Source organism: Gadus chalcogrammus, unplaced genomic scaffold, assembly GCF_026213295.1.
Source record: "Gadus chalcogrammus isolate NIFS_2021 unplaced genomic scaffold, NIFS_Gcha_1.0 GACHA073, whole genome shotgun sequence".
Taxonomy (NCBI): Eukaryota; Metazoa; Chordata; class Actinopteri; order Gadiformes; family Gadidae; genus Gadus; species Gadus chalcogrammus.
In genome coordinates this window covers 261,232-322,736 of record NW_026613508.1, presented here as the reverse complement: position 1 = coordinate 322,736, position 61,505 = coordinate 261,232, and the positions used below count along the sequence as shown (strand labels likewise).

At 45.6% G+C, this 61,505-nt stretch overlaps 1 pseudogene; it reads right to left on the bottom strand.

Moving 5' to 3' along the window:
• Nucleotides 1–2,012: 2,012 nt before the first annotated feature.
• Nucleotides 2,013–20,669, bottom strand: LOC130378365 (putative nuclease HARBI1; annotated as a pseudogene).
• Between the last annotated feature and the right edge of the window lie 40,836 nt (nucleotides 20,670–61,505).

The window sequence follows — 61,505 nt, the reverse complement described above, 5'->3', positions numbered from 1 at the left end:
TGGAGGTCACGCAATGTGGTGGAAAAACAGTTTTTGAGATAGGAAGGGTCCTACCGCCCTGAAATTTTAATACCTTATTCTAGGGCCTAACTGAGACCTCCACACCGAAACTTGGCCCGGTCGGACCTCGAGGGCAGGAAGGGGGGCCTGCCCTCGGGGTCCGATCGGGCCAAGTTTCGGTGTGGAGGTCTCAGTTAGGCCCTAGAATAAGGTATTAAAATTTCCAAGTTTCTGCCTTTTACCCCCATAGATGTGGTGCCAGCACGCACCTACGAACATGGGCCCAAGTGAAAAATAAATATAAAAACATAATTCAATGTGGTAAGTTGTAAGCATCCATTTTAATAATTTCAGGTGAATCTAGCCTATGATTTGCATTGGCCTAGGCTCCAACCTTTAATCTCATGTTGATTACCTGTAGCAAATAAAAAGAAAACAAAAATTAATATGACTGGGAGAGGGACCGCTCACCGCCCTTCACCATCTCGGAGGAGTTGGCTCTCGCCAACAACAAAGGTCGGCCAATGATGGTAGGAGTGGATGGGGGGATGTCGTCTGACCCCACTGCCTCGACATCGAACCCGTTTGTAACGAGTATGTATTCATGTATTGGCAATGGACATAAATAATTGTCTTGCTAATCAAATGTGAAATGATTGAGTGTAAATTAATCGTGTCATTTTTAGTTGAAGGTCCAAACATTGTTTTGGAGAAGCCGCGACAATTAATCTCCAATCAGAGGTATATAACTAGGCCTATATCAAAGCAGTGTCGGGTATTCTTCTAAATGTTTAATTTTTTTGAAAGAATGTCTTATAATAGGTGTCACTGATTCTTGCAGGAAACACTGTCGGCCTGTGACTCCAGGGCGACTATGGAGGTGATTTGCGTAACAATTCTCACAGCTATAATTTGAATTTGTAGATTAAAAAATGCCTAGGCCTAATTGAGTCACGACATAGCGGTTATGTAAGGGATAATGGACAACACGGCACTTGACTAACCAAGGTTAATGTAGCCTACGCTGAACGTGGGGCCATCTTTGAACTTTCTAAAGAGCCATCGCAATGGGGAAACTCAACCGAGCAGTGCTGTAACTGTTTCACATGACTCATTTATTCTATAGAGGGAAATGGCATTGGATGAGCCCTCCACCTCCACCTCAACCTCAACCTTCTCAAGGCCTTCTCGAGGGACAGACAAGGTTTTTATTTAGGGTATTCCTTTTGTAAGGTGCGCCACAAGGCTTTGACCATGGTAACTGAATTACGATTGTAACCCATAATTCCTTTAGATTGGAACAGACACTATAAGGGCGCTGTACAAGCGCAACTTGGAGCTGGACAACGACATCAAAGTGTTGTTGAAAAAAAAATTGAAGATCGAGATCCAGCTCCTCGAGAGGGTAGGCTATTTATTAGATTTTCTTTGGTGAAGCTCGACTGACTACTGAAATAATGTCATTTTTCCTACTTTCACAGCAACTGCATGGCGATGCGACGGCAAATAAATAATTGAACAAGAGCAAATGTTTTTCCGTCCATTGTATTTATTGAACAAAAGTCACAATGAAGTTATGAGATTATCAATGGAATGACACATTAACATTCATACCAAATGTAGCCTACTTAATAAGCAAAACTAGACCAAGTGATCTAGAGAGTTTCACCCAGTGTGGGTTGAATTTGACATTTACTGAACACCACAGATTAGGGAATTGTAAAGGCAGGACCCTGGCAAGTGTAATGAATGTATAGTCAGTGAAACTAAACGAAAATCATTGCTGATATGTTGACATTCTGTGGGCAAGACCTTGGAAAATCTAAATGGGGAAAAAAAAAAAAGGCTCCAAAAGAGAACGTGCGTCCATTTGGAATAATTCCGTTAAATAAATCGCGTACTTAACGCGTTGACTTGCCCAGCCCTAAAAAAAAAAAAAAAAAACATCCTTCAAAGAGGGAAACGAAACAAAAAAACTAACCAAAAAACTGGTTAGTGATGGCCCGTCTGACCGCCGTTCCTGTGGGATGATCCACCGTGATGGGGTCCACCACATCATCTGCCACCAATGGCACATGTGGGGCTCTCTCTTTCCGAATTGATGCAATATTGTGGAGCACCACACATGCCGTGATGATTGGCTTCCTCTCTCCGGCTTGACCCTCAAACCACGGAGGCAGTTCCAGCGGGCCTTGAGAATTCCAAAGGTCATCTCTATCCTCACCCGGCATGTGCTTAAGGCCCTGTTGAACCGTGCCTCCGATTCACTCTGTTGGTCGCCGTATGGTGTCATTAAGAATGGCATGCAGGCATACCCTCTGTCCCCAACAAGAATTCCATCATAACGGCCTATCAGAAAGAAAAATGTGATCAGTGCCTTAATCGACATTTACAGTTAGTGATCTTGTGTAGGCTATTGCGCCACACCTTCCTGAAACTGTCGGCAAAGACTTGACTCCCGAAAAATACGGGAGTCATGGACCGAGCCAGGCCATTTGGCATCCACACTGGTAACCATGAGTTGATGGTCACAAGTCATCTGAAAACGGCATTTTTGTTACAATAGTTGGCCATTATGAAGCATATAACAGTTTTAGTAGGCTACCTGCAATTTCACTACCCATATAGGTCTATAGCCCAATAGGCCTACTTTACCTGCACATTGAGGCTATGGGTTGACTTTCTGTTCACAAAGTCAGCCTCATGTTCCCCTAAAGGTCCAGTGATGGGGACATGGGATGGGTACAGTCAATAGCTCCAATCAGTTTGGGGAATCCTAAAGGGATTATGTAGAATGTTACAAATGCAAACGTGTACACAGGGCATTATTCCGTAACCTTGTGAATACGGTAAGTCCTATTCCATATGGCATAAGAATTGGGACATTTTAAGCTACACATAAATGCACATCACTTGGGAGCCGAATATCCCGCACGCAGAAATTCAAGACTGACGCGCTACCTCCACTCAGGAGCTTTTATTTTACCTGAAAGTGTGTAAAATCCTTCCTTGACAATTTGACTTGGCAAGAAGCTGGGAAACGCCACGAACCTATGGAGCAAAATATTGAGCGCAGCTACAACTTGTGTATGGCACGGCACACCGTATTTTTGCCAATACGTTCCGCATCACCAACTGCATGTAAATATGTGCCCGTGGCAAAGAATCGCAGGGAAACACAGACACACTGCGCAACAGTAAGTGCACGGCTTCTTTGTGTCACATTGCCTACATACGGTCCAACAAGGTCGATCAGAACGAATACCTCTGCTGAGAATCTGTATCTCTCATAAAGAATTTGGTCAGAAAATGCCAGGGGATCAGTTCTGTCCTGAAAAACCATCTGTCTCCGGAGAGACGCCTGTACGATACGTGCGCCGAGGTCCACGGGTAACACCAAAAATGGTGAGCCATTGTCGGAGGAGGGGCTAGGAAGCTGCGCACGCCGATTTAAGCAGCCGATCTCCGGCTAGACTAAGCCGAAAAATGGTCCGACCAGGTTTGGTTGCGAGCATAAGTCACCATGGTGATACAGCGACGCTAAAAGAGATCGACTTTCGTGGTACAACTAACCCAGGCTTGGAGCTCAACATACTCGCTAACCCTCTAAGCGAGCTTCGTGGTACAGGGCCCAGGTGCAGGGGGGGAGGGGCCCTCCCCTTGATGGGCCATCACTTAAGGCTGAGCTGAAGGCAGAGATGCACCTTGCACTGCTGCAAGCAGAGCAAGTACTATTCTCTTGCATATACTTATTATTCTCTCAGACATTTTTGTGGTCGCTATCGCTCTATAACTCTTCAAACATTAACATAGAAAGGCAAAAAAAAAATCGGATGACAGGTACTATAGTGGAATTGTGGAATTGTGTGCTATAGCTTTTCCAAGCAATAGTACATAAAGTAAAAAAATAAATAAGATTAAAGTTACTTAAAAATCCCATGCGTGTGAGTGGCTGTCCCAATCAAAACAATTGAAAGCAAGGAAAATGTATAAACTGCATTTTCTCCCTAAATATTTAAAATATATACACATATTATACATCAAAAGCATGATGAGCTGATCGCTCATAAGAAATATCTAACCAATACTTCTTAATTTTCAAGATATTAATTGTACATAAAAATGTACTCATTCATACACGTTCATACATACAAATGCATAAGTACACGTACAAAGTATACATACGAATACATGCATAGTATACATACGTATCCTATATACAAACATACACATACATATTTATTCATACGTACACTTAGATACGTATACGTACACATAGCTAAACAAACATACATACGTACACATAACGTAAACATATGTACACATACGTATTCATACGTATACTTACTGAGTGAAATTACGTGTGTACGTGTGTGCATGTGTACATTGTTTACTCCATTTAGACGGTGGACTTTTGTTCAAATCCTTTTGATTTAAGCCATTTAACGTTTCTTTATGTCTTAATCTGTGTGGCTTTATTAAAAAATATTTCCAACCTCACTTTGCACTACAGCACTCACCTTATTTTCTGCAGGAAATGCATTTCTAGTTACTTATGTGCTTTACAAATAAATGTAAAAAAAAATCACGTTACATTACATAATGAATGATGACGTAAGTGTATTTCTGTGTGTTCAGCAGCTCATCATGTCTGGTTCTCCCTCAGATGCCTGTGACCTCACACTGGACCCCAACACGGCCCACAGAGAACTCTCTCTGTCTGAGGACAACAGGAATGTGACGTGGGTTGGAGTGGACCAGTTGTATCCGGATCACCCAGACAGATTTGACTCCCAGTCCCAGGTGTGGGTAGAGAGGCTCTGACTGGCCGCTGTTACTGGGAGGTAGAAAGCGAAGGACAGGTTTATATAGGAGTGACATACAGAGGAATCAGAAGAAGAGGAGCAGGCAGCAGTCTTGGAGGGAACAACAAGTCCTGGAGTCTTTATTGTGATGATGGTCGTTACTCTGCCCGGTACAACGGTATAGAGACAGACCTCCCTCTCCGCCCCGCTGGCTCCACCAGAGTAGGAGTGTATCTGGACGGCCTGCTGGCTCTCTGTCCTTTACAGAGTGTCCCCAGGTGGAGGAGGGTCCTCAGACACATGACACACCTCCACACCTTCTGGTCCTCCTTCACCAGGAGGACCTCCTCCAGGGTTGGGGGTAGGGTGGAGGTTGAACGGAGGGGGGAGGATGCACAACCAGGGAGGTCCTCAGCGTCTCTGTGTCGGTTGTAGAAAGAGAGCGGGGGACAGCAGGAGCCTCCGGGGTTCTGGGGGGCGTCCGGTGGTCCCTCAGTTGTAGAGAAATGGGGGGGGGGGTCTGCGGGGTGCCTCAGGGGTGAGGGAGTGGAGGGAGAGGGAGGAGGCTGGAGGGTGGAGGGGTGGAGGGGGGATGGTGGAGGGGTAGAGGAGGGTGGAGGAATGAGAGAGGGGTGGAGGGGTAGAGGGGGTGGAGGGTGGAAGGGAAGGGGGGGCACTTTGTACGCACACAAACACACACACACACACATACGCATGCAAACACATACACACACACACATATTCATACACACACACAAAAACACACCGACACACACCCACACTCACACACAGAAACACACACACGTGCACACACACAAAAACAAACCTACATAAAAACACATACAATACACACTGAGAGGAATGACGACTCAGTGTCACTCTGGCAGTTAGTCTCTCTCTCTCTCTCTCTCTCTCTCTCTCTCCTCTCTCTCTCTCTCTCTCTCTCTCTTCTCTCTCTCTCTCTCTCTCTCTCTCTCTCTCTATCTCTCATCTCTCTCTCTCTCTCTCTTCTTGTATTATAGAATGATAAACCATGAAAAGACTTCTTTTAAGATCTCCCATAGTTAGATAAGCACATTTATTATTTGAAATGTACTAAAACCTATTGATGGTCAACCTTATATTTTCAGACTTCACCAGTTTAAGTCTTAAGGGCTCTTATATCATCATTTTTGTCATAATCCTGATTTGCGACCAGATTTAAAGCAGATGTTATGTTTTATTCATAATAACCGAGATGTTTATGGGATAATGTTGCATGTTGTAAATGACTTTAAACTGAATCTTGATTTTTTGTTTTCTGTTGGGAAGCAAGCGGCCGCAGAACATGTTCAGTTATTAAAGATACTTGCTCACCTGTTGATGATTTGTAAAGTCTGCTGCTTCTATTGTTTTAGTCCTCGTGTTATTGTGTACATGTAGGGGAAAATTTATTTTTAGTTAATGAAGCATAATTGTAATAAAAACTCAGTGGATCCAACTGAATGTTCTCGTTTGTTCAGCCGATGATTTCTCGTTTTATTAATGAATAATGCTTCCATAAGTGCCTTAAGAATAATAATATATTAATCAGAAATTCAAAAAAATAAAATACATTTTATTCCGATTTTATTCTGGGACCTCCTCCCTGGGTTTTGGTTGGGGGGGGGGGTGCCTCAGTGTCTGTCGGTTGTAGAAAGAAACCACAGACAGACAGCCGGACACACTCTCTGTCTCTCTCTTCTCTCTTTCCCGTCCCTTCTCTCTCTGTCTCTGTCTCTCCCCCGTCTCTCTCTCTCTGTCTCTCTCCTCTCTTCTCTCTCTCTCTCTCTTCTCTCCGTCTTCTCTCTCTCCCGTCTCTCTCTCTCTCTCCGCTCTCTTCCCGTCTCTCTCTTCCGTCTCTCTCTTCCGTATCTCTCTTCGCGTCTCTCTCTTACCGTCTCCTCTCCCGTCTTCTCTCTCTCTCCCTCTCTCTCTCTCTCTCTCTCTCTTCTCTCTCTTCTCTCTCTCTCTCTCTCTCTCTCTCCTCTCTCTCCTCTCCCCCATATCCCTCCCTCCCGTCTCCCTCTCCCTCTCCCCCCCTCACAAATACTATTTCGATATGCTATTACTATTTTATTTATTTAGATTCATAATATCGTCTGGAGGCGCACACAGCTTTTGGCTGTGATAACATACATTATGAGAGTGACGTTATAGCCTAGGCCTACTAGCCACCTGACAGTGACAAAAAACATTCAGGGAGTCACGTTGAACAAAAAGAAACATATTGATTACAAGTCTAAACTGTGAGAAATAAAACGATATGGGGGGGAGAGCGTGCACTGCGCAGCCCTTCTGAAGTCGAAAACAATCTCCCCATTGAAATGCATTGGTTTAAAATTGAATTAATTTAAGATTAATATATATATATATATTATATATATATATATATATTATATATATAAATATACAATTATCTAGTTAGCCTCGAATATTTAGACCATGTAGCTTTTATTAAAAATATTCTGTAATAATCCAATGGAAAAAACCCGTTGGCTTGTTGTCAAGGGAACCCAGGGCGACGCTCACTTCCGGGTTGGCCAACATACGTCACCCCTCCACCACGCTATACTGTAAAAACACATGTTCAAGTTGAATGATAATGCATGAATTTATTCTTTATTCTGCCATAGTATTTATTGAAAGGGGGGGGGGGGGATACAAGTCTTTTTGGCCATGGATCCAGATCTGTTTCGGAGCCAGTGGCGCTGGGTCAATAGAGGGCGCTAGGGGCCGCCCCTCCGTGAAATATTAACTATTAACCAACTTTTATCAATACGAAATAAATCAACAAAAATACGTAGCGTTTATCCTCGTTTAATTGTGTGATATACTTGTCACTGCCAGCAACCATTTAAATGCGTCTGAACGTAAATGATTTGGGCTAGGCTAGTTATTGGTCATTTAAAATAAAGCCCTCCTCTAAGACAGGGGCGCCGGCCACGTTGAAGTCAATGTAAGCTCGCCAACTTTTTGCTGTCTATCAAGCAGAGACAGCTTTTCATTGGCGCAAGAAAAATCTCCTCGGGTCGCACCAGTGTGACCCGAGGCCAATGGTATCGCTTTTTTTTTGTTAACACCAAATGATTGGACAATTCAGCGAATCAATCAAATAGGCTACCTCCCTCAGCAGCATTCGCGCAACACAACTACATGTAGAGAAGAGATAGATCGCTAACTAGCGAGAGTTGTAAGCACTTTCCACCCTTTTCAGTGGAGGAATTGGACTCCCCAAGCAATGTTATACTTAAAAGGAGCAAGTAAGTTACATATTAATTTAGTCTTTCGGCCTGTAGCATATAGACAAAATTAAGCAACTGTCCCATATTTACTTTTACATTTAGGGCATTTAGCAGACGCTTTTATCCAAAGCGGACTTACAATAAGTACATTTGTCATAAGAAGTGCAACCATATATCCGCTGTCGGTACAGGAAGGATGTGCATAGAACCAAGTCCAAGTAAGTACAACAATCGACAAGGCTAACCAATTCCCTGTGTTATATCAATGATAGCAGCTACTGCAGTGCTACACAGGTAAGTACTATAATACAATACAATACAATACAACACAATACAATACAGTGTACAATGGTGGCCAGAAGGGAGAGGGGGCTATGCAGAGTCGAGGTGGACTCTGCTAGCTCTTAGCGATGGCGGTACCAGACGTCCAGCTGAGGTAGTTGAGCGGAGGGATCGAGCTGGGGTGTGTGGCTTTAGCAATGCTTGGAGGTAGGCAGGGGCAGTTCCATCGACTGCCTTGTATGCCAGTACCATCGTCTTAAATTTGATGCGAGCTACTACAGGGAGCCAGTGAAGGTCCCGGAAAAGGGGGGTCACATGGGAGAACTTCGGTAGGTTGAACACGAGGCGCGCTGCCGCATTCTGGATGCGCTGCAAAGGTTTAATCGCAGAGGCAGGAAGTCCAGCTAGGAGTGAGTTGCAGTAGTCAAAGCGGGAGATGACCAGTGATTGGACTAAAAGCTGAGCTGCTTCCCTTGTGAGGAAGGGAGGGAGGAAGGAGGAAGGAAGGGGGCCGGATTCTGCGGATGTTGTAAAGTGCAAATCTGCAGGATCGGGCCACCGCAATGATGTTTGCGGTGCAGCATAACTGATTGTCCAATACCACACCGAGGTTTCTGGCAGTTGGAGAAGGAGATACAGTGATGTTCACAACGGTGACCAGTAAGTCCATGTGTGGGCAATCTTTCCCTGGGATTAGGAGGAGCTCGGTTTTGTTGAGGTTAAGCCTCAGGTGATGGGCAGCTGTCCAGGTGCTGTTACTGCGCCGAGCAGAGGAGCCATGGTAACGCCGTGAACGAGTGGAAATCCTGACAATGAGTGAAGTATGACACGTAGCTACAATAGCCACAGAGAGACTCCCTTAGTCTTTGTTTCCCGAGTTGACTCCCACAGAGAGACTCCCTTAGTCTTTGTTTCCGGGTCTTGACTCCCACAGAGAGACTCCCTTAGTCTTTGTTTCCCGGGTCTTGACTCCCACAGAGAGACTCCCTTAGTCTTTGTTTCCCGGGTCTTGACTCCCACAGAGAGACTCCCTTGGTCTTTGTTTCCCGGGTCTTGACTCCCACAGAGAGACTCCCTTGGTCTTTGTTTCCCGGGTCTTGACTCCCACAGAGAGACTCCCTTGGTCTTTGTTTCCCGGGTCTTGACTCCCACAGAGAGACTCCCTGAGTCTTTTTTCCCCGGGTCTTGAGTCCCACAGAGAGACTCCCTTAGTCTTTGTTTCCCGGGTCTTCGTTTGCTGGGTCCTGACGCTACAGCTGACGCTAATAGCTAGCCTAAATCACAGCACAGGCCTAAATCACACTGCAGTAACAGATGGAAAGTTGGAGCAAGCAATCGTAATTCTAAACACTAGGACTCTTAGTTACCAAAACTCAACCTACAGCCAGCTATGAAACAACTTTCTTGTAATGACAAAATGTATTATACTGTGCTATTTCTAACTGCATTTGAAAGTAGACATTCGGACTCACAAAAATTGACATATAAGACAGTGATCATGATTTGTCTCACTATCAGATAACAACAATAGGTCAAATAGCAAATGGCTGGGGGAATGGCCATAAAGTAGGTCTGTATATGCAGTGTAAGCCTTGTCCAGGCCCTGCAATTGAGAGTATGAATCTGAATGAATAGTAGCCTAGGTAAATAGGTAGTGGCCATCCCCAAAATGTACCAGAATAGAGGAACTCAAATCTATTAAATTCAAAAAAATGATGGGGGGGGGGGGGGACCCAGACCCCAGACCCCCTGTCTATTACTCTGCCCCACCAACATTTTGATCACCAGCCGCCACTGTTCGGAGCATTTTAGCAACCTCGGGTAAACAGCGCAGGGTTGCCAGGTCCTGCAAAAAACGTTCCTCCTGCCACAAATCGCTCAAAATCCACCCAAAATGTCCCTAGAAGCAGCCCAAATAAAATATGTTACATTTAGGCCAATGTTGGAAGTAATAATATTTTAGGGAACTTTTTCTTCTTCTGTTTTTTTTGTTGTGTAGCAGCAAAATGCATTGTGTGTGCGCGCGTGTGTGTGTGTGTGTGTCTGGTGGTGTGTTGTGTGTGTGTTGTGTGTGTGTGTGTGTGTGGTGTGTGTGTGGTGTGTGTGTGTTGTGTGTTGTGTGTGTGTGTGTTGTGTGTGGTGAGTGTGTGTCAACTGCCCAACCCCGCCCATCCTCTGGTGTTTTATAGTTCTGACTGAGTTTTCATAAAGAGTATAAAATACATATTATACCCCAACTGCTTCTGCGGTGGGTTTTGAAAGTAGGCCTACCCAAAAAAAACGTGACCTGCGCCTTTGAGGTTACACCCGCGACTCCATTTTTAAGCCTTCGCCGTACTGGCAGCGATGGGAAGTTTTCCAAATAATTATAATTTATGTATTGTATTAACCAGGAATTTATGTATTTTATAACCTTGTTGGTTGTGCTTTTCTTCAGGTTGCCTCAACAGCGCTACGCGCGGATGCTGTAGGTATAACACGCTCTTTTACGTTGAAATACGACGTAATCCGGTGTTCACGAAAACGTACACTGTCAACGTATGCTTTTGGCGACTGGGTTGCCTACTTGTGACATGTTGATATAACGTAGGACTATTAAAATTACAATCAAACGTAGGTTTCCCCGAGAGGTAGACCTATACCCTTAATGACAATAATGTGTTATCAATGTTTAACGTAGCCTATTGAGGACACGTTTAAATTAAATGTAAACTATCCAGAGGGTATGGGGTCAGAACAGTCTCATTATAATGACTGCACAGAGAAGGATTCACAAACTGTTTTTGTGATTTATATATAAATTACTCTCTTCTCACAAATACATCTCAATGCACTAACAAATGGATATCGGTATGAATAAATGCCAAATAAATCGGTCTCACGCAGCGCATGATTGTTCAGTGCTTGGAAATCTACGGTGCGTCGTGGCCTGCGTTCTTCTTTGCGCAGATCACCAAGCGGTGACACCATGTCACTGGCGTGCCAATGGGCACTCTACCAGCACGCCAAGACGAACGTCCTGGTCAAGGCCCCGCTTGCACCTGTTGTAGAATTAATAATAACAACTTATCTAATTCACTTCAACTAGCTAAAAGCAAGAGGAATCGGGGAGTCCAGGTCAAGTATAGATGAAGAGTTTATTGCCACCCGCAAACGAGAGACAACAAAGCCGAATGGTATCCTCGAATACACACTACTGAATGAATCCCAGACAGCTCCTTATATCCCCGAATTTTACACAATACAAAGTTGGACTTTCATCAATATAGAATTTCCATCAGGGTCATACTGTGTGGATGTCAGCATACCCCATGTCTTCTGAATCCCAATGTGACCTTAGAACATATATTATCCTTATACAAACAGAGATGATGCACACGTGTGAATGTAAGCATTGTCTTCAGAGAGTACATCAAAATGGGAGTAGATGGACTCTCTGACTGATGTGTCACATGGCCCATCAGGTGAGAATGTCCTGGACCCACTCTCTGGTGTCACACGGCACACAACATCTAGGTTAAAGGTGAAAAGCTCTTCTCCACCATTAAAGTATATATATGATATGTAGGCCTAATAATAATCATAGGTTTAACATCGAAGTAAGGTTAATTTCTACCACAGCACCTCACCTTGCCAGTGTATGGCTGTGAGTTGGATGGGCGCTTCATCCACTTGTTGTAGCAGGTACATAAGATGTATGCATTCCACCAAAATTCCCTCATCATTTATTTTTTGTTTTGTGATCTTTCTCGTAAAATAGTTTGTTTGTGGAGCTTTTGTTATTTATTTTGAAGTCTCGGTTGTGACGTCATCTTCCTGCGTTGCGCTCGCCATTCCTCACTTGTTGTTTTAAGCTGTGAGGAGGGTGAGTGTTTTTCCTCTGCTCTGTGCAGCTTTCTGTTCTAAAATTGTTAAAGAGAAAATAACCAGTGTAAACGGTGAGATAGAGTTATGGTTTGATTCTGTGCTTGTTGGTGTTGCTCATGTGTTACTGTGTATTTGTTTTGCAAGAGTTTTGAGTGTTTTAGAGAACTATTTATCTAGCCTACTGTTGAGCAGCACTTGAGGACAAACACACAGTAGTCAAAGCCAGACCAAACTACTGCAAGTAGAATGGTCTGGAGCCACGCTACCTCGAGCCGTCTATTTTATTTCTTTAAACCAATCACAATCGTCTAGGGCGGGGCTAAGCCCGGGAAGCAGCAGCGGTGTCCATGCAAAATAAACATCTTTCTTCCTCAGCAAATGCTGTAAGCCAATCTTTTGCAGTGCTTTGCAATTTTCGACGGAAAGAGCCAAACATGCCAACTTTACAGCGCCGTTGTTATGACTATGGTCATTCTTCTGTTCGGTCTGCTGTGTGCTTGTGTGCCCTGTGCCTTTTTCTCTTTCTCTGACATGCATAAATGATTGTGCCAGGACGCGGAGATGATTGGTGGACAAGGTTCGAGCCCTGGCCTGTGGTTGGCTGCAGCCGGGAACCAACCACTACAAAGGAGCCAAGATGGCAGCCGTCTGTGGGCAGCCGGCTTTTCCCCCGTCCTCTTCCTCTCCCAACCGGCCACACTGTCGTTCTGTCTTGTGGGACATTACATACTAGTTGATAGTTAACGTGTGTGATCGTAAGGTGGACTGCCAGTTTTGTTTACGGTGTTTTCTCTTGTTTTACTTAGATAGGGAGGTAAGATTTGTAGTTTGTTTTCTTAAGGCTATTTTCTTACTTTCAAGATAGGATTGTGTTATTGTTATTTTGGCCTTGGTCCGCCCTGAAGTTTATTTTGTATATCTATAGGTTTATTTACTAGCTTGCATAATAAATCTTTCCTTCACACAAATTATGATTTGGGTTGTGGCTACCTTGGGAGTTGGGGAAGACGAGGGCTCATTCATGTTAGGCCCTAGGCACCCCTAGACTGGGGCGTAACAGCCGTCAAAGTCCTCTTCAAAACTCGCCATACTGCCTAGTTTCCGAGTTTGAGGGGGAGCAACCGGAAGGGGAGGAGTCGCGGCCAAATCCGACGCTAGGCAATACGACGCTGTCCACTTCCGTTCAGCCAGACTACACACACAGTGACCTGCGGCCTGTTCATTGTTGGTTTCCCGCCCATTTCAGACTGACGTGCTGCAGTGTCCTGTATAGTAATGCTGCTGCATTATTTGGGCATTTATTTCATGCAGAAATAAATACTCCCTGTCGCCACAGTTCGGCTAAACTGACACACCAAGTCCCTGTGTCCTACTCCATTTCACAACACACAACGCAGAGCCAGACCGGCTACACCAACATGGTCTTATTAGCGCCCGATCATTAACTAAAAGCCACATAGAAAGAATAAAGCATCCAGCAGATGATTTCAACAATGTGTAAGGGGCATATGCAGCAGGGATGATCACACAGGGGAATGCTTATTAACGTGGCGGTTCTAGGTACGGTGTGAACCAGGCAACCGCCCGGGGCGGCATATTTGTGGGGGGCGCCAAAAACACATGGGGGGTGCCACCGAGCAGTAAAAAAAAAATCGCGCTGCGTAGCGGTTATCCATGAAGTACTACATAACATTGTGTGGGGATAGTTTTTGGTGCCCCCTCTGGCTGCAGGCGCACACCTGCTTGGTGATAAGGTGCCTTGCGCAGACGGAATACAAACCCCCCCCCCCCAAAGCATGCATTGAATTGAATTAGAAAAAGAAAACAAAGTGCTTGCATGATATTGAAGCCTACATCGATCGTTATTTAACTTGTATGGCGGTGCTCATATGTTACCCATGGGCCATGGCACCCGATTGCTACCTGCTGCAGTACTCTGATTGGCTGATCGTTGAGAACGTTTTAGACTCTTACGGCCTCCAAACAACTGATAAGATACCCAGTGGCTCGAATTGAGACCCCAACATAAAGGAAGGACACCATCAAATAAGATGTTTTAACAGGTTTTATTAACCAAATGAAACCACAGCTGAAATGCAGTATGAATACTTTACCAAATAAAGAAGTCTGCAAACCAAAAGGGACCTGGAGGATGCCGGACAAACTCAGCAAAATGGAGGGGGGACCAGGCCACCCCCCTATAGGGACGTCGAGGCTGGCCCCCCTCCCTGCCTTACAAAACCAAATTATAAACTAAGAACTAAACGGAAAAGTAGGACCGCCGGCCATCCCCAGGCCTCGATCAAAGATTACAGAAAGAAAAGGCTATTAACAACTCGTACTGTGGGACTAAGGTGTTGCCGGGTCTGTCCTCCCCAAGCAACTGCCTTTGTTGGCTTTATACAGCAGGCTGGTAATTGGGCATGTAGCGATCTCAGATTTGCTGCAGGTGTGTCAGCCTTAGTGCCAGCCTGATGAGAAAGCAAAGACATGGGGGTTTAGGCACAGCACAGTGATTGAATGTCCTGAGTGAGTGAGTCATGGCCACACGCAACAACTCAATCAAACTATTTCGTTTCTTAGTAATTTTTTGGCCCAATATTATTTTTCCACGAAAAGTGGGGTGGCCATTGGCCCCGCGGCCACATAGGTTTCCGGCGCCTATGTCTCAACCTCACTGTACAACACCTTGATCTTAGCTATAAAACCAGCGCTGAACCTAAAAATCTCCATAACTTCCCAGAGAAAGTTATGTTCAACGCGGTCAAAAGCCTTTTCCTGGTCCAGAGAAATCAAACCAGTGTTACTGTACGTCCACACCAGGAGCGACCAAAGCGTCTTTGGTCGCATCACAAAAGTTCGCTGCGAATATTCTGTTTGCTTTGGTCGCTCAAGTCGCTCATGACGTACAATTCAATTATGCAGACGCATTTAAAGGAGCCGTATGCTTTTAGTACAGACAGCCATATCAAAGAGTGAACCTCCCAGACCTTTGGCCATATTGCCGAGACGGTTTTGCTTGTTGGATAAAGTGCTTCGACAACAAGTAGGACAGTGATTCCCCCAATATAAAACAACTCCTAAAATGTAGGCTAATTACAACCGAGAACAAAAACCCTGCGTGCTGTAGTAGGCTAATTAAAATATGTTTCACTAATCTGCATCTGCAATCATGATCTGCACTCATTCGTCGCACTCAAAACAAATAGACATTGGCGCACATGGCTAATTTGCATACGGCGCACAGGACTGGTTGGCTCCGCAAGGCAAATAATGAAAACATATCTATCTATCAACGCGTGTCTAGTTTTAATGTGATGTATTGTGTGATGTCCAGTGAGACTTGTTCTGTGTGGTCTTGTAGGCTACTGTCCTATGTGGGCCGAACCACCTAAATGGATTCCCGACGATTTGTGTCGTTTGGTATTAATAAAGACTTGACGAGGCTATCTATCTATCTAGACTATTTAATTAACAATTATTCACCTCAGGTTCCGTGAATAGTGGGGAATAGAGGGATAAAAGACAAGAGATATATCCCTTGTCATGTATCCCTCGTCTGTGTCGATTAGTTTGTTTATGTGACGATTTCAAAAAACTTTTTTGGTTTTGTTTAAAGCATGCTACACGCGGATTGGTTGGTTAGATTGGTGGCATGGAGAGCAAATGAAAATGATTCCCGCTTAAATACGAACGTTCTAGATGTATAAATACTCCCGCTTATCATCACTTGGTATCCAAACCACTATGGCGTTTCGATCTCTGAACTGAAAACGTGTTGGGTCGTACAACCCGGGTGCCCAGTTACAGCCGCGATTAATACTTCAGCCGACAATTTGTTCAGTGAGTGAATAAAGGTAGGTAGGAACCAAAGTGCCTGCCGATGTTCCCTGGGATCCACGCAAGCGAAGAGCGTCTACATTCCGATTGGCTGTCAGTGTTTGGCCGCTGAAGCGCGTCATAGTCATTTGCATGAAGTTAAAAAGTTTCCAACTTTTTTTGACGCTCTGGTTGCTGAACTTTGGCCGCTGGTAGCGTTGGTCGCTTTGGTCGCTTTGGTCGCTCTTGCCCATAGAAAGTGAATGACTTCCGGCGATTTGGTCGCTCAATTCGCTTCTGGTGTGGACGTACAGTTAAAACCAATAAGCTGGAGACGTCCAAAACATCACGAATGAGGTGGACATTGTCCACCATGGACCTGCCGGGCACACAGTAGGTCTGGTCCGGGTGGATGACCTGCTCCATAGCTTTCCCCACCCTTGGACGACAAGGTGGAAATGACATAAGGCCCAGACCAGTTGCCTTCTAGTTTGCCCCCTTTTCGCCCTTGCTCGCTCATGTTGGCCTTAATGTCCTCATCCCCATCTTTGAATAAGAAAGACTTCATTTTCTTCCCCTTCGCCTGTTCAAAGGCCTTCTTCTGCCTTAATTGGGCCACTTTATGTTCTCGTATATCTGAAAAAAATATGAAATGATTGTAATGTAATTGTCTCTTAAAACCTAATTTCAGGAGTAATTTATATATATATATATATATATTGCCATTTTACCATCACCTTTGCATGCAGATCTGCGACTTCTGCAGTTTGTGCCTCAAGCTTCTCGTCGCTTGAGTCCCAGACAGATGTAAGAGAGTCCCCATCCTTCTCTAAATTAATCACCCCCAGGGGAGCGAGGGTGCCTCCCAAAAAGGGCACAATACGGTGTGAACTTGGTTGATCTCTTATTAAAAGGGAATACAGTATTTTATTGAAAATCTGTCGTTGTTGAACATTGTTTCCATTTGCAGTCGTTACCTAATATTACCTGTTTTGAGGTGTTGATACTCAACAATTCCCCTCAGATAAATATCCCAGTCATTCTGCTCTTCCCCACAGTACTTGGCCAGGGCTGACTTTATTGTCTTGTTTGTCCTCTCTGCTTGTTCATTGGCCTGGGGGTGACAGGCTGCGGTAATGCAGGGTTTCACACCGAGCGCTGCAAACACCCCATGGTTGAGCTGCAATGCATTCGTTTATGTAAATTAACTTGAACGATTAGATTCAATGAGAAATATTCTATGTCACACATACACTGTTTTACAAACATAACTGTACCTCATTCACAAATTCCCGCCGTTGGTCCGTAATAATCCTGTCGACCAGACCGAAGTCGAGGAGGATATTTACAATTTTTCGTGACACCAACGGCTGTTTTGGTGCACAGGGGTTTTGCCACAACCCACTTAGTAAAAAGGTCTGTTGCTGTCAGAATAAATCTGCAACATAAAATGCATGTTATAAATGTAGTAATAATCGTTAATGGACATTCCATCCCTGTCACTAGTTTTCCTTTAGACCAAATCTTTTGCATTGACTATCTTTAAATGTGGTTACGCATACAACAGCCATGCATAAAAGCTACCTTTTGCCCTTTGCGGCAGTGGGAAGGGGACCAATTAGGCCAACCCCAAGGACACTCCATGCCTTGCCAACATCAATTGGATGAAGGACAGGTGCCAGTCTGCTGACAGCGGGGACATTCATCAACCTTTAAAGCAGTCAAGTAAAGTTCCATCAAGGTCTACTCATGAGCATGACAAAGCAAAAAAACAATTACTCTGTACATTTGTTGCAATATAAGGATTAAAACACTTCTACAGAATGTCATAAAAATATTTAAAATAAATCCATCTCAATTCAGTTTCATAACTCACCTTTCAAAAGTCCCAAAACTCACCCATTTGTTCACATCCTCTCGCAAAGTTGCCCAGTGGTAGGATGCCATGATCTCATCCAGTGGCGAACTTAGCCCTTTGGGGGCTCCAGGCGAACAGTCATTTGGGGGGCCCTGCATCTACCGGTCTAATGTACCTTATATCGCATAAAATATGGCATAATGAGATACTCCATACAAGGGATGAACAGAAGTCACTATCCTTCTTTCATGCAAATGTTATTATCTATTTAAAAATTGAGAATAACATACAAACAATAAGATTCGTTATGTTGACACATTACACTGACTGTTAACCTTATGTCATCATTTACCTGAGGGTTTCCAGTAGGTCACAGCAGCTATCTGCTGTGACCTACTGGAAACCACTACTGGAACCTACTGATAGCTGCTTCCAGCTATCAGTATTTTTCCTGTGCTCTTCAGACCTTTCATGGTTGATTAGATGCATTGCAAGGTTATTCCAGTCTTTAAATCCTTCCTCACTCAGTTGTTTTTGTTTCCCAAAAGGCAACAACAAAAGCAAAAAACACGGTCTGCACTTTCACTGTAGACTAACCAAGACCTGTTCACCCCTCTCACCATTTTTCATTACTCTGTAATAGTATGCTTTTGTGAATCTGCGGCCCTTGGGCCAGAGTGCTGGGTCATCCACAATAATATGTGTGCACCTGCCCAAGACACAGCAGCTTGGGCCAGAGTGCTGGGTCATCCACAGGAATATGTGTCTCGCAGTCATTGTTATCGTCATTGTCATCAATTTCAATAACCGAAGTGGAAGAAGGAGAGTGAGAAATATTCACTACCAGTTGTGCATCATCTCCGTCAGTTTGTTGACACACGTCATTAGCATCGCTGCTGGCTGAGCCAGAGCCACTTGGAATGAAAGGAGCAGTAACGTGACAGCAAACGACGTTGACGGCTGCTCTTGATCCTCCGACGGTCCCGCTGACACTGCGGTGGCTGTAAAAAAGCTGGATAGCTTTGGTAGCTTTGAAAGAAAGTCCTGCCTTTGGTCTTTCTTCTTCTTTTTATGTGACCCGCTTTCGTACGATCGCTTCATGTTTCACTCGATTTATGTCTCACTCGATTTCTCTCTCTCTCTCTTACCGCTTACTGTTTTGAATTTGACTTCATTGTGCGCACTACATGGAATAGTCCATGTAGTGCAGACTGAAGGGGGGTGCACACGGAAAGATCGTCAAAACATGAGTAATTAGACATCCCGATGCTACTATTGTGAAGAGATTTTTATAAAAATTATAAATATGGGGAGAAAATATATGCATTGGGGCATTTTGGGGGCCCCACAAACCTTCTATGGGGCCCGGGGCTCCAGGCAAATGCCTGGTTTGCCTAATAATACGGCCCGCCACTGATCTCATCCAATGTCCTGCGCCTCCCTGGATGACCTCCAGTGCCCAGGTTGTCGTGGCACTCCACAAGGACATCACGAGCCCGCTCGTTGGTGCACACAACCAACCTCGTATGGTTTTGGTGCCGATAATACAGCTCCTCATCTACCCTACTTGAATTATGAATGTGTATGTAGGTAACATTATGACAACAACAAGTAGCTTCAGGAAATCTAGTGAATTTGACTTAAACGTGTGTCTGAAAGCATTCGTGTGTGAGCACGCTCATGTGTGTGAGCACGCTCACATGTGTGAGCATTTGATTACATTATAAAATGTGTCAATTTATGGTAATGGGTAATTGTTCAATGGAAAGTATAGGGTTATAATCAATACTCTGCATGTAATCAATTATTAAATAGCTTTTAATGTTATTCAGGCCTGAAAATTGAATTGCTACAAATATAGGTCAAATACAAGCAAATATTTTGGGCAGTACTTGGAAGGTAAAAAGCAAAGGAATAGTGCTATTACAGAGCACTACATATAACTGTCTCAAATGCGTTTGACACTCTTTGAGACTTTGAGACCTTCCTTATATAGCCCTTCCTGCCTTCTGGGTTGAGGGCGGTTAGGCTGTGGTATCTGTTTAGCTTCAGGTAATGATTCACTTCAGTGTACAACGCTTCCATTTCTGAGAAAATAAATGTAATAAACAAAGACAAAGTTAGGGTAATTATCACCTACAAAACTAAGACGTGTGGCCTCGCCCCGGTACCAGCACCCCCCCCGGCCGGACCAGCCGGATTCAGATCACCTTGTCCCGGGCAGGCTTTTACCATGTGCCCCTCCTCTCCACAAACAAAGCATTTCATTCCCGCCGAGGTCGCAGAAATCACCTAATCATAATCATCTACCTTTACAATGAAACTGAGGTTCAGTTCCTCGTTCCAATTGTTCAGTATCATATACAGCTGTCTACGGTGAGACACCACGTGTTTCAGCAATTCGATTTCCAAGACATGCTTTTTTAACCGGGGAAGCAATCTTCCCGTGTCCGGACAATGCTCTGCTGAGAAACTCATCGGCAATGAAAGGGGGACGTTTGACAGGACTACCCTAGTAGCAGTTTGTGCCAGCGGCAGCACCTGAACAAACATCTCGTTGACGGTGATGCCTGTCTCGACGACTCGGTTCACTTTCTCCAGCTGGTCCAGGAAGATTACCACGGCGCCGTTAATACGAGCAGCCGACTTAATTCGGTCCTGTCCGAACCTTTCTCCCACAGCCAAACAAACGTCCTCCACGCTACACTGGAAGCCCAGACCCATTTTAATGTCGTGCTTCCTGGTTAAAGTGGAGAGGTCGTCTCCATTTACCATGGTGGCTGTGCACACACGCCGACCGGCAAGACGCCGGAGACAACAAACACCCAATCACCACCCCAACTAACCACCAAATTGAATAAAAAAGGAATTCCAGTGACTTAACTAGCGATATAAAACTAAACGCCGTTTACCAATAAAAATGGAGATGAAAGTTAGAAAAACCACAATCGCTCCGCAGCTCATTCACACACGCTCCTCAGCACTCAATCAGGAGAGAGAGAGAGATGAGGATGAGGAGAGAGAAGAGAGATGAGAGAGAGAGAGAGAGAGATGAGAGAGAGGAGGAGAGAGAGAGAGAGAGTCCAGCCATATGTCTGTGGTTTCTTTCTACAACCGACACAGAGATACTGAGGCACCCCCCCCCCCCCAACCAAAACCCAGGGAGGCGGTCCCAGAATAAAATCGGAATAACATTTATTGTTTTATTGATAATTTCTGATTAATATCTTATTATTCTTAAGGCACTTATGGAAGCATTATTCACTAATAAAACGAGAAATCATCGGCTGAACACACGAGAACATTCAGTTGGATCCACTGAGTTGTTTATTACAATTATGCTTCATTAACAAATAAGACAGAAAAATAGTCCCTTACATGTACACAATAAACACAAAGACTAAAACAATAGAAGCAGCAGACTTTACAAACCATCAACAGTTGAGCACGTATCTTTAATAACTGAACATGTTCTGCGGCCGCTTGCTTCCCAACAGAAAACAAAAAATCAAGATTCAGTTTAAAGTCATTTACAACATGCAACATTATCCCATAGACATCTTGGTTATTATGAATAAAACATATCTTTAAATCAGGTCGCAAATCAGGATTATGACAAAAATGATGATATAAGAGCCCTTAAGACTTAAACTGGTGAAGTCTGATAATCAATATGTATTTTATGTACATTTCAAATAATAAATGTGCTTATCTAACTATGGGAGATCTTAAAAGCCTTTTCATGGTTTATCATGCTATACTTTAAAGAAGAGAGAGCGAGCGAGAGAGAGAGAGAGAGAGAGAGAGAGAGACAGAGAGACAGAGAGAGAGAGACAGAGAGACAGAGAGACAGAGAGAGACAGAGAGAGACAGAGACTATAACTGCCACAGAGACACTGAGTCATCAGTCCTTTCAGTGTGTGTGTGGTGTGCGTGTGCATGTGTGTGTGTTTGAGTGTGTGTGTGTGTGTGTGTGTGTGTGTGTGTGTGGCGTGTGTGTGTGCGTGTTTCACGGAGGGGCGGCACTTTTCTTTTTTATGACCCCCCCCCCCCCCCCATTTTTTCACTGAGTCGGAGACAGACAGACACGAGAACGGCCCCCCCAGGACTGGGATGCTCCTGCTGCCCCCGCTCTTTTTCTACAACCGACACAGAGAGGCTGAGGCCCCCCCCCACCCCCCTACCCTCACCCCCGGGAGGAGGTCCTCCTGGGTGAAGGAGGACCAGAAGGTGTGGAGGTGTGTCAGTGTGTCTGAGGACCCTCCTCCACCTGGGGACACTCTGTAGAAGGACAGAGAGCCAGCAGGCCGGTCCAGATACACTCCTACTCTGGTGGACCCAGCGGGGGGGAGAGGGAGGGCTGTCTGTATACCGTTGTACCGGGCAGTGAACGATCATCAGAACAATAAAGAACCCAGGACTTGTTGTTCGCCCCAAGCCCGCTGTCAACACCTCGTCCTCTCCTTGTGATTCCTCTGTATGTCACTCCTATACAAACACCTCCTTCCCTCTCTACCTCCCAGTAACAGCGGCCAGTCAGGGCCTCTCTACCCAACACCTGGGGCAGGGAGTCAAATCTCTCTGGGTGATCCGGATACGACTGGTCCTCATCAACCACGTCACCTTCCTGTTGTCCTCAGACAGAGAGAGTCGTCTGTGGGCCGTGTTGGGGTCCAGTGTGAGGTCACAGGCATCTGAGGGAGAACCAGACATGATGAGCTGCTGAACCGCTCTTCATCCTCATCATCATCATCACTAGTACTGTTTCTCCTGCGCTCTGTGTACAGATACATAGATATGAACACATACATACATACACATATGTACACATTCATAGATGCACCACACCTCAACAATAAAGTTATGAAAACATCAACAACAATATTATGAATACATTCAATTCAATTCAATTCAATTTTATTTGTATAGCCCTTAATCACCATTACAGTCTCAAAGGGCTTAACAGGCCAAATATTTGTGACACCCCCCTTTACCCATGCCCCCACACGGGCAAGAAAAAACTCCCTTGAATCAGCAAGGAAGAAATCTTGAGAAGAAACGCAGTGTAGGGGATCCCTTCTTCCAGGGATGGTCAGGAGTGCAATGGGTGCCACAATTGACACACAGGTAAATACATGTACAACATTTAAAAAATGGTGATGGGGTTCTGGCCGATTATCCATGAGGAGAGTCCAGGCATCCAGTCCAGCACCCGCAACACGCGAGAACAAACAGAATAGTGAATTAGAACGGAAAAGTACATAGTGGGAATGTATAATGTAATAACAAAAAAACAAGCAAACAGAGTAGTCTTCACTTCGCATCTGTTGTTTTCACACTCCAAATGCAAGATTGTAGAGATGCGTTTTGAGCTTCCCTTTGAATAGCTCCACAGAGTCAGCTTCCCTGATCGCTGATGGCAGCCTATTCCATAAAAAGGGGGCTCGATAGGCAAACGCTCTCTGTCCAGCCGATTTCTTTTTAACCTTCGGCAATGAAAGAAGGCCGGCTCCCGAAGACCGGAGAGACCGAGAAGGACTATAAGGAATGATCAGGTCCTTCAGGTACGATGGAGATAGTCCATGCAAGGCTTTATAGGTTAGCAATAGCACCTTAAAGTCTGATCTGAAAGTTATTGGAAGCCAGTGCAAAGAGGCGAGAACAGGTGTAATATGATCAAACTTTCTCGTTCTGGTCAGCAATCCAACTGCCGCATTGTGTACCAGCTGTAGGCCTTTTGTGGTAGAGTTCGGTAATCCCGAGAACAATGCATTGCAATAGTCCAGTCTTGACGAGACAAACGCATGAATCAGTGTCCTCTGCATCCACTGCAGATAACATTGGTCTGATTCTTGCAATGTTTCTCAGATGGTAAAAGGCAATTCTAGTTATACTTCTTATATGCTGATCAAAGCATAATTGAGGGTCAAACATGACACCAAGATTTCTGACGGATGCACTCTGTGGGATGGCGAAGCCATCCAACCACAGAGAGACATCCTCAAACTTTTCACGGTCCCGCTTCGAGCCGATAATCATCAACTCTGTCTTCCCAGTATTAAGCTGTAGGAAGTTTTGTGACATCCAGCCCTTCACAGCAGCCAGACAGGACTCAACCCTTTGAATCTGGGCCGAGTCCCCAGAATCTACAGGAATGTAGAGCTGGGTGTCATCCGCATAGCAATGGAAACTAATTCCGAAGCCGCGGATAACGTCACCGAGGGGAAGCATATAAATTGCAAAGAGCAATGGACCAAGAACCGACCCTTGTGGTACACCAAAGCGCAATTTACAATGCTTTGATTCTGCACCCTCATGAAGCACAAATTGGGTTCTATCTGTGAGGTACGATTCAAGCCAACCAAGAGCCGTACCCCCCGAAACCAACATAGTGTTCAAGACGGTGAAGAAGAGTGCTATGGTCAATCGTATCAAACGCAGCGCTCAGATCCAACATCACAAGCATTGTGCTTGTATTTTCATCCAAAGCAAGAAGGATGTCATTTACAACTCTTGTAATAGCAGTTTCAGTTGAATGGAAATTCCTGAACCCCGACTGGAAAGGTTCAAAGAGATTATTCCTCGTCAGATAATCAACAATTTGCTTTGCTACAATCCTTTCCTGTACCTTGGACAAGAAGGGCAGATTCGATATAGGCCGATAGTTCCTGACTATTTCAGGATCTAGGCCAGGCTTTTTGAGTAGCGGTTTTAACACCGCAGCCTTGAAATTGGAAGGAACAATTCCTGTTGAAAACGAAAGATTCATAAGCGAGAGGATAACAGGCCCCAACGTTGGAAGAAGTTCCTTAAGAACCCTGGAAGGGGAGCGGATCCAACATACAAGTTGTTGGCTTTGGGGCCTTTATCACCCTTTCAAGTTCCACCAAGGAAATTGCCTTAAACTCCAAAAGAGTTACGTCAGAGTTCACCATCCTACTTGGCAGAACCCCATCCTGCCCCACAGAATGTTTAGGATTAGCCGCCCGGCAAGCATCAATTTCCTCTCTAATTGATTGAATCTTATTCTCAAAGAAATCCATAAATTCACCTGCCACGATCGAGGAGCCTACAGTCTGATTCTGTTTCTGAGTGAGACTCCTCACCGTGTCAAAAAGAAACTTCGGATTATTTCTATTCAAATTATGATACTAGAAAAGTAGGCGTTCCTGGCGATAGTCAGCGCACCCTTATAGGTGATCAGACTATTATGCCATGCAAGATGAAAGACCTCAAGTTTAGTCGAGCGCCACTTGCGTTCAAGGATCCTGCAGTTTCGCTTCAAAATGCGCGTTTCTGCATTAAGCCAAGGAGCTGGTTTTTTCAATGTTCGTTTTTTCGTTACGTACGGAGCAACTGAATCAATGGCAACAGACAAGGCAATGTTGAGGTCATCAGTAAGGCACTCCACAGAACCACTATAGTTACAGAGAGGTGCAAGTGAACCAGATAACTTATCTGCCATAGCTGTAATGGTTTCAGGTGTGATGCGGCGACAGCTGAAAGTAGCTTGCTGATCATCGCAGGGGCAGGATACCACCACCTGGAAAGTGAGCAAAAAGTGGTCTGATAAAGCTGAGGTGTAGGAAGAGACCACTAGCTGTGAAATGTCTACACCGCGGGTCAGAACGAGATCCAGCGTGTTTCCACCGATGTGGGTTGGGTGCTGGACGAGCTGTTTGAAGCCAAGAGTATCTGTAATGGACAGAAAAACCCTTGCAAGGGCATCAGACGGGTTATTCACATGAATGTTGAAATCCCCAATAAGCAAAATGTTGTCTGAATATGTAGCCAAATCAGCTGCAAAGTCAGAAAACTCATCCACAAAAACTGAATACGGTCCTGGGGGACGGTATACTACAGCTAAAACAAAAGAGTCTGGAACTCGTTTTGCTTCTCGGGGAGCTGAGGTGCAGAGCGCTAGCACCTCAAAGGATCTGAAAATATATCTATTCTTTGGCTTTAAATTAAGCTTAGAATTAGATACCAGGGCTACTCCACCACCTTTCTTAACTTCTCTAGATACTTGGGTGCTAACGTAATGGGGTGGAGTAGCTTCGTTTAGGGCTAGAAACTCATCTGGTTTTAACCAGGTTTCACAAAGCCCCAGTATGTCGATCTTTTTATCAATAATTAGATCATGGACCAAGAGCGCCTTCGATGAAAGCGACCTTATGTTCATGAACCCTATTCTGAGTGCTTCCTTTTTAATATTTTCAGAGGGAGTCCGGTTAACACTCAGCTCTGAAGTGGTCAAGGGGATACCGCGGTTTCAACATACTGGTTGCGGCCCTCGTCTGCGGGTTTTACACCTCGAGACAGCGCGAGGCCGCACCACCGTACATATAGGTACAGCGTTATTTTCAGAGGGAGTCTGGTTAACACTTAGCTCTGAGGCGATCAGTGGGATCGCCAGAGTTGGACATACTGGTCGCGGCCCTCGCCTGCGGGTTTTACACCTCGAGACAGAGCGGGGCCGCACCACCGTACATATAGGTACAGTATTAATTTCAGGGGGAGTCCGGTTAGTTGTTAGTATTTGATTTGACGTGCGGTTTATCATGCGATTTGCCATGCGATTTTGCACGCCTGTACTAGGTACAGCGTTAATTTCAGAGGGAGTGTGGTTAACACTCAGCTCTGTCATGCGATTTAACATGCGATTTTTCACGACTGTACACATAGGTACAGCGTTAATTTCATGCGTCGCGTCATGCATCATGCGATTTACCATGCGATTTGACATGCGATTTGACATGCGGTTTGACATGCCGTTTGACATGCAGTTTTGCACCACCGTACATATAGGTACAGCGTTAGTTACAGAGGGAGTCTGGTTAACACTCAGCTCTGAAACAATTGGTGCAATAGATCCTGGTTCAGCTAACCCATCTGCTGTTCTAGACTCTGTTCTGGACTCTGCAACGTAGACTATCATGTTGCTAGCAGGTTTACTAAACTCCTGCAGCCCAGCGTGCTGTGAGTGGATGAGTCACGCCTGACTAAGACATCTATCTATGTTTTTTGACATAATTGAGGCGCCTAACCCAGTAGGGTGTAGGCCGTCTCTCATGAGCACACCAGGGCGACCCCACAGGGAGGGCCAGTTATCTATGAAACCAAAGCCCTGCTCTGAGCTATATAGGGCCAGCCAGCGATTTAGAGACAATAATCTACTATAACGCTCATCATTACCCTTATCGGGCAGAGGGCCAGAGAGAATTAATCGATGCCGACACATCTTTTTGGCGAAGTCACAAAGCCTAGCTATGTTGCTTTTTGTGACCTCAGTTTGTCTTGTCCTAGCATCGTTGGTGCCGACATGGACTACAATGTTGTCGAAACTAGTGTCGATGTTTGGTGCATCTAATCTGACTCCGTATGAGGTCTGACCGCATGTCAGCACCCTAAGTTTAGCTTCAATGTCGGGAGCCCTGGCCCCAGGTAGGCAAATAACTTTCGCTGGCGAGTGTAGCCTAACTTTACGTGTAACAGAGTCACCTATGACTAGCGTTTTTACCCCCGAAAAAGACTTGCGAGGCAGGGTACTGACCGCAACCTGCCTCGCAAGTGGTGCTGCCGACAGGATTGCCTTGACGGAGTCACTGCTAACGATAACGTTAGCTCCACGAGTCCGCCTGGCGGGTCTCTTCTCTATACTTTCTGGAGTATCTGTTTTCTTTATGCTCGCTACCCTTTCCTCCTCTAACTGACAGATACGTCTCTCTAGCAGAGCTATCTTATCCATGAGAAAGTCAGAGCAAGAACAAGAACAACCGGAGTCCATGCTTACCGTGGTTTGATGCAGACGGAGCTCCAGCGAGGAAACAGCGAATACAATACAGAGTATGCAGAACAGGTCACAGATATAAATACCGAAAATAGATACAAACCGAGATAGCAGGTCGACGCTAAGCGTCCTGCTAACCAAACCAAACAAACCAAGCCGGCAACCTGGAAGTTGCGTCTGCGGCGTCACACGGCGTCACACGGCAGCCTCGGGTACATCAACAACAGTGTTATGAATACACTCATTCATCACTAGTACTGTTCTCCTGAACATGACATGTGGGGGGGAGGGGATCTATGTATCATGTGATGATAGTTACACTATTGCTTCAGACTCCCCCTCCCCCTCCTCAGCCCCCTCCCCCTCACCGCCCCCTGTAGCCCCCCTCCCCCTCCTCACCCCCCTCCCCCTCACCGCCCCCCGTAGCCCCCTCCCCCTCCTCAGCCCCCTCCCCCTCACCGCCCCCGTATCCCCCTCCCCCTCCTCACCCCCCTCCCCCTCACCGCCCCCCGTAGCCCCCTCCCCCTCCTCAGCCCCCTCCCCCTCACCGCCCCCCGTAGCCCCCCTCACCGCCCCCCGTAGCCCCCTCCCCACACCGCCCCCCTCCCCCTCCTCAGCCCCCTCCCCCACACCGCCCCCCTCCCCCTCCTCAGCCCCCTCCCCCTCACCGCCCCCCTCCCCCTCCTCAGCCTCCTCCCCAACAGCCCCCCCTCACCCAGGACCGGGACCCTCAGCACCCCCCCTCCCCTTCAACCCCCCCCCCCCCCTCAGTAATGTGAGGGGGGGGTCATGTGATGTTATAGTTACTCTATTGTTACATTAGTTTCATTATAGTCCGGGACCCAGAATGGGACCCTCAGCCCTCACTCAGCACCATCACCGCCCCCCTCAGCCCCGTCACCCCCCCTCTCACCCACCCCCCCCCCCTCCCCCGAGCCCAGATGTTAGCTTCATGATGATTATCATGATTATGTCTGTTAATAATCACTACATTATTAACTATCCAATACATAATATATCAATGTAATACCTGCTGGGTTTTATACAAGCAGGTTTAATGTGATGGTCGACAGTATTAATATACGTAAGATACATGAGGTCAGCCATCATCTTCATTCCCAGTAGGATGTGACCTCACTTCCTGCTGTGTGGATGGACTTTCCATCTCAATAGTGAGTGTGTGATGTGGTGAATCAAACAGACACTTCTTTAGAGCTGGTTTCAGCCTCCTCACTCCACCGTGCTCCACGCTGGGGGGGAAACAAAGTGAGAGCAGCATGTTGAAACATTCACCTTCATCATCTGCAAACCACTTAATCTGGCAGCGGCATGAATCCTTGTAGGAGACTTTGTCCCTGAGTGGTGAGCTGTCCTCTCCATACCTGAGAGTGTTCAGTCTCCAGCGTGGATCCTCCAGTCCAGCAGAGAGCAGCGCAGCTCCAGAGTCTCCTGGGTGATTGTAGCTCAGGTCCAGCTCTGTCAGATGGGAGGGGTTGGAGCTCAGAGCCGAGGCCAGAGAAGCACAGCCTTCCTGTGTGACCAGGCAGCCAGACAAGCTACACACACACACACACACACACACACACACACACACACACACACACACACACACACACACACACACACACACACACACACACACACACACACACACACACACACACCAGGGATCCAAACACATGTATGACAAAAAAAGAGAGAGCTACCCGAAGTCGGAAAAAATATGACGGCATGATATCCTATTATCATGATAAGGCCTATGCTATATGCTATATGCCTAGAAAGATAAAAAAATATATAAGTTACTCAGGTAAAGTGCCTTTTTAAACTAAGTTAATTTATTTTCACACACACACAAACACCTCTGCATTGGATATGCAATCACAGGTACAGGTACTGGCAGTATAGGCCTGGCACTGTCCCTGATCTTATCTGCTGCTTAGGGGGTTTATGGGAGAGGGTTTCGGAGAAGCTGTGCAACACTTTGTGTAGTTATTGTTGTTGTCACTTTCCTCCGATGAATGTCTGCCTTACAGTGTGCATACAGGGCATGTACACCCCTGCTGGCATAATTAATTTCTTTAATGCAGTGTGCGCATTTAGCACATCCTTTTTTCTAATTTTTTTGGAAAAAGTCAGACAGTGGAAAGTTATGCTTCTGTTGTATTCACCTCAGTAGTGGCTACTAATTTTAGCCATGACCACTTCCAACTGCACTTGCACCCTGCGTCCTGCTGCACAATAAGTGCATCCTTCTCCAATATTTCCCACCACTATCCTCGGGCCGGGTCGGGCCGGGCCTTTGATCGAGCGTTTTTATTTTTATTTTTATCATTGGTTTATTGGCCCTCATCTGAGGAGAAATCTATGCCATAAACAGAAATATTATAGGCCTTTATTACACAGGTCTTCTCAATGCCGTGGAACACTCCGTTCACTTTGGTAGCTAGCAAGACGCCTTCGCTGCGCGTCGGTGTACTGTTCGCCCTGTCGGGGCTTATTTTCCCGATAATGACCGGCGTTCTATACATTATCCCTTACATATATATTTAGCTGAGTAGGCCTAGTAACAAATGTGTACAAAGTTACATACGTGTTAAAATAAATGTCGGGTTGAAATCGGGCTAGGGCTCCTAATTACAGTTAATGTGTCGGGTCGGGCCGGGCTCGGACAGAACGTGCACGGGCTCGGGGGTCGGGCTTGATTTTCTGAGCCCGTTCTAAGCTCTACCGTGCGCTTGCGCATCCAATATTTCGACGCGACGCAAGGGCTGTGATTGGTCCCCTAACAAAATCATTTCCGGAATCACTTTTCTTTACTTCGAAGGCACGGGGGTCTCAGTCAGTCAGATTACGGAATATTGACACCTGCACGCGCGCACCGATCGACGCACCCGACCCCCCCCCCCAAAAAAAACTCTTCGGATCTGCACGAACCACACAGGTCCCCAAAATGTATGATAAAAAAGCGACTTGCGCCAAAAAGCGCGCCGTTTGCATGTCTGACACACACACACACACACACACACACACACACACACACACACACACACACACACACACACACACACACACACACACACACACACACACGAAGGGTACTGAGGGGGGTCGGCGGGGCCGCTCTCTCTCTCTCTCTCTCTCTCTCTCTCTCTCTCTCTCTCTCTCTCTCTCTCTCTCTCACTCTCATTCTCTCTGTCCTCTCTCTCTCTCTCTCTCTCTCTCTCTCTCTGTCTCTGTCTCTGTCTCTGTCTCTGTCTCTCTCTCTCTCTCTCTCTCTGTCTCTGTCTCTGTCTCTGTCTCTGTCTCTCTCTCTCTGTGTGAGCGGAAGGAGTGGGTTTGCGGAGCGCGTGTGAGAGCGAGTTGTGGAGAGTTTTTGCAAACTTTCCTCATAGTTTTTTTTGTTGTGTATTGTAAATATACTTGGGCGAACGGTTTGGTGGGTTCTTTTTTTGTGTTTTTGCGTCACTTTTGGTGTTTTTTTTCACGCGATCGACCAGCAACCGCTGGTCGGTGCGCCGGGACCTGGGAGCATGGTGGCTTTCGGGGAACTAAGCCGCATGCACGGCTTCAAGATCTCCACCACCTTCCTGTGCTCGGTGGAGGACTGTAGCCTTGCAGTGGCAGAAATAGTCGGGCAGATCAGCATAAGATCCGCGGCTCAGATGAACGGAGCAGTCGTGATTTTTGTGGACAGTGTGGCCAAGGCGAACAAGGTGGTGGAGAAAGGGATTGTTGTGAAGGACTCGTTTGTTTCCGTGTCTCCGCTGACAACACCGACAACGCGGATTACAATTTCCAACATCCCTCCGTTCATTGGAGACGAGGTTCTGCTCCGGGAGCTGTCGAGGCACGGGAAGATTGTCTTGGCAATAAGGAAGCTGCCGTCGGGGTGCAAGTCCCCGCTGCTGCGGCATGTAGTATCCCATAGACGGCAAGTACATATGATTTTACACAAAAAAGACACTGAATTGAATCTAGTTTTCAAATTAAGAGTTGATGATTTTGACTATGCAGTTTTTGTTAATTCTGGAAACCTGAAGTGCTTTGCCTGCGGCAAGGAAGGACATTTGGTGCAAGCTTGCCCCTACAAAACCCCTGGGAGACAGGCTGAGCCTGCTGAGCCTGCTGAGGCATCAGCAGCTCAGTCTACAGACTCTTCAAAAGATGTTGACACTGTAGAGCAGCAGGTTTCAAGTGTGGAAAATAACCTGCCAAACAATATAAACATTGAGAGTATAAAAGAATATATTACAACTAGAATACAGTATGGGGAGAATCCAAATAATGAATCTCCAAGTGTGTGTGTTGAAACTGTTGACAATGATAAACAGAGTGAGTGTGTTGTTCAGGAGGAGGGGAACAGTAGTACCACAGAACAGGCAGTGTGTGTAGAGGCTGGGCCCATCTCTGCTGCAGCAGAGCATGACAGTGAGGAGGGGGCGATGGAGGAGGAAGAGAACCTTTGTAAGGCTCCCCTTTTAAAAAGAAAACAGGCAGGTGAAGCATGTGGCTCTAAGTCTAAGGCAAGGAACCAGCAGCTAGTAGGAAGCAGGAGGAGGAACAGATAAACACAGACTCAGAATGCAGTGATGAGGAGACAGGGTCTAGTGGCGGGGAGGAGGAGATGGAGGACTGTGGTACAGACAGCCAGCCCCTCACTGACTCACAAATGCCTTCTGCTTCACAGCTGGGTGAAATGTACTCTGTAAAGAGTATAAGGTTTTTTTTGCAAGAGACCAAGAACATGAAGAATCCCAAATATAAGGATTACTTTGCAGATGTAAAAATGCTGTTGGTATCTGTAAAAGCTCAGATGAAAATGAGAGGGGAAGGAGGGTTCACTGACACAGAATACTACAGGTTGAAGAAAATGGGAAAGAAAATAAGAAAACAGCTAAATGATGACGTCTCAGAGTGTACATAAAGCAGTGTGCCTGCTGTCTCTGCTAGCATGTGTGTCTCTCTTAACATCTTTTTTAATGAGTCATTTTAAAATGTCCACACTCAATGTCAATGGAGCTAGAGATGTGAAAAAGAGGGCTTGCATTTTTGAAACTTTTAAATTGAAAAAAACGAATGTTATGATGTTGCAGGAGACCCATAGTGATGTTTTTAATGAAACAGGCTGGAGGAGGGAGTTTGACGGACAGGTAATTTTAAGCCATTTTAACAGCACTAGTGCAGGGGTGGCTCTCCTTTTTTCCAGAGATTTTAGTCCTGTATCTCATGTGGTGGAGGAGCGGGTGCAGGGGAGAATGCTTGTGGTTAAAGCAAAGTATGAGCGTTTTAATATTGTTTTTATTAATGTGTATGCCCCTAATTTTGGCCCTGGCAGAGTTCTCTTTTTAATGAACTCAGTTTGGTTTTAAAGGAATGTGTGCCAGAGGATTATTTATTTTTAGGAGGGGATTTTAACTGCACAGCAAATCATACATTTGATAGAAACCACCCAGAACCACATGCACCTTCTCAGAAGGCGATGCTTTCACTCATAGGACACTCACAGTCTGAGTGACGTATGGAGAAAAATCCACCACAATACAAGGCAGTACACTTGGGTCCACAGCAGAGAACGTATTTATCTTTAGCTAGGTTAGACAGGTTTTATTGTTTTACGCAGCATTTTAGCAGTTTTAAGAGGTGTAACATATGTCCAGTGGGCTTCTCAGACCATTCCATGGTTTTATGTGAGGTTTTTATTAAAAATCTCAAGAGTAAGTCTGCTTATTGGCATTTTAAACACCACTTTGCTTTTAGATGCGCATTTTAGAGAAGTTTTATTTATTTTTGGAGAGGTTTTAGAGAGAGGAAGGGGATTTTATTTGTTCAAAACAATGGTGGGACCATGGTAAAGTACAAATAAAGCAGCTTTGTCAGCAGTACACTCTCAATGTTTCTCGTGACATGACCAAGTCTATCAAAGATCTGGAGGTAGGTATAGTGGAGCTGCAGATTTCCTCCCAGTCCACAGGAAATGGAGGTTGTATTGAAAACCTCAAATCTAAAAAAGCTGTACTGGCAGACCTGCTGGGCGCCAGAGCGCAGGGGGCGCTAGTCCGCTCTCGTTCCAGAGCGCTGCGCTGATGGATTCTCCCTCCAAGTACTTCTTCAGCCTGGAACAGAAGAATGGCCAGAGCAGACAAATGCACTCGCTGCAGGCAGAGGATGGGCAGACACTGACACACACTGTAGCCATCAGGAGTAGAGCGGTGGCGTTCTATGTGCAGCTTTACAGCAGTGAGTACCAGGAAGATGATGCTGCTTTTAACCCATTCTGTCAGGACCTGCCCACAGTGTCAGAAGAGACTAACAGGGAGCTGGAGGGGCCCCTGACTGAGGCAGAGCTGTTTGCAGCCTTGCAGAGTGTGCAGGGGGGTAAGGCCCCCGGCATAGATGGTCTGCCGTCAGAGTTTTACCGAGCGTTCTGGACAGAGCTGAAAGACGATTTGCTGGGGGTCTTCTCAGAGAGTTTTGAAGACCTCTCACTCCCCCAGAGCTGCAGGAGAGCAGTGCTGACGCTGCTGCCTAAGAAGGGAGACCTGCAGCAGATAAGGAACTGGCGACCCGTCTCACTGCTGTGCTCAGACTATAAGCTGCTGTCCAAAGCCCTGGCCAACCGTCTGAAGAAAGTGATGGAGCAGCTCATCCACCGACTCAGACTTACTGTGTGCCTGGCAGGTCTATTGTTGACAATGTGTCACTAATAAGGGATATTTTGGAAGCCTCCGGTTCATTGGGCTTAGATGCTGGTCTGGTTTCGTTAGACCAGGAAAAAGCTTTTGATCGGGTTGAGCACCGCTACCTTTGGAAAGTTTTACAAAGGTACGGCCTCAGCCCGGGTCTGATAGCTAAGATAAAGGTCCTGTACGAGAACATTGAGAGTGTGCTGAAGATAAATGGTGGTCTATGCAAACCTTTTAATGTACAAAGAGGCATAAGACAAGGCTGCGCCATGTCAGGTATGCTGTATTCACTGTCCATAGAACCACTGTTGCAAAATGTTCGTCTTTTTATTGATGGCCTGTTTTTACCTGACATCAGTACACATTTTATTTCATCAGCCTACGCGGATGACATCATCGTTTTAATAAAAAATCAAGAAGATATTGAAAAAACTGAGCCAAACTGTTGAAACATTTGGAAAACTCTCAGCGGCCAAGGTGAATTGGGAAAAGAGCGAGGCGCTGGCAGTTGGGAGGTGGGCTGCTGGTCTGCCCCAGCTGCCGGGAGGGCTGACCTGGAAGAGGGGAGGCTTCAGATACCTGGGGGTTCATCTGGGGGATGAACAAACTGAAAGAAAGAACTGGGAGGGTGTGATAGAAAAGGTTGAGGGGAAGCTGGCAAAGTGGAGGTGGCTGCTTCCCCACATGTCATATAGAGGGAGGGTTCTTATCGTCAACAACCTGTAGCGTCCACCCTGTGGCACAGGCTCAAGTGCCTAGAAACCCCCTGCTGGTTTGCTGCAAAAAATTCAAACAGTCATCTTAAACTTCTACTGGGATAAATTGCATTGGGTTCCCCAGAGTGTACTATACCTGCCAAAAGAATAGGGGGGGCAGGGCTTAGTACACCTGGGGAGCAGGGCAGCAGCTTTTAGGCTTCAGTTTGTACAGCGTTACCTTTCCTGCAATGATGATGTCGTCTGGAGGCCGGTAACAGGCATAATTTTAAAGAGGATAGCAGGCCTCGTTTTAGACAAGTCTTTGTTTTTATTGAATTGTGATTTTTATCGTGTGTGTAACTTGCCTCCTTTTTATCATGGTGTTTTTAAAGCGTGGACACCGGCTGGACATACGTGTGCGGGGCCCGGCTGGACATACAGGACGACAGCAGCCCTGGCCTCACCCAGCGCCTTCGCTCCACGGGGACGGTCAGGCTGAGGCAGGTGGTAGACGTGGCAGGGCCCGGGCTACACAACACGCAGGCTGTGGCCTCTCTCCTGGGCCTGAGGTCCAACCGGCAAACCAGAAACATCTTGAACCAGTGGAGTAACAGGCTGAGCGCAGAGGAGCATGAGATGCTGAGGGAGTACAGCAGCGGGGCGGAGGTACCGAACAAGGGAGATCCGTTCCCGGAACTCAGTCTGTCCGTGGACCAGAGCGGGCTGGACAAACCAATGGGCATTTCTAAGTCCATGTTGGATGTACAAATGCTTCCGGGGAAAACCTTATACAGATACTGTGTGGTGGCTGTACACAAAGAAAAACTGAGCACCAACAGAGACACAGTGTGGAAACAGAGGCTGCAGGGCCGGGCGCCAGTGTGGAGGCTTCTCTACAAGCCTCCACTAAATAAAAGGACAGGAGACCTGCAATGGAGGATCCTGCAGGGGGCGCTGGCTGTCAATGTTTTTATCTCCAAAATCAACCCCACTGTGTCAGAGACTTGTCCCTTCTGTGACCAACCTGAAACCCTGGTTCACTGCTATCTTGAGTGTCACAGACTGAGTGTTTTATTCCACGTTTTAAAAACTGTGTTTTTAATGTGTGGAGAGGTGTGGTCGGAGGCTGGTTTTATTGGCGGTGCTGGTTTTGACAAAAATGATTCAAAGAAATGGTGTCTGTTAAATTATGTGGTGGGTCAAGCGAAAATGTCAATCTACAAAACCAGGAAAAACCAAGTAGAGGGGGAGGCAGGCCTTGGGCTAAGGGAGATGTTTTGCGTGCTGGTCAAGGCCAGGATAAAGATAGATCACAGATACCATGAGCTAATGAACACGATGAAAGATTTTACAGACGTTTGGTGCTTCACCACAGCTGTGTGTTCGGTACACGAGGGAAAGCTCTCTTTTAACGCTGTGTTTTAATGTGCATTTTATTTATTTATTTATCCATTATTTATTTTTTCCTGTCTAAACCAAAGATTGTTTGTATAAAATGACAATTTTCTTTTGTTGAAAGAAACTGAAAATAAAGTTTTTTTCAAAAATCAAAATAAATAAATAATAATAATAATCTCCCTCCCTCTCTCTCGCTCTCTCTCCCTCCCTCTCCCTCTCCCTCTCCCTCTCTCTCTCTCTCTCTCTCTCTCTCTCTCTCTCTCTCTCTCTCTCTCTCTCTCTCTCTCTTTCTCTCTCTCTTATTTAAAGTATAGCATGATAAACCATGAAAATACTTTTAAGATCTCCCATAGTTAGATAAGCACATTTATTATTTGAAATGTATATAAAATACCTATTGATGGTCAATCTTTATATATTTTCAGACTTCACCAGTTTAAGTCTTAAGGGCTCTTATATCATAATTTTTGTCATAATCCTGATTTTTCTATTGTTTTAGTCCTTGTGTTTATTGTGTACATGTAAGGGACTATTTTTCTGTCTTATTTGTTAATGAAGCATAATTGCAATAAACAACTCATTGGATCCAACTGAATGTTCTCGTGTGTTTAGCCGATGATTTCTCGTTGTATTAGTTAATAATGCTTCCATAAGTGCCTTAAGAAAAATTATTAATAGAACAACAAATGTTTTTCCGAGATTATTCTTGGACCTCCTCCCTGGGTTTTGGTTTGGGGGGGGGTGGTTTTGGGGGGGGTACCCTCCACCTCCAGTGGAGGGTACTACATGGTGCCATCGCCTCAAATACTTTTATCTCGGTTTTAAATCCTGCTGTTTCAAACACATGTCCGTTCTGTGGCCTACGGGAGACAGTTTTCCATATTTTATGGAAAACTGGAGTGTCTGGAGTGCCCGAGACTCACTGTTTTTTTCTCTCTTTTAACTTTGGTTTTTAGTCTGTTGAACATGTTTTTTTCGGAAAAAGTTTTTATCTTTGGTGCTGGATACAAAAAAAGTAATATTTTAAGTGGCAGCTAGTAAATCATCTCTTAGGAGATGCGAAAATGGCCATGTACATCAGCCGGAGAAATAAGGTGGAGGGCAGAGCAGGGCATGAGGCCCCTCCTGTGTTCCTCTGTAACGTCAGAGCCAGAGTCTGGCTGGAGTATACGTTTTATAAGGCGTTTGGGGATGTAGCTGCTTTTAAACAGCGCCGGTGTTACAATAATATTATTTGCTTTGTTGAAAATGATGAGTTGCACTTTGCACAGGATTTTGTTGGATAAACCAACAATTCTTAAAGACTGAACAAATAGCACATTTCCTGATGTATTGTACTCTCGGTTGATTGTAAAAAAAAGTGTTTTTGAAAAATCTAAATCAAATCTCTCTCTTTCTCTGTGTTTACGAATTGCAAACTGTAATTCGTCGGGCTGTGGCTGTGGTCACATGATGGAGGAGGACACCGGAGGGGAGGAGGTCCTGGCCGACCCCCCCCCCCCCCCCCCCCCCCCCCCCTCCTGGGGGCGCCCCTCTCCGTCCAGGAGTGCTTCGCCCTGCAGGGTACGGGGTGTCGTGACAATTTCTCTATTAGATATTGCGTCTGAGACAGATGAGATCTTTAGATGCAAAAAAGCACACGATACTTGTACACAATTAGTGGTCATATATTTGTAATAAAAATACGAACAAAGATACATCACAACATGCATCAACAAACAACATAACAGGCATACATTACAATAATCTGAGGCCTCAGATGGAAACTCTCTCCGCGTGTTACTTCATATACTAAAGACACGCTTAGAAGAAAGTCCACTGAGTCTTCCAATCGATGAGTTCTTATTCGTTTGGGTTTATTAGGGGGTGGTCCCCCAATACCAAAAGCCTTTGTGTACCAGATGGTTATCTTTACAACTGCATTGGAGGGGGTAGCGGCCGTGCCATCGACCCCCTAGCTTTGTTGACGCTAGCCAGGGGGTCGAGAAATCAGGCCCACACATCAAAGGATTGCATGGAAGGTGATTTACAAGACAAGAAACATAGGAAAAGGGCAGGCAATAAAAAATGCATCTCTCTACCCCTGACGGTTTACACTTTAAATGACCCGCATGGAGTAGAACGTAGGCCCTATCTTAAATTACACAGCATAGCAACAAAACTTAAATTCATATAGACCAAAACAATACAACATGTAGATTTTCCATCACAGGGGCTTTGAGTGTCTCTGCGTCCTCCCCCTACATGAGAGGGGTCAATGCTATTGCTTATTAGCCACCGGCTAAAGGGCTGATTATGGTTCCACATCGACGCAGCGATGAACCCGCAGACGCTTCCAGGCAGTCCTGAACCTGCTTCGGTTCTGCTGCGGGTTTTAGCGAGCGGACCAATCACAGCCCTCGCTGCTGCGTCGCCTCGACGGAGGGTTAACGTATTGGGGAGGCGCGCGTCAGGCCCTTAATGTGGACGCAAGGAGGGTCCGCGAGGACGTGAGGGGTCCGTAGACCCTCTTGGGCTGCGTCGACGTGGGACCCCGATCAGCCCCTAACAGATCCTTGGTTGGCCCCTCCCCCCCAGACCACGGGGCTGGGGTCCCGGCGCGGGGGGGTGGCGGCGGCCGTCCCCCTGGGGGGCCCCAACACCAGCGAGCTCTGCATGTGGTCCGAGTCCCACCACCACCTGGACGGCATCCCCCGGAACCCCCACCACCTGAAGAGGGTCCCGGAGGGCAGCTCAGGTCTGTGCACACACTCACACTGCAACATGTTTGCACACACACACAAGCCAACACACACATTACAACATGTTTGCACACACACAAGCCAACACACACATTACAACATGTTTGCATGCACGCACACGAATGCACACACACACAAACACACACACACGAATGCACGCACACGAATGCACACACACACACACACACACACACACACACACACACACACACACACACACACACACACACACACACACACCACACACACACCACACACACACACACACACATTACAACCTGTTAGCGCACACACACAAAATGCTTGAACAGACACAGATACACACACAAATACACACACTCACTCACTCACTCACTCACTCTAAAGCCTAGTCTTGACACACACTAAAGCCTACTCTGGACACACACACAAACACACACTCTAAAGCCTACTTGACACACACACACACACACACACACACACACACACACACACACACACACACACACTAAAGCCTACTCTTGACACACACACACACACTCTAAAGCCTACTTGACAGACACACACACACACACACACACACACACACACACACCACACACACACACACACACACACACACACACACACACTCTAAACCCTACTCTTGACACACACACACACACACTAAAGCGTGCCCCCCTAAAGGGATCCTGCACATGCGTGACCCGGGGATGGAGGCAGCCTGGGCGCTACTCGACCACTGTTACATGCAGCAGAGATGAAGTCTCCAGTAAGAAGCAGCCCTCCCCTGCGGTGAGTGTCCCCTGTCAGGGGCAGAAGGCCGCCCGCTGGGGGCCGGGCCGTGATCGGGGCGGCCTCGGACCTCGGAGGCAGTATTCGTATGGCCTGTTTCTTCAACGGCCGTAAAACGACTTCAGGTAAGGGAGCACACACACACACACACATGCTGTGTGTGTGTGTAGAAGCTGATTTCATACATCCCCCCCCCCCCTTATGGGATGTTAAAGTGGCCTTTAAACGGAGCCGGAAACTAAAAGGCACTCTCTTTAAATGTCTTGCACAACACAATCATAAACACATGCTCTGACGTACATGCATGCACGCACACACAAAGAAGCACACACATTTGTTGGATTATTTTACACTGCAGTTTCTCTGACTGGACTTTGAAAGGATAACATTGTTATGACATAATCAATACTGAATGTGTACAATGTCAATGTGTCTATGAGCTCAGCTAATACTCATAATGCAGATCCTAATCCCCTTTTTAAAGTGTACGAATATTAAGGTGGCACCAAACCAAAACATCTACCCACCCGACCTTTGACCCAAAATGTCCACCATCATCCTCCTTAATCAAGTAAAATAAGAATATATATATATATATATATATATATACCCACTAAGAGATGTCCACTTCTGACTTTTATTTTATTTTTATTGTATTTTATTTATTTATTTATTTATAATCTTATATTATCTTCTATGCTTGTAGGGTTAGCTTGTAGGGTATTTATATTTATATTTATATTGTATGGAGCACCTGGAACAACAATTTCCCCCCGGGGATCAATAAAGTATTTCTGATTCTGATTCTGATTCTGATATGTATCAGAATCAGAATCAGAATCAGAAATACTTTATTGATCCCCGGGAATTAGGAGCCTTTCCCCAATACTTTTATGACCTCTTAAGTGATACTTCCCAGGCAGGGGCCGCCTGACGACTCCAAACACACACACACACACACACACACACACACACACACACACACACACACACACACACACACACACACACACACACACACCTGTCTCTGGACGTAGAGGAGCTGACGGGCGAGGTCACGACAGAGCCTCCGTCGTGAGGGACCGTGAAGAAGCGTGACTTCTTCAGGTCCACCTTTTCTGAGAGGGACAGCCTGTGTGGGGGGTTGGGCACACACACGCACGCACGCACGCACGCACGCACGCACGCACGCACGCACGCACGCACGCACGCACGCACACACACACACACACACACACACACACACACACACACACACACACACACACACACACACACACACACACACACACACACACACACACACATAAATAATAAACATAAGCAATAAGAAATAAATAAAACAAAAACAAGACAAAACAAAACAAAACAAAGAAAAAAAAACAATCAAACAGTGATCAGTTAGACATTGTGTGCGAGTTTGAAGAGGTGAGTTTTGAGTTGTGACTTGAAGGTTGTAATGGTGTCTGACTGTTTATGTGTGGGGGGAGGGAGTTCCAGAGCCTGGGTGCTGAACAGCTGAATGACCGGGCACCCATTGAAGTGAGTCGTGATGTGGGGATACATAGTAGTCCAGCAGAGGTTGAGCGGAGGGAGCGGGAGGGAGTGTATTCTTGGAGGAGGTCGCAGAGATAACTGGGGGCTAGGTTGTGGAGAGCTTTGTAGGTGAGGAGTAGGGTTTTGTATTGGAATGCGGTAGTGTACTGGGAGCCAGTGAAGTTGAATGAAGACAGGGGTGATGTGGTCAGATGATTTGGTGCGGGTGATGATCCGGGCGGCTGAGTTTTGAATGATCTGCAGTCTGTTGATGAGTTTGGTGGGGAGTCCGGTGAGGAGGGCGTTGCAGTAGTCTATGCGTGATGTGACAAATGACGTGAACCTAGGATTTCAGTGCTGGATTGGGTCAGTGATGGGCGGAGTCTGGCGATGTTGCGGAGGTGGAAGAATGCAGTCCGGGTGATGTTGTGAATATGGGGTGCGAATGAGAGGGTGTTGTCCAGGATGACGCCGAGGCTCTTTACTTTGGAGGAGAAGGGTACTGGGAATCCATCGATAATTATGAGTGGAGCTGGGGTGTGTTGTGATTAGTGAGGGTGGATTTGGATCAGATGAGCAGGGCCTCGGTCTTGTTTCCATTGAGTTTCAGGAAGTTCCTGCTCAACCAGCTCCGGATCTCTTCCAGGCACGTGATGAGGGAGGTGGGGGGATGGCAGCGGTGGGTTTGGTGGAGATGTAGACCTGTGTGTCGTCAGCGTAGCAATGAAAATGGACCCCGTGATGACGGAGGAGTGTGCCCAGCGGGAGGAGGTAAGTGGTGAAGAGGAGTGGACCCAAGACTGACCCCTGGGGGACACCCAGTGAGACACCTGAACACCCAGACTTGTGGTTGCTTAGTTGAACAAATTGTTGACGGCCGGTGAGGTAGGATGTAAACCAGGAGAGTGCAGCACCGGTGATCCCAATACCAGCTAGGCGGTTCAGGAGCAGAGGGTGGGAGATGGTGTCGAATGCTGCGCTGAGATCGAGGAGGATGAGAATGGTGAGTAATCCAGAGTCGGCTGCAAGGAGGAGGTCGTTGGTGATTTTGACTAGGGCTGTTTCAGTGCTGTGTTTTGGACGGAAGCCAGATTGGAACGGTTCTTGGAGATTGTTAGTGTCGAGGTGGGACTGTAGTTGTGCGGCAACCACCCTTTCAAGTGTTTTGGAGATGAAAGGGAGATTGGAGATGGGCCGGTAATGGTTAAGGTCAGTTGGGTCAGCACCAGAGCATGTGAGCGGAGCGGAGCGCCGCGCAATTCCCGCTCCCCGCTCAGGAGGATGTCCGCTCATTCGCTCTGCCGCTCAACGTTGTGCCAGGGCGCTCCGCTCAAAACCGCTCCGCGCTCACCTTAAATTTCCTGCCGCTGTGGTAGAAATTAGTGAGTATATTCTATGATAAACCATGATTATTAATAGGTTTTATATTTTAAATAGTGGAAAGCATTGTGTTTGCAGAATCTGGATTCAGAACAGATGGTGCCCAGGATGTATAGGGAACTGGGGGGAAGCTAAGTTGGTCCAAGCCCTTTACAGCACTTGGGTCAAGCTAAAGTTGACCTCAGCCTTTTTAGTGCCTGGGTCATCTTGGCTAATGGAGGTTGATCCATGCCAGACCACTTGCAAGCTGGGCAGTTGAATAACATGCTGTGACGAAGATGACGGGCGGAAACCCGCGCAATTGTGACTCCATTGTGACTCCATTGTAAACAAGAAATTCCTATACGTGTATAAGGTGAGGGCTGCAGCCCGAGGTGGGGCCAGTGACTTTGCAAACCCACTCAGGCTGTTGTACGTTGTTGTTCTGCTGCGACGATAAAGTCTGTTTGTCAATTCTTGCTCCGGACCCCTCGTTTTCATTTTACATCTCTCTCTTGATTAGTCTAAGTGTTTATATCTCGGTTAATCTTCAATATATGGCGTCGCGACCAGGACTGGAAAGAGACAGCCCAACTGCCGGGCTGACAAGGCGGTGCGCGGACGATGCACACAACCAAGCGCACAAAACTATTCCCGGTAAGTTGGCTTACCACTAATTTAATGGTTGGTTGATCTGTTTTTGCCCCGTCCTGAACGCTGGTGAACGGGTTAAAGTGTACTCTTCAGTCAAACGAACCTAAAGAGAGACGAGAGCGAGAGACGGGAGCTCCGGAAGAGATGACGTGCGCGCGCACATAAGGCCCTAGGCGCTGTGGTTCTAAATGACCAAGACGCGTGGCTCCCTATTTTGACACACGTTTATGTTATTGGTGTTTTGGTGTTTTGGTTTTTGGGTTCATAGTCCCTACTATAAAGTCTGTGGCTGTATCTAGATGGAACGAATTAGTGAGAAAGTTCCAATAGAAAAAGTGGGTCCACAGTTCGAACGATTGCGTAACTTGTTGGATTTCTGAGATCTCTGCTAAAATTGGGTCCACAGTTCGAACGTTGCGTAACTGTTGGATTTCTGAGATCTCTTCTAAATTGGGTCCACAGTTCGAACGATTGCGGTAACTGTTTGGATTTCTGAGATCTCTGCTCAGTTGGGTCCACAGTTCGAACGATTGCGTAACTGTTGGTTTCTGAGATCTCATTTGGAGTTGTATTGGAATTCATTGCCGTTGATGAATTAATTTTATTTGAGACGGGCTTCGTTGGGATACCGACGGGTGAATTTTAGATTCTTTGCTTAGAGACCAGTTGACTGCAGACAATAGGGGGGATTTCTGATTCCGGTCTTGGTATCTTGAAGAAAGCGGGCTTCTTCGCACTTTTTGAATAGATAAGTTTTCTTGGTTGGGGGGCACCGTTTGAGTTGGTATTTTGAGAATTTCTTGTCTGTTTTGATCTGGTCGGTGTTTATGTATTCAGCCATTGTTTTGGAAGAATAGGCTTGTTTTGGAGTACCATCCGACGTTCTATTTTTAACCAAGCAAAAGGCCAGTTTCTATGCTCGGTCAACTTTTTATTTGTAATTAATTACAAACAATTCGGACATTTTTCAATATAAGATAAAGAAATTGTATGAACCGGCTTATTGTCTGTATTTAAGTCGTGTTAGGATTAAGTTACCTCGGAGGTTTTTACGACCCGGTTCATTTTTGTTGTTGTTGATTCTGTCATAATAAATTAGGCGGACAGAGAATAGTTAATTTGTTTAAAGTAGTTGATAATCATAAATAAATTAGATGGATAGAGAATAGTTAATTTGTTGAAGTATTGAATAAATGTGTAAATCTTCTTTGACATCACCGCGCTGACTAACTGCACGTGCACGAGCAATCACACAGGGGACGAGCAGGAGCCTGCAAGCAGGGAGGGAGACGAGCGGGGGGGAGTTCACGTTTGTAGCTTAGAGATAGTAAAGTATTTAAACGAACTAGTAGAATAAACTCAAATAATTGTATTCTCTAAATTACGGTACTTTCCAGAAAAAATAACTAAGGTTAATAAAGTAATAATTTAATAATGGCACCAACAGACGGTAGAAGTTTTGAGCAGAGACCAATCCACTCCTCAGAATGAGATCAACCGAATTCTTGAAGTGGGAAGTGAAGGGACAGTTAAATCAGGTACAATTTGGCCCGCGGGAGGAGGACTTTTTGATCCAACACTGTGTAGAGGACCTGGAGGTAGTAATAAGGCAACTCCAAACCTAACAGGACGTGGTTAATAAAAGGGCCTTGGAGAAGAGAGACAGGGAAGAAGTTAGTGTTACGCTTTGTTACGAAGAGGAGGAGAAGAGGTGGCGATGCAATACAACAGAGTGGCCAGCGAAATAATCACAACGAAAGAATGAGGCTCAACCTTTGCCTCTGAAGCTTGAGCCACCGCCGTACAAAGGAAACTAAGATGTATCCAATGGTTAACAGGCAAACTTTCGGAAGTTAAGGGAAGTCACACTAGATGAAGGAGCTAATAAATGATCAACACACGGGGAGGAGGGGGCGCACCTAAACATGGACTGTTATGAGGGGTTTCGGGAACCAAGGACAGAGTCTCGAAATGCTGAAATTAATTCATGTGAGGATGAAGGTGAGGAGAGGGATGGGGCATAGTGGTGTGACGAAAGTAATTGACAGATGTGAAAAGATGCTTATGAGCAGGTTTTCGAAGGGGCCCTTCTCCGGGAAAGATAATTTAAAAGAGCGGAAGAGGGAAGCTAATTGGACAAAGACTCAGAGGAAAGCTAGAGACAGTAATGACCCAATGGGGGGGGGCTAGGTGGACCAGCGGCAGAGGGAGCCTGGTTGCAGTAGGTACATATTACCAAGCTCACACCACTCGGTTCGTGAGAAACTGAGGATCCAAAGAGGGTGAAACAAAAAGGCACCGACACGCCATCCCCAGGAATTTTCTATTTTAGTCAAGACAACCTGTCTACTATCATCGTGGGGCACACAGGACTTGGAGGGAGTCATTGCTAAACTCCCAAACATACATAACGGGGCGTCTAAATGGATTAGAACATTTGAGGAACTCACAGTGGGAAAGCTAATGGCAGTGGGGGACCTGAAAGCTCTGTTGGCAAGAGTATTGGGGTTATCTAAAATGGAGTCTGTACTGAGGAATGGAGGGTTGGATATAATGGACGCAATGCTCGATGGGCTTTCACTTAATCGCTACAGAGTGCGATGTGGGCCACACTCAGAAGGGAGTTCCCGACCCATATCGATCATAAAAACATGAGAGGTCTCCCTATCAACGACACAGAGAATCCTGCATCCTACCTCCAGACCCAAGTGGACAGATGGCGCTTGGAGACGAATGAGGATCCTGAGATCCATCCTGTGTTTTCGGTCATGTTCAGAAACTCTGTGATAGAGATTCTACCTAGCCCAGTCAAAGTTAAGCTGGATGATGTGGTTGGACTGGTTACAAATAAATCTCACAGAGACTTTTGCGATCATGTGGTTCATGCAGTGGACAAATATCGGCAAAATGAACATAAAATACAGGAACAAAGCAAAGAGGTGCAGAGGAAGCTATCTCAGCTTCAGTTGGAAGAACTCACAAGAAAAGAGAAAGAGAAGAAGAAACAGGCGGTTGTTTCCGAGTCTGTTGATACAATACTGCAAGCTGTCCAGCAGGGCACACCACAAACCCAACCTCCTCAACAGGCATTCTCCTCCCCAGTACAACAGCCTCAGAGCCAATGGTCACCCACTCCACCTGCCATAAATATACACACACATAACAATGGGAACCCAATGGGTGGGAACAAGCAGAATCACAACAAGGGGTCCCAGGGACAGTATAAAAATAATCAGCAGCAGGGGTCCCAAGGACAGAATAGAAATAATCAACAGCAGGATTCCAAGGACAACGCAGAGGTCCTTTAATATGTTATGGATGCAACCAGGAGGACATAGTAAGAAAATTGTTTGATTAACCCTTTCCACCAGCAAGGACAGGGTAACGGTTATCAGGGGAGGCAAGATCAAGGAACTACAACCAGGGACAACAGGGTCCCTTTATGGGTCAGGGATACTAGGGGTGCCCAGAGAGTCCACAGGGGGAGGGTCAGCTTGTAGCAATCACAAAACAAGCTGATGAGGAACCAATACTGCAGGTTCTGATAAATGATAGAGGCACACCAATGATGGCTGATACTGGAGCCACTTACACTTGCGTAGGTTCAAAATATGCCTCTCACCTCCCCATGGCAGGAAAATTCGCCAAAACTGTAGGATTCTCGGGACACACGCAGTTAATACCTATGACAGCTCCAGTAACGCTGAAACTGTACGGACGTACAGCTAAGCTACCCATCTTGGTATCAGACACTACACCGGTTAATTTGATTGGAAGAGATGCATTGTGTAAATTAGGATTGCAGATATTATGTACACCACAGGGCATAATGATTGAAACCGCAGGAACAGCATCTCAAATGACTCTATCAAAGCCTGACACTGCAAATGTATATTGGATAGGGAGAATTCAAGACCAGGTAAAAGAGACAGTGGGGAAATGGGGTAGCTACATCAAGGCTCAGATCCCAAATGCAAGGGAGTCAAGGATAGGATATCATTGCACTCTAATGTATGACCCAGCACAGGACCCAGATTTGGAAAACAAATGGCAGGAGAAAGCGGCAGAAATAGAGTCTCAGTACATGGTAATTGGGCCACAAGGAGCAGCCATGATGATACAAGATGCAGATCAATCATCAGCAATAAAGGATTGGTTTAAAGACACTAACAAAGCTGCCCATGTAACGTTGTTGATAAACAGGGGATTTGAAGCAAAAGATCTGGGGGAAATGATGTTTAATGAAAAACAACAAACTTGGGAAAACACAGAGAATCCGTTGGTTCTCATGTCATGTTGCGGGAAGTTTTTGAAGATTCTGTGTTATGCGCATATGACAGGAATCTTACAGGAAGTGGAGGTGGTTCAGAAAAAACGGCAGATGACAGTAGAGGAACCATGTGATAGGCGGAATGAAATGAGAAAAGAAATGTTGGCAGCCATACCTGGAAAGGTGTGGTCAAGGTTCGATACAGATGTGGGTTTAGTACATTCAGCTAACCCAGTGGTAGTCCGGACTAGACAAAATGTTAAGCTACCATGGCGAAGGCAGTATTACATGAAACCAGCAGCAGAGATAGGAATAGCCTCTACCATAGAAGGTCTAATAACAGCGGGAGTACTAATAGAGACCAAAAGCAACTGTAACACTCCTCTGCTTCCAGTGTTAAAAGCTGACAAAGAAAAGTGGCGGTTGGTGCATGATCTACGAGCTGTAAATGATGTTGTTGAAGATATGCATGCAGAAGTTCCAAATCCACACACGCTGCTGACTAACATCCCTCCAGATGCTAAATACTTTACAGTAATTGACTTATGTGGAGCATTTTTCAGTGTGCCGCTTGCGGAGGAAAGCAGATATCTATTTGCATTCACGTATAAAGGTAAACAATACACATACACAAGGATGCCACAAGGATTCAAACATTCCCCACATTTGTTTAATCTAGTGCTGAAAAATGATTTGGAGGAATTAGAATTGCATGGAACTCTGATACAGTATGTGGATGATCTTCTGATATGTTCCCCCACAATGGAACAATGTCACGAAGACTCCATGTCTGTATTAAGAAAATTGGAAAAAGGCGGACACAAGGTGTCAGAGAAGAAATTACAATATTGTCAAACAGAGGTTGAATACCTAGGCAGGTTGGTAGCACATCAAACTAAAACCATAGCTCCTAGTCAGCTAGAAGGGATTGGTAAAGCACCCAAACCAGAAACAGTCAGACACATGATGACCTTTTTGGGGATGACAGGGTTTAGTTCAGATTGGATAGAGAACTATGCTTTAAAAACTGCGTCATTGCGAGACATCATGAAGGAGGCGGGAACAACTAACCTACAAGCCCGGTTAACATGGAATATAGATGCATCAGCGGCATTCGAAAGCATAAAACGTGAAATGCAAGGGGCAAGCACATTGGCAATTCCAGATTACACCAAGCCGTTCCTGTTGTATGTAGCGAATAGGAGTCAGGGCTATGCATCAGCAGTGTTAATGCAGGACTTGTGTGTTGGTAGGCGGAGTCAACCAATAGCATACTACAGCACAAAGTTGGATGCGGTAGCACAGGGCTACCCACCGTGTTACCAAGGATTGGCTGCGGTTCAATATGCCTATGACAAGGCCTCGTCCATCACAATGGGGTATCCGGTGACGATTCGGACACATCACAAAATCACAGAGTTGATTGAGAAAGGAAAGTTTGTGTTAACGGACGCTAGGTTGTTGGATTATTTGGCATTACTAACATTTCCAGATGTAACAATAGAAAAATGTTTCACGGTAAATCCAGCAGACAGAATTCCACATGATTTTGAAGGGACACCACATGACTGTGTGGCTGATTCTCTCACTTTTACTAAACTAAGGCCCGATCTATTGTCTGAGCCCATGGTTGGGGCAGAAGAGGATTTCTTTGTGGATGGATCATGTTTCAGAGATCATTTGGGTAACCATGCAGGTTTTGCAGTGGTTAGACAGAATCCGGACCACACATTCGCTGTTGTTCGTAGTTCACAGTGCGCACAGCCATGCTCGGCACAGTTGGCTGAGTTGAAGGCTCTTACAGCGGCTTGTCAAGAGGGAGCGGGTAGATCGGTGAACATCTACACAGACTCTGCATATGCGCACGGCGTATGTCATTTGTTCGGGGCAGTGTGGAAAATGAGGGGGTTTAAGAAAACTGATGGATCCCCCATATTGCATTGTAATCAGATTGTGGAATTGATGTCGGCGTTGATGCTGCCAAAACAAGTGGCGATCATCAAATGTCGAGCGCACAGAAAGGGCTTGATAATATCACGAAAGGTAATAACGCTGCAGATGAGGCTGCAAAAGTAGCTTCGGACAGCTGCAGGGCAATCCAGTCAGTATTATCCATGCCTGAGGCCGCGCCTACTGAGGACGACATTGTCCGCATGCAGGAGAAAGCTGGTGTCTATGAGCAGAACATGTGGCTGAAAAGAGGTGCTATACGCTCCCCCGCAGGGTTATGGAGAACTCATGACGGGATGATGTTGGCGCCTACGGCACTGTTGGGGTTACTCATCACTAATGCGCACGGTTTTGACCATTGCGCAAGGGGGGAGGTTTTGAGGAGAATTAGAAAACAAGGTTTTTCTTCACCATACTTGCAAACAATGATTGATTACCAGCTAAATGAGTGTGGAGTATGTGCAAAAAACAATGTAAGAAAAACAATCACTACTCCATTGGGGCACATTCCTACACCTGAAGGACCATTTAGACATTTGGTCATGGACTATGTTGACATGATTAAAAGTATAGGTGGTAAAAGGTACATGTTAGTTATCATAGACAGGTTTAGCAGATGGGTAGAAGCAGTCCCATCAAAAGACCAAAGTGCAGCTACAGTGATTAAATTTCTAACTAGAGAAGTCATGCCAAGGTTTGGAATTCCATCAGAAATAAGTTCAGACAATGGAGCTGCTTTTATTCAGAAAACACTAAAACAAGTAATCCAGCATTTGCATGTCAAACAAAGATTAGGCTGCGTCTACCATCCTCAATCACAAGGTATGGTGGAAAGAGTTAATGGGACGCTCAAAACAAAAATTAACAAAATTTGTGCAAGTACTAACTTGAATTGGATTGATGCACTACCGCTGGCACTAATGAGTTATCGCATGCAAGCTAACAGAACGACGCATCTAACCCCGCATGAAATGCTTACAGGACGACCCATGCCGTCCCCTAACATTCGGGGGCCCCATAAAGGACCCCCGTTAGAACAATTGGAAACTGAATTAAGACGCTATATGGGACAACTAACTGGCATACACAGGCTTGTTTTGCAACAGGAGAAAAGCAGAGTTCCAGAGTTGGAGGAGGAACCACCAAGGGGGGTGGAGCCGGGTGACCACGTGTACATCAGAGTCTTCAGGAGGAAGTGGAACGACCCAGCGAGAAGGACCATACAAAGTCACCAGCGCAACACCAACAGCCATCCAAGTGGAAGGAAGTGCCACGTGGTATCATCTCAACCACTGCACAAAAGCTGCTCAACCCAAAGCCAGAGACGATCGTGAGGAGGAGGAGCCAGATGCAGACACACGTGGGGCTGACCAGCTGCCCCAGGACCAGATCCAGTCGAGCCAAGAGATACAGCAGCATGATGATGCTGAAAACGGGGAGCCTGTTTCTGATCCTTTACGGGTTGTGCCAGATTTCGCTGGCACAAGCACAGACCCCGAGGAAGGATGAAACCACGGGGACAACACAAACCTGGAAGGGCCAGGAATTAGGGGGTGGTAGGCCTACTGAAGAAAGCCAGAGAGGAACACAGGATAATCCGGCCCAAAATCATTCAGGACAAGTTGACAACAAAGGAAAACAGTCTTGTATGCTCACATACCACCGCAAGACCAAGTCAATGACTTTGTGTTTACTGTTATGTCGGATGACGAACACCTATGTGCATTAACCCTCCGCCAGAATTATGAACATGCACATAGGAAAGATCGGTGTAAATTACATATCCAATTTGATTCAATGAAATGGTGTCTAATAGTAACGTCAGGAAGAACATGGGACTACAACGGAAATTATCAATTGAACGTGAGAGAATTCATATTTTTTAAATCAATGTCAGACAGAACGTTTAATTTTACATTAGAAGCAGAAGATCCTTGTGTAATCAAAAATCAACCGGGTAAGGTAGTTGAGATTGATCAAAGCAATCCACTAAAATCTTCAGATAATGATAAAATAAATATGACCACTGCCACCGATAAAGTAGATCAACCTCCGGTTAGAGATAATGGGATAAATTCGTTTGTAACCACTAAGAGTTTAAATTCAACTCTAGATGCAAGTATCACTAATTAAACTTCTATTAGAGAGGATACAACAATATTAGCAATCACTAATGTAACTTCTGTTGGAGAGGCAACCACTAACGTAACTCCAATTAGAGAAATAACAACAGTCATGGGTGATCTAATAATAAAACTAACAACGAATGGTACAGCAGCGACTGCTCAGGGTGAAATAATACAGACAACAGTACTATCAAAAGTAGAGGTGACCACAATGGTAATGTCTAAAGAGAATAATGTAGAAACACTGGCAACTGCAATATCAATGGCAAATTCAGAAACTATGGCGACAAGGATCCTTACATCGACGTCAATGTCTCTTGAAGAGACTCTTGTAGAACAGACAACTATTCAGGAGGGTAAAAAAACTAGAAGCATTGGTCGCCGCTCGACAGCGACCCTGAAACCATATAAACCTGATCCCAGTGGGCGCATCAGGGTCAGAACCTCTGACCAGTTGTTCCGACAAGCTAAAGCAAATAGGTGGTATAAGTGGGTCGAATTCACGGGAAAACAAATAGAGGCGGACAGCTGTTATTTGTGTAGCAAAAATCGTCAGGATGCAATGTATGTCGTAAATACTAAATATGATTTTGAATTTTGCTTAAAAGAACGGACACAGCAGGAGTATGATATAGAGGTCAATTTAAATAGGACACAGACAGAAGGTATTCCATACCAGAAAAAGTACGTTATATGTTCAATGAAATGTTTTCTGCTGTTAGGATCGAGTCAACATAACAAATATCTTGAAGATAAATATGATGGAAAGCCATGGAACGTAATCATGAAAAGATGCCGAGAATTTGACATAACCCTATCACAAGAAATAGGCGAAGTAACACGACCAAAACAAACCAATTTTCAAATTGAAGAAGGATTAGAATGTTTTCAAAATGACGAAGGAAACAAAAATGCCAGCGATGTAGGTAGTATACCAGAGGAACAATGTAGCATAATTTGGAATGTCACCCTATTCGATATAAACGGGAACGATTGGTATATCAACCACCTGCGATTAAAAATGTTCAGCTTTTACCAGGCTCTCAGCAGAAGTCTAGAGAGAACTACATGTCAATACTGTGGAGTGATGGAGCATTCGTGAGCCAGGACAGAGTGGTGGCAGATCAGTTTTGGCTTTGCGGAAATAACATTCTTCGTCCTATACTTGCTAAAATGTGGAGAGGACGATGCGCAAAAGTCCAAGTGGTTACGGAGATTGCAATACTACCATCAATAGAAGATGTTGTCAATAACTTACAAACAAATAACCTAAACAGGCGGAAGAGGGCATACGAGGTAGACGAGAACATACAAATTGATAAAATAGGACAACCCAGGGGAATACCCGATAAATTTAAGGCACGAAGTGAAGTAGCAGCGGGATTTGAGGCACTACTGCCAGCAATCGGAATTGCTAAAAATGCGGAATGGATCAATTATATATTTTACAACCAACAGAGGTTCATTAACTACACAGATGATGCATTATCTGCATTGGGCGAGCAGCTGACAGCCACAAGCGCTGTGGCTTGGCAGAACAGACAGGCTTTAGATTGGCTTCTAGCAGAAAGGGGGGGAGTTTGTGATCTTATTGGTGAAATGTGTTGTACCTTCATTCCAAATAATACTGCCCCAGATGGATCATTTACACTTGCAATGAACAATTTAAAACGTTTAAGAAAAGAGTTAAAGGAAAACGCAGGCCATGATCAGGGAATGTTTGGATGGCTTGAAACAAAGTTTGGTATGTGGGGAATGATGTTCGCAAAGATAGGGGTAGTGCTCCTAATAGTACTAACAGTGATGGGTCTGATCTTCTGCTGCTGCATTCCCATAGTCAGATCCGTAATAGCATCCAGGCTTTCTAAGAGATGGCCCTCATGGTGACTGGCATAGAGGAGTCGGGGGAGTGGGAGAGGATGCTCTATGGAGAGATAGATTGGAGTGACACTAGAAAGGAGACCGGAATGTGAGAATCAGACATAGAAGGAGGTCCTATTTTCTTAACTGGTGACCTCTTCTTGGGCACCACTACCATTTCAGACAGTGTGAACAGATGGACATTGGACTAATGGGTTCCAGGGCATGGTGGCTGCGAACAGGAGCAACTGCGGTGCCCTAACCCCCATGTTATATAGTATACCAGTACATGATGATAAATCAGAGCTATCCAAATCCATGCAAGCTTGTTAACAATTTTAGTTTCTAATTTCTATTATTTACTTATTTTTTGAAATGTCATTTTTTGAGTTTCATATTTTTATGTCATATATTCTGAAATGCTAATTTTCAATGCATGCTGAAAATACTGTGTTATGTGTGAATTCTAGTTAGACATGTTAGACATTTGATAGATCTTTTTTGCCTTAAATCAGGTTGAGACTCCTGAACATGTTTAAAGGTTTTTTAACGATGATCAAATGTAGTGCAAAATATGACCCAAACGACTGTTATGTTTTTGTTGTGACTTTAGTAGTCACAAAGGGGGGATGTGTGGTAGAAATTAGTGAGTATACTCTATGATAAACCATGATTAGTAATAGGTTTTATATTTTAAATAGTGGAAAGCATTGTGTTTGCAGAATCTGGATTCAGAACAGATGGTGCACAGGAATGTATAGGGAACTGGGGGGAAGCTAAGTTGGTCCAAGCCCTTTCAGCCTTGGGTCAAGCTAAAGTTGACCTCAGCCTTTTTAGCCTTGGGTCATCTTGGCTAATGAGGTTGATCCATGCAGACCACTGAACTGGGCAGTTGATAACATGCTGTGACGAAGATTGACGGGCGGAAACCCCATTGTGACTCCATTGTGACTCCATTGTAAACAAAGAAATTCCTATACGTGTATAAGTGAGGCTGCAGCCCGAGGTGGGGCCAGTGACTTTGCAAACCCACTCAGGCTGTTGTCGTTGTTGTTCTGCTGCACGATAAAGTCTTTTGTCAATTCTTGCTCCGGACCCCTCGTTTTCATTTTACTCTCTCTCTTGAATTAGTCTAAGTGTTTTATATCTCGGTTAATCTTCAATACCGCTCCGGCGAAATCGCTCCACGCTCCGCTCAAATTTTTAGGAGAAATTATTTTCTGACATTTTCCCTTCATGTAATTATGCCAGGGCCCTGGGACATATGGCGTTTGATTTAATGATGTCACCGATACATGTGTCAAGTCTCATTCAGTTACTCGAAATGATGCAGACAAACGGACGGTCATATCACCTAACCTGCTGATAATAATGGGCCTTTTCGGTCAAGTTTTTGACCGAAAAGTGTCACGTTTATCTTGCTGTAGCCTACCAATAAAAGTGTAAACAAATCCGAGTTATCGTCAGACCCATCGCTTTGCAGGAACGTTTTGTGTGCTGCTAATCGCCTACAACTGCAGGATTACCCAAAGCTACAACTGACAAAGTTTACACTTAAATAAATACCCGTCAACTCATTCTAATATCGTAAAAAGGTACTAGATTAATTATTAATGTATTTACTAGACTACGTTAGTGTATGTTTTTATGATATTGTATCCCACCTTTTATCATACAATGTGCAATCCTCGTCTCGGCGATTCCGTGGTGAAGTTGAAACACAGACTATAACAGATTATAGGCACAGACTACAGTATAGGCATTGATTTAGGTTTTAAGTCTGCTTGAGCTGCTCCCCCCGCGACCCGACCCCGGATAAGCGGATGACGATGAGGATGAGGATGAGGGTCAAACATGTATTTAAATAAAGTCTATTCCATTGAGCAAATGACCAGAGAAACAGTTTATTTCAAACCAGCAAGAACGACTTTATTTAAGTCTTGAAAAATGTAAAGTTGAAGATAGAAAATCAAACAAAAACCTTTAAAGTGTTCATAGTACAACTTGCAATGCAACTTCTTGATGCAAAAAAAAATAAATAAAAAAACTTCTAGTACTCACAAGTGAACGTAGGCCTTTTACGCGATTAAAGAACAAAGATCTGACCCTTGGGCAGATGCGTAAGGGTGGCGCAGTGTACAGAAAAAAAACAGTCGTTCTGTCTCAGGCATCATCTGGACAGTTCTTTTGCGTTCACCTTTAGTAGAACCAGTCTGGACAATATTTCAGGCTTCAGGCTTGTGCGGTGACTTCTGGACACCAACCCGGCTGCAGAAAACACCTCTCTACGCTTGCAGAGCCACTGGGGATGCTGAAGACGACGCAAGCTACTTTCACCAGACGGGGATATAGCTTGGAGTTTTCCATCCAATATTGAATGACATCAGTGTCAGGATTCTGCCGTGGGGTCGAAAGGAATTTTTCCACTTCTCCTTTGACGTCTTCAGGAGTGCGCAGCTGCTCGCTGAAGTATGACCCAAACAGTCGTGACTTTTTTGGTTCAGAGTCTTCAGACTCAGGGGCTTCAGATGAGGTGTTGGGTGCTCCGAGAGGAGAGTTCATTCGTTCAGTTTCCTCCACAAGGAGGTCTCGGATCTCCCCAAGCCTGTTGCATACATGCTCGTCACGAATTATCCATTCCGTTTTAAAGCGTGGATCCAGTACCGACGCTAGAAGTAAGTGCTTGTCGGTGTAATATCCACTGTAACGAGCTGTGATGTTGTTGTCCAATGTTTCACTGAAGGCAGCGATGGCCATAGGCAATGCAGCCTCCTTCGTGAGCAGGGATTTTAATTCACTGACAGCGGGCAGAATCATCCCCAGGTTCCCCAACTCCTTCTGCAAGGTGTTTGTGAGGTCTGCCAGTGGTGTAAGCACTCCAACAAGCTCCGTCAGCTGCCTCACTTCGTTTAGGGTGATGTGAGCTGCAGAAGTCTTCATTTTTGACTGCCACAGTGGGTCTTTACGGAAGAGTCGAAGGACCGAATCAATCATCTGCAGCTGGCTGCTCCATCTGGTGGTGCAAGCAGTTGTGGGCCGAACACCTATGCGATCCGCCTCTTCGGTGTTCAGTGTGCTCTTCCTCACGCTTCTCACCAGATTTCCGACTTTGGCGAGCAGCCTGGTGACGTTGCTGTGCTCGCTAATGGCATCTTTTATCGCCAGCTGAAGCAGATGGATAGGGCATCTCAAATGTAAACTCGAGGCAGTGAAGTAGGTGTATATCATGTTTTCTGCATTGGCTGTAACCGCATCCACTTCCATCTGCGACAGCGCAGGCATATATCCTCCTCGTCACATTCAGAGCTGCCATCATCATCACCAGTCGTGGTCTCTTCCGTCACAGGCAAGATGTTGAAGGCCTTCACCATGTTGCTGGCGCTGTCGGTGACCACCCTTATTACTCGTCCTTCAATGTTCCAGTATTTCAGGACACTCTCGTATATTTGATAAATCCGGTCCGCGGTGTGATGCCCCTTTATGTTGTCACAGCTCAGCAATGATGTGTGTCCGCGGAATGACATGATCAATGAAGGTGGCCACAATTGCTAGGAAGCTGTGCCCCTTCGGCTGGTCCAAATGTCTGCTGACACCACGAAACCGTCACCTTTTTTCAGTAGGTCTCGCAGACCATCGTTCATCTCCTGCAGGGCATCAGGCATCAGCGTGTCCCGTACCGTGTTGTAGCACGGGGGCGTGTACCCTGGCTGGGCCGTACTGGCAAAATATCGCGTTCCTTCCCTTCCTCCTTCTGTCAGTGGTTTGTAATCCAGACATATCATTTTAAAGAACGCTTTATCCAGCTGCTTCTTTCGTATGCCTGTTACAAGTGGGGCTTTGGCGGCGGTAGCGAAGAAACTCTTTATTCCTGTGCTTTGCCGTTCAGTCTGCTGCTCTCTGTTTCTTGGCTGCTGAATAAGAAATAATGGAATAGGCCTATTTTAGAACGTTGTATTAAAATACAGGCTTTCATGAACACGAAATGAACATGAACATGACGTCATTTCTCTGTGTAGGCATAGGGCCTATTAGCTAAAGGCGGCTACTGAATAAGACAAAGTGACATAGCAGTTGGAGAATCCGACGGCAGCCAACTGTCAACTTGTATTTAAATTAATCAGTTATTTAATGAAATAATCTAACTCCAAATAATTAGTCTACGGGAAATTGTTGTTATTGAGAAGTCAAAACAAAAGGTCTTTGGGGAAATGTTGTACCCAAAATGTTTAATCTACAATTGGCAAACGAGGAATGCTCACGTTTTGTTGCATCCTTGTGTTTGCGGAGCACCTCCTCGTGTTTTCTCATGATATGCCTTCGAAGGTTAAAACGAATCTTTGCCCACAGCGATGATGTCGCCACATTCTTCCTCATGCTCTACATCTTCCTCTCGCTTTTTGACCTGAATTTTGCATTTATATGACCTATCACCTTGCTTTTCGAAGTACTTCACAAACTCCATTTTACTACTCTCGCGGGCAAACGAGCCAGTGTTGCGGGGGGGGGGGGGGGTGGAAGGGTCTCACGTGACGCGTTTTATCCAATCAGGTTGCTTGGATGCTCCCATTGAAACCCATTCTATTCTACGTGAACCACCTACATGTAAGCCGCTAGAAGCAGTTAAAATCGGAGTGGACTGGAGCGGAGTGAAATCCCCGCTCGGCCTTTGAATTTAAAACCGCTCTGCGCTCCAACCCGCCAACCTATTTCTTCCGCTCCGCTCCACCACCCGCTCCACGCTCCGCTCCGCTCACATGCTCTGGTCAGCACCAGGTTTTTTTAGGATGGGAGTGATGGCAGCCAGCTTGAGAGTGGGGGGTACGGTACCAGTAGTGAGGGAGGAGTTAATTATGTTGGTGATCATGGGGAGATGGACGGAAGACATGCTTTGACAAGGGAGGTGGGAAGAGGATCGAGCTGACAGGTGGTGGTTTTGGCTTTGCGGATGAGTTCTGAAACGGTCTGTTCTGTTACTAGGGTGAAGTCAGAGAGGGAGCTGATGAGAGGTTGGCCAGAGGTGATCATCCAGGGTGGGTCATCAGAGGGGGTGCGAGATGAGGCCAGTTGTTGGTGAATGGTGTTGATTTTAGAGCTGAAGAAGTCAAGGAACGCAGTGCATTGGGTGGTGGAAATATCTGGAGGGAGAGATTTAGGAGGCTGAAGTAAGTGGTGACTGTGGAGAAGAGGACTCTGCTGTTGCCTGTACCAGTGTTGATGAGGTTGGAGTAGTATGAGGTTTTGGCAGTGGTGAGGGCATTTTGTAGGGATGGAGTGGCCGAATACATTTGGCGGTGTACAGTGAGTTGAGTCTTATTGTAGAGTCGCTCCAGTCGACGACCAGTGGCTTTGAGCTGGCGCAGATGAGGAGTGAACCAGGGAGCAGTGTGGGTGAATGAGACTGAGCGGGTTTTCAGGGGGGCCAGGGTGGTGAGGGAGGAGGAGAGGCAGTTATTGTAGTGAGTCACCAGGTCAGTCAGGGAGGAAGCTGGGGGAGGGTTGGGGTAGGAGCTGATCATGGTGGAGAGGTCTGTGGTGTTGATAAGTTTGATGTTTCTGAAGGAGATCGTCCGTTGTTCCTTGGTTTTGTGTAGTTGGGTATGAATGTCAAAAAGTACAGCTTTGTGGTCGGAGATGGGGAAATCAATGACATCAAGGTTAGTGGGAGTGATGTCAGTGCAGCAGATTAAATCCAGAATGTGACCTTTGTTATGGGTTGGGAGGTTGACATGTTGTGTGATGCCAAGACAGTCCAGAAGTGATGTGAAGTCATTAGCAAAAGTACAGGATGGGTTGTCAATGTGGATGTTGAAATCACCAAGGAGGATAACAGTGGGGGACATTGCACATACAGATGTAAGTAGTGATGAGAATTCATTGAGGAAAACGGCGGAGGGTTTTGGTGGTCTGTAAATGGTGACAATGATAGTGGGTTTAGGGCCTGAGAGTTTTACAGCTAGACATTCAAAGGAGGAGTGAAGGGGGACTGTGACAGTGGTGACTTTGATGTTATCACGATGGAGGAGAGCGAGGCCACCCCCCCTCCCATTAACCTGGGGTTTACTAATAAAAGAAAAACCTGGTGGGACAGCTTCATTTAGATGGAAGAAGTCATTTGGTTGTTGCTGGGTCTCAGTGAGGCAGAGAATGTCTAGGCTCTGGTCAACAATAAAGTCATTTATCAAAAGGGCCTTATTACTGAGGGATCTGGTGTTCAGCAGGCAGAGTTTCAGACAGGTGAGTGGAGTGTAGCAGGTTGCTTTGAGCAGAGGGGACAGTACACTGTGATTGACGGGACTGACCGTACGGGCTGTGCGAGGAGGGGGGCGGGGCCCAGTGGACCAGAAGGAGCGGATGTTTTTGTTGCTGGTGTGAGTGTACTGGAAATTCCGCCCGGAGCCTCGGTGGATGTATTTTGGTCGTTTGAGAATGTCCTGGTGGGATGCAAGCTGAGGTGGTTGGGTCCTTGAGAAGATCCGTAGACGTAACATCTCCGTTACCGAGTAACGGAGCGGCAGAGATGCGCTCGTTAAGTGAGAGTCAAACATAGCACAATCCAGAGGAACAGGTTAAAATCCACAGGTTGTGAAGTCGGAAGAAGCCAGCGGTAGATTCAGGCAATTATAGTGAAGCAACAGAGCCAGCACAGCGGAGGCAGAGGAGTGGAGCAAGCCGGTTGTAGCTACGCTGGAGACGGGGAAGCCAGTTGGACGGCGCCGGGGGTTAACAGCAGTCTAGCCGGCCAGCAGGTGTCATCCACCAACAGCTGCACGACTCCACGCACAAAACACAAAACAAAACACGCAGACGTTTAACGTTCAGAAATAAATAAATCAAGAAAACTGACGCAGTTACTTAACTTAACTTTGTAGTCCGATCCGAGGTCCAGAAGGGTTTCAGACAGAAGGTGTTGAAAGTAAGCAAAAGAAAACTGATAAAAAGTTAAAAGACTAGAAAGAAAAAGAAAATCGCGAAAAAATTATGTTCAGAATGACGTTCCGGTGAGCAGCAGCAGCAACAGCGTTCAAAAGGCAACAGCGTCCACCAACTGTACGACCTCACGTATAAAACACGTAAAAATAAAGAAAACTGGCGCACTGACAATTGCGAAAAGTGACTATATATTACTAGTAAACTTAGCTAAACTACTAAAGACCAAAAAAAACGACAAAATGTTCAATGCAATCGTGAGAAATATTGGAAATACTGAATAAAAACAAGCCATACAGAGCGGCGTTAGACTCGCCAGCGTCCCCGTTACTAGGCGGTTTTAATTTAATGTAAATTAAAACCATTGTCTTTGCTGATCATGTTATTTTACGTAACCGTGTAATGATGTTATTTTATTTAAAAACTTTAAAAAGAAACGTTAAGCCCTGTAGGAAAAGATTATTCACCGCCGGAAATCAGGAAGGCCCATGCAAGTGAACGGAGCGTTCCACGGCAAGCCGTGTAATAACGTCCCCAGCACTCTGGTACAGACCTGGCGATCTCTGCTCTACTTAACTGCTTTATTCCAAGGGGAGGTTAACAGCATCGAAAGAGGTGAAAACCATTATGTTTTCTCGAGAGCCTTTAACTGAACAATTGCACAATAAACTGCCAAACTCTTGACATGAAAAATTATCAATTAAATGCACAATCAACATATGTGTAATCCAAGGCATATAAAGACTGGCACCAGAAAATAATTACTTTCTCTCCATTGAAACCCATTAAATTTTTTGATCTCATAGGTCCCATCATAGATATATATAGAACACTAGACTCAT